Source organism: Enoplosus armatus, chromosome 6, assembly GCF_043641665.1.
Source record: "Enoplosus armatus isolate fEnoArm2 chromosome 6, fEnoArm2.hap1, whole genome shotgun sequence".
Classification (NCBI taxonomy): Eukaryota; Metazoa; Chordata; class Actinopteri; order Centrarchiformes; family Enoplosidae; genus Enoplosus; species Enoplosus armatus.
The window spans coordinates 13,837,687-13,893,182 of record NC_092185.1 but is presented as its reverse complement, the minus strand read 5'-3'; the positions used below and the strand labels follow the sequence as shown (position 1 = coordinate 13,893,182).

At 40.1% G+C, this 55,496-nt stretch overlaps 6 protein-coding genes across 7 annotated transcripts; 3 read left to right on the top strand and 3 right to left on the bottom strand.

Annotated features, from left to right (window-relative positions):
• Positions 1–693: 693 nt before the first annotated feature.
• Positions 694–2,722, bottom strand: LOC139286293 (5-hydroxytryptamine receptor 1D-like). Its single transcript, XM_070907035.1, has 3 exons — positions 2,047–2,722; positions 1,157–1,359; positions 694–852 (listed from the first exon to the last, which is right to left on the bottom strand). The coding sequence occupies exons 1-3, from the start codon at positions 2,720–2,722 to the stop codon at positions 694–696; spliced, it is 1,038 nt and encodes a 345-aa protein (XP_070763136.1).
• Positions 2,723–5,771: 3,049 nt separating this feature from the next.
• Positions 5,772–7,668, bottom strand: parietopsin. The gene is made up of 4 exons (XM_070908159.1): positions 7,317–7,668; positions 6,494–6,822; positions 6,067–6,312; positions 5,772–5,927 (listed from the first exon to the last, which is right to left on the bottom strand). The coding sequence occupies exons 1-4, from the start codon at positions 7,666–7,668 to the stop codon at positions 5,772–5,774; spliced, it is 1,083 nt and encodes a 360-aa protein (XP_070764260.1).
• Positions 7,669–8,162: 494 nt separating this feature from the next.
• On the bottom strand, positions 8,163–16,263 carry nt5dc3 (5'-nucleotidase domain containing 3). Its single transcript, XM_070906991.1, has 14 exons — positions 15,949–16,263; positions 14,708–14,892; positions 14,157–14,231; positions 13,995–14,050; positions 13,711–13,801; positions 13,479–13,616; positions 12,498–12,558; positions 12,198–12,300; positions 11,604–11,705; positions 11,382–11,463; positions 11,185–11,271; positions 9,745–9,885; positions 9,583–9,647; positions 8,163–9,483 (listed from the first exon to the last, which is right to left on the bottom strand). The coding sequence occupies exons 1-14, from the start codon at positions 16,223–16,225 to the stop codon at positions 9,222–9,224; spliced, it is 1,725 nt and encodes a 574-aa protein (XP_070763092.1). The 5' UTR covers positions 16,226–16,263; the 3' UTR covers positions 8,163–9,221.
• Positions 16,264–18,330: 2,067 nt separating this feature from the next.
• hsp90b1 (heat shock protein 90, beta (grp94), member 1) lies at positions 18,331–25,347 on the top strand. Its single transcript, XM_070906990.1, has 18 exons — positions 18,331–18,459; positions 18,962–19,064; positions 19,410–19,551; positions 20,340–20,456; positions 20,569–20,912; positions 21,162–21,273; positions 21,403–21,531; positions 21,834–21,950; positions 22,052–22,189; positions 22,287–22,364; positions 22,471–22,536; positions 22,890–23,159; positions 23,305–23,550; positions 23,673–23,809; positions 23,942–24,020; positions 24,375–24,530; positions 24,858–24,974; positions 25,088–25,347. Exons 1-18 carry the CDS (start codon positions 18,411–18,413, stop codon positions 25,112–25,114), a joined length of 2,427 nt encoding a protein of 808 aa, XP_070763091.1. The 5' UTR covers positions 18,331–18,410; the 3' UTR covers positions 25,115–25,347.
• A 5,484-nt stretch (positions 25,348–30,831) lies between these two features.
• LOC139286251 (cAMP-dependent protein kinase type II-beta regulatory subunit) lies at positions 30,832–36,598 on the top strand. Its single transcript, XM_070906992.1, has 11 exons — positions 30,832–31,099; positions 32,179–32,214; positions 33,105–33,157; positions 33,325–33,408; positions 33,646–33,752; positions 33,907–34,060; positions 35,692–35,793; positions 35,884–35,958; positions 36,057–36,125; positions 36,220–36,355; positions 36,465–36,598. The coding sequence occupies exons 1-11, from the start codon at positions 30,832–30,834 to the stop codon at positions 36,596–36,598; spliced, it is 1,218 nt and encodes a 405-aa protein (XP_070763093.1).
• Positions 36,599–38,418: 1,820 nt separating this feature from the next.
• On the top strand, positions 38,419–46,364 carry LOC139286593 (HMG box-containing protein 1-like). Of its 2 annotated transcripts, none has more exons than XM_070907459.1 (11): positions 38,419–38,432; positions 39,755–39,922; positions 40,020–40,200; positions 40,576–40,696; positions 40,806–40,920; positions 41,572–41,690; positions 42,092–42,248; positions 42,513–42,657; positions 44,174–44,461; positions 45,160–45,301; positions 45,439–46,364. In XM_070907459.1, the coding sequence occupies exons 2-11, from the start codon at positions 39,850–39,852 to the stop codon at positions 45,454–45,456; spliced, it is 1,359 nt and encodes a 452-aa protein (XP_070763560.1). In that variant the 5' UTR covers positions 38,419–38,432; positions 39,755–39,849; the 3' UTR covers positions 45,457–46,364. The 2 variants fall into 2 exon arrangements, with proteins under 2 accessions (XP_070763560.1, XP_070763561.1); XM_070907460.1 differs by lacking the exon at positions 38,419–38,432 and adding an exon at positions 38,871–38,928.
• Positions 46,365–55,496: the final 9,132 nt, after the last annotated feature.

The following is a 55,496-nucleotide window of genomic DNA, read 5'->3' as shown; positions in this document are numbered from 1 at the left end:
TAAATTCTGCAACACTTTGCTTTTATTGAAATACAAATCCTGTCATGGAGTACATATATAAGGGGTAAGGAAAAGGGACAAATAATCACACATTGTGCATTTGGTGCAGTGGATAGAATAAATACTGTAGCTCTACTGGAACATCCATTAAAGGACCCATGTCTTTTTTTTTCTTTTCTTTTTTTTTTTTTTACTACAACACAATTGTATAATGTTTGGCCTGATTCCTCAAAGAGCATCACTAATATCAGGAGGGATAATAACTAGGTGCTGCTGGAGGACATGTGAGGACCTGACTGGCCCAGTGGTGGGTCCTGACGGCAGGGTCTCTGGAGACAGACAGGCAGGCCTCAGTGATTGTTTGACAGAGAACTCAGCAGCGTCCTCCTGCTGGGCTGATTGCATCGGTCCAGGCTGCTTCTCACAGCATGTAGCACCTCTGCTCTGCAGCGTTTAGCAACTGCTGAGAAGTCAGCCAGCATAATTTCTAAGATAACGCAGCGGCATATAAAATAATAGGCCTCCTATACCCAAACAAAAATGAACACTTCTGAACACATCTGGGGTTTAATTTAGTTAATATTTGAACAATGAAAAGACAAATGTTAACCATTTAAATATTCAGTTACATAGTGAATATTGAGTATGGTCCTATGGTCTAATGTGACTCAAAGGTAGACAGAAGTGGAAATATTATAATTTCTCATTGAATACAGATTTAACTCTGTTTTTAAGCCTGTAAAACTCTGTCCGAAACTGAGGGTTCACTGCAGCATATATTATTGGGTCACTCAGAGATGTGATGCAGGCAACAGAGACTGACAGAATCTCCACGTCCCGCATGGTTGTTATCTGAAAACATAATAGAAAATTAAAACATTAGCTAGGCTTTGTGTGTGTGTGTGTGTGTGTGTGTGTGTGTGTGTGTATAGTTGAAAAGCATGGCATAATCAAAGTTATCTTGATCATCTTGACATCTTCACTATTTTATAACCGCTGGCGTCATGACCTTTTTGGGACCTAAAAGTGAGTTCATGGACCAGAAACAGCTGAGAGGACCTGCTATAGGCTACATAATAAAAGTTAATCACCTACCACAAACAAAAACATACAAAATGCCAGTAAAAGCTGCATCCTTACCTCGACAACTGCTTACCTGTGTGTTCTTGTTTTTGTGAACAACAAAATTCACCAGGATAGTTGTGATCAGTGGCAGCCAGAATAAGAGGAAGGTTATAATTATGTAGCCAGCACGCTTGGCCATTTTACTTTCCTTCTTTTTGTTCGCTCTCTCTTTACTTGCTTTTGAAGGCATCATGCAAACAGCACCTTCCACCTCTGCGTTTTGTTTTGTAGCTTCTGTTTCAGGGACATTATTTGAGACTGGAGGTAATGAGGACACTTGATCTACTACAGCAACAGCCAGCGTTTCTCCTCCATTGCTGTCCTTAGCTTGTCTTTGTTCAATCAGTAAAACAGAAGTGGATTCAGGATTTTCTAACTGTGCAGACGATGGAACATGGGGGCTGGTTTCTTTCATTTCAGAGGGTGCTTTGTCAATTTTCACCGCTTCTTTGGACTGCTTTTCTGTGTCGAAATTGCTCGACACCTTCTGCAGCTTTGTGGTTGAGCTGTTAACACCAGTAACAGCATCTCCATTTGATGGTTTTGCTTCAACCTTTGTGGCACAGGGATCGGACTGCTCTGTTTCAAAGGCTTTCTCCTCAGTCTGCACTGCAACCTGCATTGCAGGAGGGCTAGGTTGTACTGTTTCCAAGTCAGTTATCTCCAATGTATTTTTAAATTCTGTTTTATTCTCTGAACCGATGGTGACACATTGTGGAGCTTTTGTTGAGGTCAGTAGAGCAGCCGAGGAATCTTTCTTGGATGAATTTGATTCAGCTTGTGTCAATAGTTCCACCTGAGCAACACTTTTGTTCAGGGTCTGATTTTGCTCCAATTTTACGTGTCCATCTTCCACAGCTGTGGTTTTGTCTTTCTTCGGCTGATCTTCTATTTTGTCCTTTTTTGAAAGACGAATGGTGCCTTTGTCAAATATTTTGCGATTGTGCGATCTCACAAGGGCAAATATGCGAGCGTAGAATCCAATGATAACACCAAAGCAAGCTGCCCAAAGTGGGAACAACATGTAAAGTCCAAAGGTGTCATATGAGGATGATGTTTCTCTCCATAATCCTTTGCATCTCACATGCACGGGTGAGTCCTTCAGATATATCAGACAAAAAACAGCCACTGCAATAGCCAAGATCCATGTGACAGGAATCAGAACCATAATCCGCCTTCGCCTTTGACTAGTTTTGAAGGGTTGTGCTATGGCCTGGTATCTCTCTGCACTTATACAGGCCAGCGTCAACATTTGGATGCAGCAGCTGAAAGAGAAAGAGGCCACTTGTGTATTACAGATCAACTCGTCCACATGTTCTCTTTGATATACAGTGACGACGATGGTTAACAGAATGGGGCAGTCAATCACACATCTCAGGATGTCTATAACTGCAAGATTCACCACCAGTGCATTATTCGAAGTTTGCAGTGACTTTTGGTGATAAACTGCCAGTATGACAAAAGCATTTGCCGCAATCCCCACAACGGATGTGATCAACAGAATCAAGCTGTTTGCCACTACAAAGGCGATGTCAGTGTATTCCTCCCAAATGGTGTTGTTCCCAGAGTCCCATGCAGGTGAAGGCTCGCCTCTCATCTCCAGGTTCAAAGAGTCAACATGTTTAGTTCTGTATCTTTGGTGTCTCAACGTTGACCGAACATACAGTGAGCCTGCTTCGCTTGTCGGCAAGTGATTCTCCACTGGATGAATAGTATTAATGGCTGAACCTGCAGCTGGGACAAGTTACGCCAAGTATCCGCCCTTTTCATTATCACTCCACAGCAGCAGCAGGTCACCTGGGAGTCCTCGCTGTTCACATTCATTAAAAACTGTGCTGAGTATTCACAGCACAGACAACTGGAAAAAAAGGATGGTTGTTAAGTGAAAAGCGGTTACGTCACTATTGTCCAAATCCTGGTATACAACTTTAAACAGCCAACCAGGGGCTCAAAGCTGAAATGCAATAATGATGATGATATGGCACTGTGACACATAGGATATGCATATGTGTGTGTGAAGTGAAGCTGTCCAATTCATTTAATACAGCACCTCACAGAGGTTAAAAGCTTTGCATTAAGCGTGCCAGATGGATGACTTGGGAGTTCTTGAATTGGCTCAGGAAATAAAGGGAGCCATGCTGCTGGATTATAGCATGACATTGTGTAATCCTGTTTGGAGATAAACTGTGAAATGCTCTTTGCTTCAAATGTGCAAGCTTATGTACTATGCCAAATCTGGGATTAGATCAACACAATACATTTTCCTCTTGACCATCCGACATATTAGACTGATCAAATGTCTCTCAAAATCATATTGGAAAAAAAAAAAGTTCTGTAAAAGAAACTGTGGCAAAACACAAAGCCATTCATCAAACGTCTTGGTGCTAACAAGTAACTGTAAATATTTTGATAAGCAACTAAACAACTTGCTAAAATAGAAATGACAAGACAAAAGAGTAGTTGCCATTGAAAAACACTTCATTTAGAATCAGATTCCCATTTACAATATTTACATCAAGTCTGAGGGAACAAAATAAGCAATAAAACTACAATTCACTGACTATTTTTTACCAATCAAAGAAGGCCATACAAATTTACAAAAGGACTTTTCAAAAAAAATTACAATGGGGATACTCACCACTAACCTGGTGTATGTACAGTAATATAAATCACTCATGTGTTCACAATGTAAAGAGCAGACTGATAACAACACAATTATTATAGAGAGTAAGGGGAAGAGGAAGTACTGGAACAAAGTCAAAGGCAGAATGAACTTTCTCTTGAGGCTTTTAGTCCTTATATTGGGTGTTCATGCCGCAGATTGGATTTGGTGATATTTTTGTCCATTTTGCAAAGGTTTATTCTGTTATTGTGAAAAGTTACTGAATTGATGGTTTGATAAATACAATCAAATCATTGCTCCCAAAGACAAACACACAAACCAATAAAAAAAAACATAGCAATGAAATAAAGTAAAGTAAACCAATAAATATCCCTATAATATATCCAATAAAGTGTAATCCTAGTTGCTAGCACCAACTCAACAGCTAAAACTCTCTTTAATTGTGTCCTTTTCCTTCATCTTTATTCAGTGATGCATATTAATCTTAATTTCTGCTGACTCAGCGTGGACTCAGGCGTGTGTCATGTAAGACACGATGTCCTGGGTTTGAATCAGGCTCACAGACTTTGTCATTATGTCATCCTTCTCCGAACTGTCTAATCCCCCTCTGAACTGTCTTTAAAGACAAAAAAAATACAAATACAAATAAGAATTTGACAGACCACGGAGCAGGCCAGCCAAGATAAATGATGAAAGTCTTTTACTGCCTGGCTGACTTCCCATTGTTAAATGCACAAGGTGAGGCGTGCAGAAGGCTTGCTTAACAAGAGCACCCAGATTTCCAGTGTTTTTGTTTTTGTGGTTATTGCAGGACTTATTTTTAAACACATTATGTCCTTCTTATGTATTAGGCCAGCCCCACAATCTGAGGGAGAGCACATTATCTGTGCCTTTGCAGTTTCCCTGCAAATGATAAATAATTGTACTCAGTAAATCCTGTATTCACACAGGTGCTTATGAGAAAAATTATTCCTGGATATGCTGCAATCTAATATTACGTGTTGCATAAAACACGTAGACTTCCGGGAAGTGTGAGTGTGTGAGTGGTGGCAAAAGGAAGTTAGTTATAGGCAATTATTTGGCCTAGCTGACATGATGGAGCTCGCTATTGTTGACATTCATTCAATTTATTTACATAATAATATCACATAGGAAGAGGTGATGTGCAGTATGTGTATAACTTACTCAAATTCTGAGAATTTGTTTCCAGAAAAAGGCCCTGTAATATAAAAAGGGTTGCACAGTCTGCAATGTATGAGTCAATATTTCATGACAAGCAGAATGCATCACCCAACAGCCTGAAAATGTTAGTTAGAAAGTAGGAAGTATCTTCTTAAACTACATGAAAACAGGTCCAGCACATTTTATTTATGAACATAAATTCAGGAATCAAAGGTTTCCCTCCCTCACAGTCTTTCTCTGCAGTCCGGCTAAATTTGACTTGCCTGGTCTTCTGAGAAACACACACAAATGGAAAATTACAAAAACATTCATTTCAGTCAGTGTTTTCTGTCCTTTCAAGTTCTCCTTTCTTTTTGGCTAGTTACCCACATGCATACAATACACACCTGCAAACACCAATATGAAAAAGGTTTATTGATCTAAACAAATCACATAATTCAAAACGTCTTACTGAATACTCTTATTGTTCTAGAAAAAATGGGATGGACAATAACTACAGAAACACCTTGCAATATAATGAAATTCAATAAGATGTCAAAACAAACTGAACTCATCAACTCAATCAACTCATCTCTTACACAAAAAGTGATCAAAATAAGCACGTTCTTTTGGTGGTATTGTATTGTATTGTATTGCATTACTGTGTGTGATAAGGTTTGCCACTTATTTTGTCCACTTTCTGAATATCAGCTGTCAGTCTGTGAGCCGATTCTGCTCTCACTGGGCTACAGTGAAGACCTCTCTGAGAGACATGGGCTTGTAGATGTGCAGGTGTGTGTCCTTGATGAAGCATCAGTAAACACTGGCAACCGCGGCAGCTTCTTGTTATCGCTGGAGAAAGTCACAGGGGCAACACCTTGCTGTGCGTGTTGACGCTCCTGCTTAAGGAAGTCAGCCGGCTCCTCTTGTTCAAGGAGCGCATGTTGATGCTGACACTGGTGGGCATGTGGGGAATGTAGCGGCTGCAGGAGAGCACCTCCAGAGAGGCGTCACGGAACTGTTGGACATAAAAACACATTCACACCGTCAGGAAATATATTAGCTTCAATTTGACAAGCAATTCAAATGTGTTTTTCTTGTGCACACTCAGCCTTTGCATCTCAATTTAACAGCAGACATACACTTCAGCTGCTTACCTGCTTGTTGGAAAGGAAGTAGATGATGGGGTTATAGACAGGGCTGGTCTTGGCAAAGTACATAGGCATGGTGGCGACCAGTGGAGGGATGTAGAGCTCTGGATCCACGACTACCACCACTGACAACGCCGTGTAGGGCAGCCAGCAAACAAAAAAAGCTATAATCATGGCCAGGACCATACTAATGGCATGATCATTCTCCTTCTGGCTGGAACGCCCACCCTGGAGCTCCACACTCCTGTTCAGCTACGAACAGAAAGCAAATTTGACACCCATTAAAAGCTAATGACTTGTTTTAGTCAGTAGGTGGTAAATTGCAAACAAATGAGGATGGAGGTATGAATTTTAATGATCCTTTAGTCTATCCTTTAATTTGCTCTAATGGTGTAAAAGTGTAATAAATATGCAGAAGCCATCATGAGCCCACCTTATTCATGGATTTGAGCACTTTGGAGTAGCAGTAGATGATGACTGCAACAGGGAAAATGAAGCAGAGGAGTGTGTAGAGGATGAGATAGCTGTAGTTGCTCCATGATCTCTCCTCCCAGGCCAGAGAGCAGGAGGTCTGGACTCCCTCAGGCCCGTAGGAGCTCCAGCCGAGTAACGGAGTCACAGCCCAGAACAAGCAGAAGATCCAGACAAACAGCAGGCCGATGATGCTTCTCCGCATGCTCAACTTTAGACCAGCTCTTAACTTACACACCACGTTGTACCGCTCGTAGGCAAGCAGGGTCAGAGTGCAGAGAGACACCAGGCCTAGGAAAGAGAAACTAATTAACAAAAACAATCTTAGCTCAAGGCCCACTTACTAGCTTTTTTCTGGAGATTTTAACTGCGTCCCATGCTCTTCCTCTGGGAATGGAGTCTGCTCAGTTGTCATAGAGAACATCTCCAATGTCTCCACAACAACTGAGCAAACTCCATCCGCTGAGAGGCCCAGTAGATGTTGTTGAAAGCTCTGGAAAAAACTGCTAAGTGCACCTTGAATTACAGTTTCAGTCAAGAATGAACTTCAAGTCAGAAAAACAAATTTTTCAAGGAACATGACATTTGCAAGATCTGGGAATGATAGAAAGCATCAAACAAAGGCCGACAACATAAACATTTTTGTAAAACAACAATAACAGGGATGGATATTTCTGATTTTTTTTTATTGTGTTTTACAACAATAGACCTCCAGGCACAGAAAAAAACAAAATTGATCTCAAAAGTCTATATAACACAAACTGCTCTCGCACAACTCCACTTACCAAAATAATTGACTGCAAATCCTTGAAAAATACAGGCTGCGTGGCCGATAAAGAAAGAGCCTTGGTAGTTGGTGATGGTGACGACCAGGGAGCCGCACAGGCCTATCATGAGGTCAGACACAGCGAGGCTGAGGATAAAAACGTTCATAGGCTGCAGAAGAGACGGATTCCTCAGCACCACGGTTATGACGAGGCCATTGTTAAAAACTGACAACACTGTGTTGATGAACATGAGGAAAGAAAGTATACTGTAGCCCACCCGAGGGAAGATGGTGGGTGCCACAGTCTCCACCTCGCTGTGGATGGATGGAGGATGAGGGTCGGAGCTCCACGGCGTGCTGTTGCTGTCCATGGTGCCTAAATGAAGTCCAGCTTGGGTGGAACAACTGTGAGAAAGGAGACTGAGCCCGCAGACTCTCTGCTCAGGACACAGTGTCATTGATCTTATCATTTCTAATCCCTGTTAAACCACTCGGCTTCTCTTATTTTCCAAGATCTCAGATTGTGCACCTGTCTGATAGACAAAGCCCCAAATGCAATATGGGAAATTGGTCTGTAACACGATTTGGAGGGATTAATCCCAATAAACCTACTGCTATAATGGTAATTGGAAAGTTGAGGGATATGAAGGAGGAATGAATTAGTCCTCAAAATTAATATTCAAATTATGAAAACATTTCTTCTTTTTGTTGTTTACACAGCTAATAGAAACGCAACAGAAGAGTAAAGTACACAAATGAACTACACATTCAATAAACACACACATGCTCATTAAGTCTAATTACAGAACAATTATCCAACCATATCAAGATGCATTAAATCCATGACATAAGCACTGGGCAAGGATCATTAAGCCATTTCTGTTTTAATAAATAGTGAAATAAAAATACACTTCATCAACACATATTTTAAACTACAGAAACACAAATAAACCATGAGGTCTTGGTTGTGGCCACTGGTATATAAGAATTCCCTTTTTTCCAAATAATTAAAAACTCTAATATTCCAGCTTACATATCAAATATATTCTCCTCAAGCCCTCATTCCAGCACGTGTGAAAACACATCACACGTTTTCTGCAAAAGCGTGAACCCATGAAACCCAATGCTGCTTTCACGGATCAAATAGCAACACTCATGCTAAATATAGCAATGAATGCTCTATATTTTCCTGACATATTAACATTTCTCACCTTCTAAAATGACATACAGGCTGTGTTGTGTGAAACTGGTTAAAACGATTAGACACAAAGATCTCAGAACAGCAATGTGCAATGTGTACCATAATGTGCAGTTTAAAATGAAATTAAGATGCCGGCTGGCTTGAAGAGCTTGATTACCATAAACTATATCAGGCTATTACAAAAATATATACATTGCAGTAATGTGAACAAGAGATTAAGGCAACAAAGTTTGTAAAGTAAATGTGACATCTGAGTATTCTCATGTCACTGACTCTGTGACAGTCTCTTACAGTTTTACAGATGCAAAAGATAAAAAAAAGATAATCTTTAGACAGAGTGTACAATTCATGATAGACGTGATGTGTTACTGCCCCCTATTGTTTAGACTGTGTAAATGCATGATCTTTGTATGATTCCTCACTACCCCTCTCTCTTATACACACAGAGACAAAGACGCATGCAAACAAAACAATCAGTGCATTAAATGTTTGAAATTCTGTGTGATAAAAATGTGTCAATGAAAATGTCACCTTGTCATTTGGCTTAAAAAGCACTAAATCTACTGCTCTTCTAAAAGACTGAATTCTTTTAGAGGAAGCAGATAACTAACTAGTTTAAAGCTTAATTAACATCACCAGTTTATATGATTGTTACCAATTATACATATCTTAAATGGAGATCATTCAAGTCAAGTCTTTATGTGTGAACTTCGTCCTCTCTCTCTAATCGGACTCTTGTTGTCTGTGGAGCTGTGAGGAGACACTAATACCAGTAGGGCTGTGTTCAGGCCAGAAGGGGGACTCGTGCTGCAGGGGAGTGCGGCGAGGGAAAAAGGTATGCTGGAAGTCGTAGTTGAGCAGGCAGCTGATGGAGGCCATGTAGATGTCAGCAAAGCGCGAGAGTCGGCGCGAGAAGTAGGTGGGGTTGTGGTACGTCCGGAAGAGACTCCCGAACTGACCGTTGAAGATGTCCTTCGTCTGTGCCCTGCCATGAAAACACATTCATACCATCACGCTGAGGTTAGATCAGATCTCAATAAATAATCAAAACTGCTCTTGACTGCCAAAGTAATTTCTCCATTACCTCATGGCTTCTCTTTCTCTGATCCACTCCTCGACGACAGCTTGAGACGCTGGGTCCCTGTGCACCTGTTTGGGAGCAGAGCACAGAAGTCAAGCACACAAAATTGAGGATGGAGGTAAAAAGGAAAAGACAGACACAAGTGTTTTTGTAAAGTCTGCTGACCTGCATCTGTTCAATAAGTCCAGTCAGAGCCTGTAACCAGGCCATCATGTGCATGTACTGCTCTGTGTTCATGATCTTGATCTCCTTCCTCAGCTCAGGGATGATGGCGCCTGTCCTCCAGCCATGTTTCAGCGTCAGATCCTGCAAAACAAAAAGATCAGAAGACCAGTCTTAGTAGTACAACTACTGTGCATAGCACGATTTGTCAATAATAAATGATAAATTATAAATGGAAGGGAGCGCTATAAACAATACGCTGGAGTTAAAGGTACATACAGTGCAGCCTGAATTTGAGTGTATTGCTGCTGTTATGTCACAGTGCCATACCCATTTATGCTTAGCTGTTGAGACAAGTATGACATAAACACCATGTCTATATCAGCCATGTGGCAGTCATAGCATGCCAGCAGCACAACTGCAATGTCACGCTAGATCTGTCACAGGAGGCCCAGTGCTGCGTACTCTGATGCATTTGACAATGCACAGAGTCAAACACACGACCAATGTAGTTGTACAAATAAGATCTCAAGCCTTAACCCCTCTGGTTGCAGTTATGTGCCTAAAACTCAAGTAAACACTGACACATTAGGTGACCAGTGCAATCAATTCAATCAGAAGTGTATCTGTTCCATCATCTGTTTGGATTCTTTAATAAAACAGAAATAACGCAGCAATAAAATACTGCTCCATCCCTCCCTCTCCTGTGACACCTTAGCAACTCAGAGATGCTTCTGCTCTACGTCCAACTGCAGCAATGATCTCATCCTGCAGCCAGAGAGGCTGACTGTGAGCTGTGGTTGGTATAAACCACACATGTCATGTTCCATCTTTCTAAATAAGCAAGACGACATGTTTGACAGCCGGCTGCCTGCCACCAGCCAGGCATTATGCCAAAGATGTATGTCTTTCATTATGACCATTTAGAGCTGATCAGACACATTTATAGATCCAAGCCATTATAACTCATTGTGACGTAAAACAACTGATGCTAGTGAGTTTGTTTAGAATAGATGAGGGGCGGCTGTTGGCAAGTTGCTAGGTTACAGGTATAAAAAGGTAAATAAGGTGCAGTGATACTCACTACTGTAGATGTGGTAGGTGAGATTTATCAGGAGACACTGACACTCATTAAAATGCCTGTCAACCAAACCCAATGCAGAGCTACAGTAACTGTGGTTGAATACGTGAAGAATTACTTAATAATAATTCTCAACCCAGTTATTTTAGTATGTTTGTTCTATTTCAAGCATTCGCTCAGTATCTCACTACGAGCATCTTCTAACAGAGTGTTAAGATTTAGACTGTTGCATATTAAGAGTTCAGCAGAGACACACTTTTCTTAAATGGAGCACGGTCTAAGCAGGGTTCCCCTCTCATACTACAGTGTTTTGTGTAGTTATAATGAGTGCTTTGTTGTGAATAGGCCTGCATGCTGCTTACTGCCAAGTCACTGTAGATGTGATCACCAAAGTAGAGCACTTTGGATCCTCTCCAGCCGGTGAGTCTCAGGAACTCGTAAAGGTTTCCCTACAGTTAACAAACACAAACACCCACATAAACAAAAAAGCAACCATGTATTTTAGAGGGTGTATCCATATATTTAATTGGCATGTCATGGTAATTCCTTTGCACAACACCTGTTTGTAGATCTGCCCCTTTTCCAACCTGTGAATCCTGTCCCACAGCAATGCACCTTTGTCTGTCACTCGCCTGAAAGGTCTGGGGAAAAAATACACAGAGACAAATCTTACCCACTTTCTGTGTACACATATATTGCACACGGTCTACTGGTAACTGCTGGCAGTTAGAGGCACAGCATGGACATAGCACGAGCTGCACACACACACAAACACACTCACTTTCTCCTGTCGTTGAAGAAGCCAGGTTTGTCGGCCTGAACAATCACAATGTCAAACAGGTCCCTCCAGTCCTTCCCTACAATGTAGTTCATTCCTCGGTCCCTGAGAAGGACAAAGATACAAGACATTACCCAGTCAGCAACATCTTAAAGCTCATCATGAGGGTACCAAACACTTGAGCTGAGGGCACAGCGATACAGCAGCACTAACAGCTTCATCTTGTACAGTGTTAGTGTGACTTTAAATAAAATTAAATCAGTAAAAAGCAACTTTCAGGGACAGCCTTTCCTTTTCCTTTGCTCTGTGTTTGGCGTCGTGACAAACTATTCAATCAAGCACATAGGTTTAATGTTTTTGGGCTCTGGGAAGCCTTTTGAGGATACACATAGCTGGTCATTTTGTGCATCAAGCCTGACTTCAAAAGAGTCTCACAGTCAATCAGTTACAATGAATTTATAAATACTTGCAGACGGAAAGCCCTTTGATATGTGGTTGCCCGTCTATAAAAGTTTAATTAAATATCAGTACACAATACATGACATTTTTAATTAATTATGCTCAACAACTACTTGCACTCTGTTTGCTCACGCTTACACAAAGTCAAATGGGCTGTTGGTAATGAGGAACATCTTTTTCCCGTGCTCTGACAGCTTCTTCAGCACAGCGTGGCTTTGCTCACCATAGCAAATGTATTTCTCTAGAAAATGAGAAAACAGAGGCAGAGAGAAAGGGTGGGTGATACGGATATCATTTGCACAAACAAAACTCTGTTTTTATTTGTATATCACAGTCTCATTATTCCTGGATTCATTTTTTATGTCAACAGCTCAGATGTGGCCGTATCATTTCTTTTATATTGGCTCAAATAAAGTAATATAAATCAAAGAACATTACCAATGTCTGCCTCCACAGCTCGGTACATAATGCCCTTGACGTGAACGTCTCTAATGGCTTCCTGTGAAGAGGAAAAAGTAAACAGCCCTCAGCCAGGAAGTCATGACTTGAGTGACACATTGTTAGCATTCAGCTCCAGTAGCAACACTTTGCTCTGTATGTAAACGGTTGACTTGGAAGCACAAAGAAAGTACATCTCTGAATACAAATTAAATATGAAGAAAGCAGGCCCTGGAGTTTAGTTACTTTGGTGACACAGTGAGAAAGTTTCGACCACATTTTCAACAGTGTGACTTGTTGCTTTTGAATCAGTGAATGAGCAAATAGACTCTCCCTTGTAAAGTTGCACATTTAAGGGCAAATTTAAAAGGGGTTTCTCATATACAAAGATTATTTGATGTACACAAAAGTCAAAGGAAAAGTAAGCCAAAAGAACTGACAGGGTTAATGCTGAATAATAAGTCAGGCTTGGCATGAATAAAAAAGATGGAGCAGGGTGTCCTTGAAAAGATATGAGAGGCACTCGTGGAACAGAGAGCGTGTGTGAGGACAGCTATCTGTCACAAACGCCACAGTGTCACACAGAATAGACAGGACCTGCATGACAGCTGCCCTCAAAGGGAGAACACAGCCCCAATTTCCACCTCCTCTCCCTCTGAAGTAGCAGAGCCACCAGAGAACAGACGCAGATGGCCGGAGGCGGGCTTGCTCGACTAAAATTAGACACCGGTTTTCAGAGCTAAAATTAAGACGGCATTGAATGGCTGGAGTATCACAGCAGTGCAAAACATGTAAACACATTAACATTTATGTGCATGTGGCTGGAGTTCAGGTCTTTACACACACTGACCCCCTCGGAGATACAATAACTGGGAAAAGGAGAAAGCCACTGAATCACCTTGTCAGATTATTTAAAATATTGTATGCTGAGTTTCCCAAAACACTGATCCAAGAAGGTAGAATAATAACAAGATAGTTCACCTTTACGTCTTTGTAGAGATGGACGGGCTCATAGTCGATATTGTGCCTCATGAAGAAGTCATTGACGCAGGACAGGAGGGTCATCTCAGGGAGGGAGAATATGTCCATGAACTGTTTCATGGTGTGGCCGTGGGAACTCTGCAGGACGGTGTTAAACATCATTATATTCTGTTGGTTTTATTGCTGTAGTGTCTATCCTGTCATAGATAATACGGGAGAAAATGATCATCACCTTGCCATAGAAGTCGCTCATGATCTCTAGAGGTACGTGACAACCTTCATACATGGCTATTACTTCCTCATCAGGAACTGGATGAAGACCCCTGTAGATATGTACAGATGCACACTATGTTATTTTTAGCATGCGCAACCTCCTAAAAGTGATGATAAAGCAAAGAATGTTGTTATGTCTGTCTAAATCTGTTGCCTGATGAGAAAGAGCATGTTATACTCACACAGTGTGAATTTCACATTTCTCATCATTATTCATTACCCACTATCCTGGTAACACAATACCTGTAGACAGTTCCCAACTGGATGTAGTGAAAAGCATCTATCTTCATCAGCAGTGCCTGTCGCAAATCATTCAATATTTCCACAAACATTGAGCCTTCGGTACAATTGATGCAAAATATAAAACTGTCAGTTTTTGAGTCGGATAAGCAAAGACCTTCTCACCTTCTGAACGTCATAGTGAAGTCCTCTTACAGCAAAATTAGGAATATACTCATACTTCCGCAGACCCTCTGGATACTAATATGAAAGACAACCGTGACAACAAAACAGGGCATTAGATCTACTGTACCTTAAAACAACTGAGCAACATCAACGGAGTAAATCACAAGGCTATTCCATTATCCACCTTTGCAGGTAATAACAATGGTTGATAGTGCAACATATTAAATGTGGGCTGATTATGGCCCCTATTATCACCAAAGCTCTCCAACACATTCAGTGATGAACACAAGTTTCTACTACCAATCTCTTAGCATCTCTTACTGGAAATGTGGGGAGTTAAATGTCTCGCTCGACGGCACAGTGACAGTGTTTTTCTAGTAGCATCCTGATCTGATTTTCATATTTTTAACATGAAAGGAAACACGATTGTACATTGACCTGCTCTGTTCAATTAGTCAATGAATCAGAACAAGAATGATTCTGTCTGTATCTGGAACAAAAATATATGTTTGAGTTGCCAAGTTTTAAAGAGTCACACACTGAGCACACACCCTGAGGCTAGTGATGAGGATGTCCCGTGCTATGTTGAAGATGAGGGTGTGAAGGTGTCTGGAGTAGAACGCCAGGGTGTAGTCGTAGTCGAAGCCGTAGATCTCTATGTCTCGCAGGCTCATCTCATTGTTAGCAAAGATGGTGTCAGGGTTGACTGAGTTGGTGGACATGACTGGGATCAAATCTAAGAGGAGAGAAATGCCTGAGTTTATTTTGCAGTTTCCTTCCATGCGGAAATATTAAATGTTGCTATGGCAGAAAGGTCTTAGAACAGAAGTACATCTGATAACCAAGTTTCTTGAAGGTGGTGGACAAGTTGCTTTTGATTTGGTGTCCATAGCAGAGTCTGAATAGAGCCAGTTCACGCAGATATGGAGTACCTGCACGTTAGATTTTCTGTCCAACTACTGTTACTTATTTCTCAGTGCCACCGATTGTTAATGAATATAAGTATTCATGATGTAGTTATTGTTAGCATTCGGCAAAAATAGACCTGTTTCCTGGTCAAACAAGCCTCGAGAGGAGGCCAAATTGTGGAGTTGTGCGAGATAAAACATGTGGTCTATTTGCTAGCACCTCCAAAATCCTCCAGGAGTGGACAAAATAACAGGAACACCTCAGTATACAATTAAATGCATTACAAAACCACTACAAAGTTGATTCAACCCCTCTCTGACACATTGTCAACAAATACTGGACAGTGTAAGCTTCACTAAGTATTATTCCATATTAATACTATTAATATAGTATTATAGGCTATTTCACTCAATTGCATGATATTTTACAGACCTTTATAATGTGTAATGTGTGGCTGAGGGCTCTACACATATTGTAAACATTTGGGTGCAACCAAGATCCTTGAGGATTGTGATTATATTGGGCAAAATAACATAAACACCTTAGAATATAATACAATGCACCCACAGCAACGCCACAACCTACAAAAACATCCAATCAACTAAAAAGCTACAAAATCTGCATGTTGTAAGCTTCACAAAGGTAGCCTAAATTGCATGGCTATTACTTTGGATTGCATTATATTTTGCAGATGTTCATGCTGGCATCATAGCATACAGTATGTGCAGGAGTTTGTTGTTTGAAAGGCTGCTATCTTAATGTGAGGCTGTACGCACAAACATTAGTCATAACAGGGTTATAAGGCAACAACAGTTTAGTATTAACCGTGGTGTTATATCTCAATGAATGGAGTGTCACTCTGCTGTTTTATCCGTTTCCATACCTTCAGTCTGCCTTTTGGTCTCATTGTAAACAGACCACAGCCTCTCTGTCATGTCCTGACCGTCTGAAGAGCTGCTACAAACAGATGCTGCGTAGTTTTGGGCTCTGGGTCGGTGTGACAGCAGTTGACCGACTCCATGTGCTACTGCACCGAAATTCCGTCTCCATATGCGAGATCTGAGCGGCCGCTGGTGTAAACCCTGAAATACACTACAGAAAACATTCGCCTTCTGCAGACAGTCCTTGAGAGACAACAGGGGCAAAGACAAGGGCGCCATGACTCTGTTCTTTGGGTGGCAGCCCGTGTGTAGGTCGCGGTGGGCTCCCAGGCGATTGCATGCAGCAGTCGACGGGCTCTTCTGTAAATACCGAAAGTGTCCCTGTATGGTCGCTTTGTACGTCACTTCCGCGTTTGGAAAGGTCCCAGCCAACCAGCGAATCAGGGGCTGATGCGTCTGGAGTTCAGTCGCTTCCTATTATCCACTAAACATCTGCGATGGGTTACCAGATACCAGATACATGTATAAAATATGCATAATGCAGTAAAAGGAGCCATTATTGTATAGAGCTTCTGTACAGGCCAGCAGGGGCACCTCTCTCTCTCTCGCATTAAAATACTGTAGATTAAAAAAGAAAACGATTATTTCAGATATACTGGCACTTATGGAAGCCAAAAGTAGATAAAATGTTTGGAATGAGAAAAATAAAAATAATCATGGTATGTAGAAAGTGTTACTTTTTAGGACTAGGTGGAATGACTAGTTCTAATTGACTTAATGTCCAAAGTTTGATCTCATTATTGTGACTTAGTTCCTCACTTTTGTCTTGACTATCTTATAAGTTTGACTTAGAAAGTCTACATTATGACACTTCCATTACAAGAAAGAATCTTGCATTACTTAAGTACTTACGTAAAAGTACTCATTATGCAAAGTGGCACATTTCAGAATAATATATATTATATCATTGGATTATAATTAGTGATTCATTAATGTGTAAGCATCACTAATGTTGCAGCTGGTAAAGGTGGAGCAAATTTCAACTACCTTTTATACTGCTGGGTGGCTTAATCCATAATAATACATAATAAAATATTAGTTGATTTTGAATTAATAATCTGAATCTGCAAAGAAACTAGTAACTAATGTTGTCAAATAAATGTATTGGAGTGAAAAGTACAATAGTGGCTTCCAAAATATAATGGACTTATAAAGTAGCATAAAATGGAAATACCCAAGTAAAGTACAAGTACCTCAAGATTGCACTTATGTACAGTACCTGGGTAAATGTTACATTCTACCACTGTTTTTAAGGGATTTACTTTTGGGGAAGTATTCTACTTTGTTAATTGATGGTTTAAAACCATTTTAGAGCAGCTGACATTGTCTTCAATCAAACTTCATACAGCCATGGTTACAAGTACTGGTTTCAGAAGAGTTGTCAAGGGACCAACAAATGGTCGGTGTCATTTTATAATTTATAATCTCTCTCTCACTCTCTCTCTCTCTCTCTCTCTCTCTTTCACTCACTCTCTCTCACTCACACACACACACACTTAATGCTCCACAAACCCCACCCCCACTATAACTTATAACTATAGCTGCTATTTGACACCTGTAGCCTTATCCTAAACCCACAGACCGGGTACACACCCATCAGGCTAAGCAAGCAGCACAATGATGTGCACAGCTATATGATAATGTTTCGTACTATTTATCCATTCATTAGTGATTCCAGTATGACACAATCTCAGTTTTTCGCAAACTGATCAGTGTGTTTGATAAAAAACAAACAAACAAACGTATTTTTTGGCCCAGGTCTCCATTTTCAACTCACTAACTGAACAGGGCCATCTAGTGGACAAAGGTCAGTGGTGTAGATCATATGCACTCATCATTCATTGTATGCTTCCACAGCAGGATATCTACAATTAATCCACACCTGTATAAGACAGGAGTCTAAATACTATACGATATATACATACGTAGATAGACATTATATCTCAACAGATCTAATGCTACAGTCAGTTACAATAGAGCCATAAACATTTTCAATGTCATCAAGCTTCAGTGTGTCACTTAGCTGTGATGTTGCATAAGAAAATCAAAGTTTAACTAATGTTGACAGACTGAGATTTTTCTCCACATTGAGAAGTAAATTTTAGGAAGTGATGTGCTGATTATTCATTCTTGGCCAATGGTGGCCAGCCACGATTTTAAGGTATTGACTTATGTTGACGAATCTGATTGGACAACATGTACTACAGACTCTGCTGTGATTGGTTGAAGGTTGTGCGTGGTGCGCAGCCATTGGTCGGTTGTCACGGGTTTAATAGAGTGGGCTCTTTCGGTGGGAGAGGTAGCTTGTCAGTCTCTCTTGCAAAGGCAGTGCTGTGTGCGCTGATCTCCCGGCTTTTGTCTCAGGAGCTGAAGATACACATCGTCATTCAAGCAGTATCTCAAAATGAAACCAGTTTGGGTGATAGGTCTTCTTTTCGCACTATTGGCCTTTGGTGAGTAGCGGAAATATTTGCTATCTCGTCTCACTTTTTATTACCCAACATTTCAGCTAACATTAGCCAGTAAGCTAGCGTTAACTTGGTTTTTGTGCTTCTACTCTGCTCATTCATGAATACAGCCTTCATACATTTGCAGTTTTCAAGCTTCATTTAGTCTATTTCTTAATGATAGACAGCGTGCTTGATTTAGCTTGTATTCGTTTCTCAGAGCAACGCTAGTATCCGTTATTCCTAACTGTCTTTCCAGAAGTTTCTAGTAGAAACACCATGCATGTTAAAGCCGTCTGATGCTAGCTAACATTCAAATTCACATTCTGGCTAAGAAAAAGCCAGCCTGCCTAATGTTACACTTTACTTCTCTGGTGGTTTTGGTCACTTCTTTGCAGAGCTTCATTCTAAATGAAATAATCTGAAATGCTGAATATTTCTCCAGATACACCTGCAGGAAGTAGTAAGTAAGATTTGTTTAATCTAACAACTTTTTGTCTCTTGACAGCTGCTGTAAAGGCAGAGGATGAACTTGACGTCGATGGGACAGTAGATGAGGACTTTGGTAAAAGCCGTGATGGCTCCAGAACAGATGATGAGGTGGTTCAGAGGTAGGTGTGACTTTGAATATCTTTTCACGTTGTGCCTGATGAGTGAACTGTGGTTATCCCTGTCAGGAAAGGTCGACTAAACCTTAAGTTAACAGCTCAAGGTCAACATGACCAAGCTTGTGCACACAAACGCTCCTCTACAACCCTTTAGTTATAGCGGTGGCAAAGCTTTAAGGTTTATTGCGTGTGCCTCATTACGACGAGGGAATCTTGTGTGTCCTGGCCTCAACATGAACACTGATCCCCAGAGGGGAGAACAGATTTGCATGTTTTTTTGTTGACTGATATGATTTGTTGTTGTGCACGTCCCTGATTTCACCTGTGTGTGCATCCATCTGTCCCCAGAGAGGAGGAGGCTATCCAGCTGGATGGATTGAATGCTGCTCAGATCAAGGAACTCAGAGAAAAGTCAGAAAAACATGCCTTTCAGGCTGAAGTCAACCGCATGATGAAGCTGATTATCAACTCCCTCTACAAGAACAAGGAGGTGAGCAAGAATAAATAGCATCTTGATGTACGATCATCAGTTTTGCAAGATGATTTCTATGGATATACTTGTAGGGTACACGGGCGGTTCGAGGATCAGTGGAGATTCAGGGCTTGGCCCTGGCATCTTTGAATGAGTCTGGGGTCATGCATCAATCGATTAATATTGTAATATAGAGAAGTGCCATATACCTTACATACACTCCCAGGCCACTTTTTTGGTTCAACTAGATACAATTGAATGCAATCCAATACAACAGATCTTCCACAAATTAGGAAGATTGTAATGTTCAGTTTTTGTTAGTTAGCGGTGGTATTGTTCTGGACTGCATTATATTGAAATGTGTTACTGATATTCTTCCCCCCTCATTTGTAAATTACGTGGGTAAGATATTAGAAACACCTCAATATAATCAATACCACTGCAAACTACAACCTCCAATAATAAAACACATAGTTGAATAAAAGCTGAATAGGGCTGCTCCTGGCCAAAGATTTTCCTAGTCCTTCTCATGTCTCTGTCAACATTACCCTGGCTAGCACCAAAGATAGGCTAGTAAGATAAATTAAACCTTCACTGATACTTACCTAGGTCTAACAGATGATAAACATTTACAATCTTCAACAAATTAACAATGACAAATTACACATGTGATGAACCATAAAGATTCAGGGCTTTGCTGAGTTTGCGGGGCTCAAGCCCTGGTGTAGCTTATGATGGTATGGCTAACAGACGTGTTCAGGAAAGGCTGAACTAATGATCAAATGATTTTTGTTTATCTGTTTCAGATCTTCCTTAGGGAGCTCATTTCCAATGCCTCTGATGCTCTGGATAAGATCCGCTTGTTGTCTCTGACCAATGAGGATGCAATGGCCTCCAATGAAGAGCTGACCATCAAAATTAAAGTATGCACAAGAAAGGGGGGAGGGGGACATTTACTGTACATTGCAGTCTTCATTGGTAATGTTAATAGTTCTTGTTCTGTTGGTAACTTAACTGTACTGTTCCTATCCCTAGTCTGATAAGGAGAAGAACATGCTCCACATCACTGACACTGGTGTTGGAATGACCAAAGAGGAGCTGGTGAAGAATTTGGGCACCATTGCCAAGTCCGGCACCAGCGAGTTTCTCAACAAGATGACAGAGATGCAGTCTGACGGACAGTCTGACGGACAGTCAACCTCAGAGCTGATTGGCCAGTTTGGTGTGGGTTTCTACTCTGCTTTCCTCGTTGCCGACAAAGTCATTGTGACGTCCAAACACAACAATGGCACCCAACACATCTGGGAGTCTGACTCCAATCAGTTCTCTGTCATTGAGGACCCCCGTGGGGACACACTGGGCAGAGGAACCACCATCACGTGGGTTTACATTTTGTTTTCATTCACCTTAAAATCACCTATAGCAATATTAGCTACTTTTTACTTTTTACTTTTTGCTCTTCACACCTCATTGTGTTCCCAGAATGAACAGAATGAGAGAAGAATACGCCTACTCAATTTGATCTTGACTGGTGTTTTACTGTAACTACTCTGTTCTCAAATGTTAAAATTGTGTTGACTTTGAAATTAAACCCCCCCCCCCTTTTTTTTTCTCCCCTCTAACCTCAGACTGGTCCTGAAAGAGGAGGCCTCGGACTATCTGGAGCTGGAGAGCATCAAGAACCTCATCAAGAAATACTCTCAGTTCATCAACTTCCCTATCTACGTTTGGGCCAGCAAGGTGATTACTTAATACACTTCCTCCCACACTTTGACTCAGACTTGATCTCAGTACAGTTATATTATGAAGCTGACAAATGTGGAAATTAACAGATGGCTGTTACATAATTTCTTCCCCTCAACATGCCAGACTGAAACTGTTGAAGAGCCCATCGAGGAAGATGCTGAGGCAGCAGAGGAACCAGAGAAAGAGGCTGCTGAAGACGACGTCGAGGTTGAGGAAGAGGAGGAAGACAAAGACAAGCCTAAGACAAAGAAGGTAGGAAGTTCACCATGGAATTTTTTTTTTTTTTTTTATTTCAAAATTGCACAGTAAAACATTTAACACTTGATTTAATTGAGGGGAATAGTTTAACAGTTTTTTATCCCTAAAATGAAATTAAAAAAATCAAAAATTACTTATTTTCAGTAGTTAAAGATCTCAAACTGTGAAAGATTTTGTCAAAATGAATTTATTTCATTTGGTCATTTTAATACTATAATCATTTGTTCTGATTGTTTGAAAAGTAATATTTTTGGGCCATTTTTGAAATGTCTTTGAAAACGTCGTGTTTGTTGAAGGTTGAGAAGACTGTGTGGGACTGGGAACTGATGAACGACATCAAGCCCATCTGGCAGAGACCAGCTAAGGAGGTTGAGGAGGATGAGTACAAGGCCTTCTACAAGACGTTCTCTAAGGTAGGCGCTTTGTAAAACTGCCATGTAGATTGTGTGCCTTCCTTGTAGGAACAACAAGTTTTAATTTTATCAAGTCAAACTATGTTTTGCTCTCTAAACAGGACAGCGACGACCCTCTGGCCCACATCCACTTCATGGCAGAGGGTGAGGTTACCTTCAAGTCCATCCTGTTTGTGCCCACTTCAGCTCCCCGCGGCCTGTTTGACGAGTACGGCTCCAAGAAGAACGACTACATCAAGGTTCGTCCCCCAAACAGTATTCACTATTTTGCTTATAGAATGATATTCAGGAATTCCCTCAACTCTGTTTCTAAATGAACGTCTCTTTCTGCCACAGCTGTTTGTGAGGAGAGTTTTCATCACAGACGACTTCAACGACATGATGCCCAAGTACCTGAACTTCGTCAAGGGAGTGGTGAGTGAGTCTAACTCTAGTGGAGACAGTCATGTGCTAATAAAAACGGTTTGCTCTTTGCACAGATAGCACCTGCACTGTGATTAATGGAAATTAATTTTGCTAGGTTGACTCAGATGACCTTCCTCTGAATGTGTCCAGAGAGACTCTGCAGCAGCACAAACTGCTCAAGGTGAGCTTCACATCTACATGAATACAACACCATTGAAATACCAGTTATTTTTCATTTTATCTGTCACAATTTAGCTTTTGTAGTTTAATATTTTATTCATCATTTAGTCTGTAATGTATCTGGTCTTTACTGACTGGTGTAAGACATGAAGACTTTTCAATGAGTTGCAAAAAGATTATTGATAAGCAAGTCGGAAAACAACATTATATAGCACATTTCAAAACAAAAGTCAGAAAGTGCTTTACAGGAAGAAGAGGAGGAAAGAGAGAACAATGGGTTAGGAATAAGGAATAATTCAACTTAATGTAAAGGGAAAGTGACAAAAGGCATAATGCTCATCTTCTCCCTTTCAGGTTATCCGCAAGAAGCTGGTGCGTAAGACTCTGGACATGATCAAGAAGATTGCAGAGGAACAGTACAACGAAAAGTTCTGGAAGGAGTTTGGAACCAACATCAAGCTGGGTGTCATTGAGGATCACTCCAACAGGACCCGTCTGGCCAAGCTGCTGCGCTTCCAGACCTCCAACAGCGAAACAACCCTGGCCAGCCTGGAGGAGTATGTGGAGCGCATGAAGGAGAAGCAGGACAAGATCTACTTCATGGCTGGTACCAGCAGGAAGGAGGTGAGTGGATATATTGTTTGGTCAGGTAAAATGCTCAATTTTGTTAAAAGCAGTGTAACTTGTCACATACAAGGTATGCTGAAATTACACTTGCATCAGATATACCAGCCAGGCATTGATCATCGGTCCTGTTTGCCGTCTGCAGGCTGAGTCTTCCCCCTTTGTGGAAAAACTGCTGAAGAAGGGCTACGAGGTGATCTATCTGACGGAGCCTGTGGATGAGTATTGCATCCAGGCACTGCCCGAGTTTGATGGAAAACGTTTCCAGAACGTGGCAAAGGAGGGTGTCAAATTTGACGAGAGTGACAAAGCCAAGGAGAAGAGGGAGGCCCTGGAGAAGGAGTATGAACCTCTCACCACTTGGCTGAAGGACAAAGCCCTGACAGAAAAGGTAGAGAGCCAATTACTGTGTAATATTCATGACATGGGAAATAAACACCAGCTACAGAGGCGATAAAATTTGGCTGCAGCTGCTAAGTTTCATTATTTAATACGATGCTGTCTATCCCACAGATTGAGAAGGCCGTCCTCTCTCAGAGGCTAACCAACTCACCCTGCGCTTTGGTTGCCAGTCAGTACGGCTGGTCAGGAAACATGGAGAGGATCATGAAGGCACAGGCTTATCAGACAGGAAAAGACATTTCCACAAAGTGAGTAATGACCCTGTGCTTTTCAGCAATGTTGAGGCTCATTATGACAGTTGTAAAATGCAAATGTAGAACATGTTGTGGCCTGTCTGACTAAGTTTATATGGCAATTTTCCTCTTCTCTCTCTCCTTCAGTTACTATGCCAGCCAGAAGAAAACATTAGAAATCAACCCCAAACATCCTCTCATCAAGCAGATGCTTAACAGAGTCAATGTAAGTCTGACCACTGTCATTTCACTACATTTGTACTTTTTAATGTTTCCATATCATTTATAAAATAACTTGCAGCTTTTATAAAATGATGCTAGACTTGCTATTTTGCAAAAGCTTTTTTTCTTTTACCAGAAAATAATAAATATTAAGTCACATCAAGCAATAGAGTTTCTCAACTATTTTTCAACATGTTTGCACATCTAACATGGTAACACAGTTGTTCTGTTGATGATATTTTTTAAAAATATGTCTAACCTATTAACTTGCATTAATTGGTTTCAGTGCAGCATTTTTTAACATGAAGTCGACCAATCAGCAGATAGCTCAACAGTTTGTTTTCCTCATGTCCTTCAGGATAACGCAGAGGATCAGACTGCGTCAGATCTGGCCATGGTTCTGTTTGAGACGGCCACACTGCGCTCAGGCTACCAGCTGGCTGACACGAAGGCTTATGGAGACAGGATAGAGCGCATGCTTCGACTCAGCATGAATGTAGGCCTGGATGAACAGGCAAGTCAATGTCAGCTGCCACATACTGTTTTACTTTGGAAACATTTGCATAGAAAATGTTGTCAGTTTCAATCTACATGTGTCAAGTCACATCTCCTCTTCCACAGCCCGTGAACACTTTCTTATCTTTGACTTGATTATACTGTTATTTTTGCATTGGAAATAGTTTCACTTTCCTTTTTGTAGTATTTTCCGTCTGTTAACAACATTTTAAGCATCCCTACCCGCTTCAGGTGGCCCAGTTTGGTCAGTTTAAGTGTGTCAGCTCAGTGATGGTTGAAGATAGTGGGTGTGTTTATGTTAAAAATGTATGTGACTGTTCTACAGATTGAAGAAGAGCCAGAGGAGGAGCCAGAAGAGCCAGAGGAGGAGCCAGAAGAGCCAGCAGAGGATGACTCTGAAGACAGAGAGGAAATTGTAGATGAGGAAGACGATGAAGAAACGGTGAGAACACTGGCCTCTTTAAGGATATAAAGAATTTAGATGCTGCGTAGTATCTTCACTTCTGGCTATTTCTTAATAACTGAAATTTTAAATGTTGTTCCTTTTTTTTACAGACGAAAACGGACAAAGATGAACTGTGAAGCACTGAAGGGAGAAGCATGTAACAATGGAGCTGGAAATGGATTTGAGTATTGTTCCAGCGCCTCCATGGTCGACGTTATCCTGGGTGGGGGTTTTTTAAGGCGAGCATTGTTTGTTTGTTTTTTTTTTTTATTACATTCCTCATGACTGTAAATTTGTTAATATTTAACTGACCTGTTTATGGAAAGATGCGATCCTGTCTCTTGATCGAATAAATGTTTCCTGGAAAAAGGACATAGTGTCTGTATGGTGTTGTGAAAAACATGATGCAGAAAGTGCTCAAGTAACTGAAAGGAAGTTGCTTTGACTATGAGATGTAAATTAGATGTTTTGCAGATTTTAAGTTGACAACAGACTGGTGGTGTTTGAATAACAACTGACAAAGGATAGACACGTAATTGAAAAGGCTTTTAGCCAGCTGAAATTTGCACTTTGCAAATGCATGTCAGGTTCTTTGCCAGCCATTTGGCAGGTACAAAGAACTATCTGTCCGTCAGCACTTTGAGTTTGTAAACGCAACATTAGGCAATCAAAAATCCTCTTAATAGGTCAAATCATAATGTTAAGAATCAAAATGAATTAGTATGCCAAGGGAATCAGAAAGCGAAAGAGAAATACAAAAGCTTCAACAGAAACAGTCTGAGAGCATACTTATGAAAAAATGTATTTCGAGAAATTCAATTTCCTGCACAACCTAAACCTCTTTTTCACATGGATCATCCAGGGTAAAAGCCTTGAGTCAGCACAGAATTTCATCAAAACATCAGAAATATTCTTAGATGCTTCCTCAAACTACAATAAATACATGATCAGGGACCTCTGTCACGCCAGTCCATTATGCCATCCACTGTATATGATGGAAAACACATTCAGCCTTGCTGTCTCCTACTCTGTCTGTACTGTAGCTTTATGTGGTTCATTATTACCCATGGTCCCATGCAGGCCTACCTGCTGGACCACTGCTGTGCATACCTTTCTGCACCTGATGCTAACCTAGAAGACAACAAGAAAACACAGAGCTGTAAGTACACTATATTGCCAAAAGTATTCACTCACCCATCCAAATAATTGAAATCAGGTGTTCCAATCACTTCCATGGCCACAGGTGTATAAAATCATGCACCAAGGCATGCAGACTGTTTCTACAAACGTGTGAGAATCCCCAACACTCAGCTGGACAAGGCTGATGAGCTGTGGTGTCTTAGCAGCACCTCCAAAGGGAGAGATCCTACCTGTAAGGCTTGAGATACAGTAGAGGATGTCTGCTGTATGTCTTCACTTCACTGATACTCTTTCTTTCTTTTGTGAACAAAATCAATACTGTCTTCAATGCAGTTTATCCAGGTGAGAGTCACTTAACTATTGACAGAGAGTTGGGTGCTATGGTTATACTGTTATTATGGTTGGTAGTCAGTCACAAAACACCATGTGGAGGTAAAGGATGAGGCCTCAGAAAATCAAAGAAATCTGCTTTTATAGTAGAAACACAAATCCCATTAATGTGTCAACCGTGCTGCATCAACAGAAAGTGATTGTTTGCTCACAAATATTTCTTCAATCAATACAGCATCAGAATCAGGCATAAAATTAAATAATTTAATTTCATCTCAACTCATGAAGTCAAAGCATATTTGTTGTTACCAAGTTATTGTCATGACCTCAGTGGAAACTGCATTGTTGACATTTCTTATCAGCAGCGTCTGTGTGGTTTGGTAACAACTCTGAAATCTGATAAGAGCAGACTGTATGGGCCTATCTCAATAAATATCTGTTGTGGAGACTTGAAAGGCATAAGGAACCTCAGCAGGGTCCAGGTTTATCATGGGTCACGAAGCATCTTTGCTACAAAGCACAACAAGAGACCAGAAATTACTTACTTTCACACATTTTACTTGTGACATATTACCTACAGGCGTCTTCAAATATACTCTTAATTATTCTTGTAATTCCAGTCCTTTTGATCTTCTATGCTAACATACTAGCTACTAAAAAGAAAAATAACCTACATAAATGGTAGTACAACCAAAAAAGGGACATTTCTGCGAATACATTTATGTATATCACAGTACTGGTTTTATGTAATACCACGTACACCATAAGTGAAAAATGTTGACCCTCCTTGGCATCTGCTGAGGAGTAACAAAATTGACCACTCCTCCCCTGCATTTAACTAATGAATTGCTTGTTTCATGCCATGAACCAATCTCCGCTCCCTCATGTGCCCACAGCGTCTCTTATGGAACATCTAGTGTTCCTTGCAGCGCTCTGAGAGTAGGCTGCAGGAAACGGATCAGGAAGGTGTTGCCACTGTTTAATGAAGGATCTGCCATAAACACCAGAATGATTCATCGGAATTATATGCAAAGAGGAAATATAAGAATGTAATATATTTTAACAATGCATTACAATGCCATGTCCAGCAGGTGGCACAGTCGCCCACATCTTGAACATATGAAAGGCACTATGTGGTGTGTTCATAAGAAGTTCAGTATGCTGTTGATTAAACTGTATGGTCAGTTTTGGGTCTGTGCTTTGTTTGTGGTGCTGTTGAATTGTATTATATTTTACTGACAGACATTTCTAATATTTTGTCCACCCCTTTTAATATCAATGAGGGTAGGCTAAATAACAAACACACCTCTGTATATAATGCAAGACAGTACAGCTTCACATTGTCCCAAATAACAGCAGCATTATGACTGTAGAAGTGAGAACACCTCTTTGTTTTGAGGCGGTACTGTAGTAAGAACCACATTACATTACCTAACACTGTTTGGTCTTGACGAAGAAGTGGCAATCTGTTCAGGGCAACACTTATCATTTATTCATATTATCACAGTTTAAGTTCACTTCAGTGCCTTTCAGGTCATCATATTTTCTTATCAGTCACAATGTATATAGTGAGTGAGCAGGTTTGACCCGCAATTTCTTATTTGTCTTATTTGGGCAGAAAATGTGTGAATGTTTCAGTAGGACTGAAAATGTATCACACACAAAAAATTGATTATAAGCAGTTCAGTCTGATGTCTGAATATAATGTATATTTGTACCATAAACAAGTTTTAAAAAATTCACTTTAAAGGCCCCAGCATGCTTTGCCATCATAAGTATCAGAAGCTGCATTTTCTGGGTTTTATAGCAGCTGAGAAAGTAAGGACACACTCAGGATGAGGTCTAGATGAGAGTAAGATACCCAGTCAGCACATTTTCTTTGGATGTGTAAAATATGGGTCCAGCTGTGACCCACATTTTGAGATGAATGAATTCCCACACCTGGTGTGACTTTATTTTACCCACAGCTGAACCATAGAAGTCATCAGAGTCATACTGCTACTAAAAGTGGTGGCAGTATGTGAGATCCGCTACTGTTGTGGTTTAATTTACATTGTAGCTTGACTCCACACTGCTTATCTTTAACTACAGATGGCAGCACAGTACTGTAAATTCGTGATTTTGATCATAATGTTCCGTTTTAGTTGAAAGTGTTTTAGGGAGGTGTTGAACTTTATTGTCATTTTGGAAGCTGTAGTATGTGGCACTGTTGGATTGTATCGTGTTATACTCATAATACACCTCATAGATATCAAGGAGGGCGGGCTAAATATGAATAAACACAAACTGAGCATTATAACCTTCACGAAGGCAGAGGTTGTATTAGACTGCATTAGTTTTGGCTCCCTAATAAACTGTGTGTATATTCTTATCTGTCATCCACGTGTCTGTCAGCTAATCTTCAAATACAGTAGATTAACTGCTTCCTGTTGTACTGTGGAAATACTGAGCCTTATTCCAAATGTCAACAAAGGCCAATTCCTGATACTGTATGTACAGTAAACCATCTTATTGCAACCTGAAGGAGAAAGTCTTTGCATTTTGAAGTGTAATAATTCCACAGCTGCGAGCTCTGTTGGTCTGTTGAGAAGCATTAACAGTCTTCAGGATCTACGGTTCAGAGAGCAGGGCTGATGCACAGAGCTTGTTCTCTATTAACAGCTGTCTTCTTACAGTAGATACCATCATGGGCTTGTACTGGACACATCCAAATAAAATCCTTTTTGGTGGACAGCTCACAGCCTGTATTCCTGAAGTTTCAGAGCTAGCAGCTAAGCAGCACCAGCAGTGTTGCGTTACAGATCACTCCATGGACGTGCTCCCATGTTCGCCTGGGTGAGAAAATGTTGTGCCTTCTTAACAAAGAGTGACAGATGTGGGCCACAGCAGGGGGAGGGGTCTCATAGCCGAGCCACAGAGGCACAGAAGGTGGACAACCAGTGCAGATAATAGCTGTACTCTTTTTATGTTTCTCCCACAAGTGATTCCCTGCTGCTAACCTGTAGAATGATTCCTTCGTGTGTCTTTGACCTTTGCTCTCTACCATCAGACTCCAACACAACATGATAATCCCTACAATGTGATTTTTTTTAGGCTCACCTGTTCTGCTCGAGTATTTCTTCTGAAGTTAAATGTTTGTCATGAACATGTTTTTTATTTGATCTTTCCTTGTCTTCTCCTTTATTTCGTTCCGTTTCTCCCTGATTAGCTGCTTTGTGTTTAAAGTTGAGTTGAGTAACTGGAGAACTGCGAGAGGACCGTGTTGCCAGTTTTACAGGTTTAAGGGCACAAGCGTATCCCATAACTTATATTCACTAACCAGTATTTTTCAACCCCAAATGACTGCATTGCTTGTCACAGCTTTTCCATGACCATAAAAGACTATATGAAGTGTGTTGATTATCACGTTTTAGTTTCAGGCCAAGAATATTTTTTGTCACCGCAGTTGTTTTTTATTTACAGATCCTGAATGTTTCATTCTGTAATGAAGCTTTCTGGCAGCATGCTGTATTAGCCAGGGAGTCACACTGTTCTGAAAGGTCACATGACATTAAAACACGCATCAGATGTATTAGTTTTTCTCCCTCTGGAAGAAGGAATAACGTCTAAAACTGCTGGTACTATTTCTCTTACAGCTATTCATTTGTTTAGAAATGTAATAAATAATTGGAATTAAGCAGGATTTACAGTATGAACACAAGATACAGATTCACTGTTCTTTCTGTATTTTTACCTGTTTGATCCCACTGTAAATTAATGATCATATAGTATTTATACCCCCCCCCCATTTCCGATTTATTATTGCACCTTTTTATCTTTAGCAGTGCTATTATTGCTTGCTGTATTTATTAGATTTGTTATCTTATATTCCCATTTTTATCATATTGAATTATTTTAAACAGTTTTATGACTTACTGATGCAAATAACCACAGATTTAAAAAGAAAACAAGAAAAGAATATAGCCTTACAACAAAACATTTTGTACTTACTACTGAACAACAGACATGTGGACATCTCATCTCATCTCTCAGTGAAAATCGACCAGAGGGTTTCTCTTTTCCATCATTTGTATTTTGCGACTGACTGCAGTTTCTGCGCCGCTGCTGCTCATACGCAATCCCTGGATAGGTGGTTGCCATGGATTCCTGGGTCACATGCGTGGGTTTCCTGTAGCCAGAAGCAGCAGAAGATGCTTGGACCAAAAATCCAGAGCCATTTTCATTCAAGAAAAAGAGAGGATCCGCTGTGGATAGCTTGCTGCCTGGGTGGCCTGACTACACCCGTCTCCTAATTTTGGCTTTTTTAAATTTCAACTGTGTGCTTTCGATTATTTCAAATTCGCAGCAAACCGGTTTTGTCCACATTCATAGACTGATATCAGGAATGAGTATAGAAATTCCTGAAGGACTGACGGAGCTGTTACAGAGCTTTACCGTGGAAGTGTTGAGGAATCAGCCCAGGGATTTGCTCGAGTTTGCATTACAGTACTTCACCCAGCTGAAGGAAAGTGAGACCAAAGAGGCCTCATTTGGCAATGACCAAAATTCGGCCCCAAGACTTGGAAAAGCGGTCAATTTCATTGACGAAGCCATGCAGATCGATTCGGAAAACGGAGAGGAGGAGGAGGACGACGATGACGAGGAATTCATAGGTAGGCTAATAGATTTACTATATGTTAGGGACATATGTGAAAGTGGATGACCATTATTTATTTTGCATTATGAGCATGTATCGCCGTGTGCGCGGCTTCTGCTCGGTGGGAGAGAATAAGACACATTGAGCGCAGTGATGCTCCGGCGCTCGCCACCTTGCATCCACCACGGCTCTGCCGTTTGCCATATATGGTCACGGAGGCTGAATGGTGGTTAATGAGCGTGTCTTGCTCTTCATCTATGCAGACACGTTTTTGCGATTAGGACAGCGTTAAGTCACAGCAGCTGCAGGGAAAAAAGTGTGTTCTTTCAGAGGGACCCTGCACCTCTAGGTCATTTGGATATTTTCAGTTTCAGGTGCAGGCCCGATGGGCCTACCCTGGTTATGTATCACAAATATGGTAAAGCAGCTAAATGTAGAAAACTGAGGCACTGCTATGATGCAGGCGATGTAAAATATGACTTTAACCGCCCTTGATTAATTTGTGCCTCCTAAACTGTGGTGATATTTTACACAATGGCCGGTGCAGTTTTGCCATAAGGTGCAGCAAGTAGCATAGCAACCCAGAGCTCTGACACAGCATCCCAATGAGTGGTGGGGTCTGCAAGGCTGGCTGCAATGGTTACATAAGGACGAGTACATTATATTCAGTCATTAAATTAACTGTTGTAGTATTTGTGGGTCATAGATGTGCATCATCACACCTCCAGTGCCTTGTCTTAATGATATTCCAATGAGCCTCCTCAGACAACACTGGCTGGCAGGCTATTAATGGATGAGACCTCCTATCTAATGTATATTTCATACGGAGCTATTGTGCTGGAGCTTGGCACTTTTTGCTGTGTTTTACATTTGAATTTTTTTGTCATTTAAATTTGATTCAAAGAGGCAGACGCACTTCAAAGCAGCTGTTTTTATTCAGGTTTTTACCCAAATGAATATGGATCCTTAATGAGCACAGAAGCACAGTGCATTAACCTAACCCTTCTCCAGTTGTAATTCAGTCACTGTAAGTGAGATGTACTTCATGATGAAATCTAACATGTTAATGTATATATTTGTTTTATGCTTTTGCAGCCCCGGTGATAAACAGATTCATCAGAAGAGCATCAGGTGAGTTGTCATTTGTTGGCTGTTTAAACTGGCTGCTAAAAGCTTGTTCTGTCAAGAGGGAAGCTCTGGACAGTGTCAGTGCTGGAGACATATAAAACTACTTTGACACATTAATACATGAGGCTACGTCAGATTTGCGATACTGAAGCATTTTTCCATCTGCCTTTTCTCCCTGTCTTCAGCTGATTATAATTGTGTTGATTTACAGTTCGTGAAACCACTTTATCTTGAGCCTGGTTAATAATGCCAGTGAGTGACGCGAGTGGGGAGATCAGGACAAGTACTACTAATGATAATATTCTCCTGCTCATGATAATAGCAAGGCTGTAGCTTCACAAGAATAACTTGGGACTGATATCTGCATGTTTGGCAGTCTGAATGGAAAGTATGAGCAAGTGAAAGTATTCAGTAACACCTGAAGCATATTTCTTATTTCTTTTATCACTTCAGATGGGGAATGACCACCCTCTACATAGGACACTACAATGTAGAGCAATAGAAGCAAAGAATGTGTAGTTTGCATATAAAATAAACATTGACTCAACTAAGTATTGGTTCAGGAGTATATATATATATTATATATATGTTAACAACTGGGTTTCAGGGGTTTAAGCATTATGTCCTTACAGAAGTAAAGTAAGAAAGTACATTTTCCTACATTTTGTGAATTGAAATACATAATATAATATATTTTTTTGTCTGTGTCCTATCAAGTTGTGCTGTCAGTCATTTGAATATGGAGCTTAAGCTTAAGTGTTTGAGTTCAAATGTTGTTGTTTCCAAAGGTTCTGTCTTTTACAAATGGTTGGGTAGAAATATGAATTTCGGGATGAATTTGCTGTCCTGTAGTGAGTGTCCACTTCATTCACTTGTTGATCTCCGTCATGCAGTGTGTGCTGAAGCGTTCAATCCTGATGAAGATGAGGAGGATAAAGAGCCATGGGTAAACTGTGTTTCATACCGCAAAGATCCTGTCTTAATATTGAGGTTGATGTTTCCTAACAGTGTGAATTGTAGCTCTGAATCAAAAAGTCAATATTACAGAGTCTTCTGTACTTTAATGTGTGGCCATCATAGGGTCATGTCACAAGACTGTGCTTCAACTTGCAGGTCACCCACCCAAAAACCGACGAGCAGAGACAGAGACTACAGGAAGCATGCAGGGACATTCTTCTGTTCAAGAATTTGGATCCAGTGAGTGGATTATTCCATAAGCACTCTGTACTCCTCTGGTTTGTGCACTGCCATCTGTTAAATGACACAAAGGAGAACATGGCCTGAGGCGTGCTCTTTGCCACAGCTCAGTGCACTATGCATGATTTTTAAAAATGCTTATTCTTAAGTAGCTGAAACAGCACGCTGAGTGTATTCTGCATGATTATTTCAACATGTGAAATTCAAATATTTGCCTCATATTTTACACCATCACAGGAAGAGATGTCTCAGGTGCTGGATGCCATGTTTGAGAAGTTCTGCACCGAAGGGGAACACATCATTGATCAAGATGATGATGGGGATAACTTCTATGTTATTGAAAGGTGATCTTTCATGTCACATTCACAACATTAGTTACTCATTATATTTAAACTGATCATTGATTGTTATGACCAAAGATTTCAGGAGACACCAATATGGCTGCCATGTGTTTATATTTTCTCTGATTGTCTATTTTTCCTTTGTATTTTCATTCAGTGGGATGTTTAACATTTTCGTGAAGGTCGATGGCGCAGAGAAGCTGGTAGGCTGCTGTGACAACCGAGGCAGCTTTGGTGAACTGGCGTTGATGTACAACACCCCCAGGGCCGCCACAATAATCGCCACCTCGCCTGGAGCCGTTTGGTGCCTAGTGAGTAAGCCATTAAATCCTCATGCAAAAGCACAGTTGGCTCTGTGCTCAGGTTTTTATAACACGCTGTGCTGTCACTTGATTTACAGTAAATATCCAGGTTGTCTCTGACAGTGTTGGTACCTGGTACCATAGGTGAGATCATGTTTTCTGACTGAGATGACATACTGTATAAAACCCACACAAAAAGTGAGAGCGCAATAGTCATTCTCCTGGATATGAATTTACAGCTAATGAATGTGTAAACAGAATATGAAATTTTACATTCATGAATGTTAATACAAGCCTATTAAAAACATTTTGTGACCCATTCAGAGAGCTCGGCTATCAGATCAGCTCACATAAACAAGGCTAAACTTGTCTGTTTCAGCAAGTATGCACCTCAGATGAACTTAGGTAGTTGAGTACCAAAGATGTTATGAATTATCAAAATGTGAAAACTGGGGCTGCCAACACCATCATGGAGAAGATTTATTTATTTGCTACTCTTTCTGTGAAGCAGCTTGTTTATTAATGACTCAGTGAGGGTCGTGTCCTCAAACTGTGGGTAACAGCTTTGTTATGTCATCTGTGTGCAGACGGGGCAGGTTGCAGCTGTATCCCCTGCTGACCTGGGTACTTGTACTGTGTGTTTGAGTCTGTGAACAAGCAGCTAGTCCTGTTCAACTGTCAATCCCCCGAGGTCAAGGAGGTACAGCGCTGCTGAAGGGCCTCTGAGCAAACAGTAGCCTATAGTAGGAGCTTTCATTTAATTTAATTGAGTCCGATTTAGGTCTGGGATTAAAGTTGTATTCGATTAACTTCGTGGCAGCCTGATAGGATATTAAATTCAATTCAATTCAATTTTATTTATATAGCGCCAAATCACAACAAAAGTCATCTCATGACAAATAGAGCAGGTCTAGACTGACTCTTTATAATCTTATTACAGAGACCCAACAGTTCCCAAAGGTTAGTAAAAAATAAAGGTTAGAGCTGTGTTTGCCTGTTATGTTGGGAAATTTTTCCCCAGCTAGAGGGCACCGTAGGCTTCTGCCCATGTTTCCTACAGCACACAATGTAACCGTCTACCACTGCATGATGTCATAACATGTTGCTGGTCCTTATTTAAGTCTGAACTGTATATCATCCTCCTGAAATAACATCCAGCTGTGAGATGTCTGAAGGTTTATCATTGAAAGCAGCAGGATGACATGAGCATGTGGGTGCTGCTGCATGAAATATCCTGAGTGGTTTTATGGTTTGCACAAGCTGCTCTGCTTACTTAAAATCTGGTTTACAGCGCCCCCTACTGCAAAATGTGGAATCACAAGAGTTACTGTTTGGTGAAAGGGTCCCAGAATAGTCTGGAGCTGTAGGGAAAATGTAAATGACTATCAGCCATCCTGACTTTTACAGAGTGCAGGAAAACAAGCACAACATTACAAATGATGGTGATACCAGACTTTCTGGGCATCCTGGATTCTTTCCCCATTATGTGTATTATTATTATTATTACTCCGAGTTCAAGATGAGTCATCGAAAATATGGTAACATGCATACATTTTACATACACCACAGGGAGACCGGAGTACACTGTGTCTTTAAACCTGAACCTGAATGGTTTTCTTGTCTTTAATTCTGTGTTTCAGGATCGTCTGACATTCAGGAGGATCATAGTGAAGAACAATGCCAAGAAGAGGAGGCTGTATGAGGCATTCATTGAAACGCTACCACTGCTTACGTCATTAGAGGTTAAGATTAGCTTTGTCCTTCAGCGCTGAGAAAGTGCAGTGTGCATTTACAGTAAAGCCATTGTCAACCAAATATCCTTTCATTCACAGCTGTCAGAGAGAATGAAGGTAGTGGACGTACTATCCACCAAGGCGTACAATGATTCACAGCAGATTATTGCTCAGGTGATGAATCTCTTTGTATTATTTGTTCTTGGACTGGTCTTTTCATTTTCTGCTGCTTGTTTTTTTTATGCTCATTACATTAATGCTTTGTATTACAGGGTGATTTAGCAGATTGCTTCTACATTGTTGAGTCTGGCCAAGTTAGAATCACCATGACAAGAAGCAGGGTATGTTTGCCCAGCCAACCATTCACTTTTAAGTGAAAAAAAACAACAACCTTTGTTTTCTGGTATCTTATAGTGTGCATTTCTTTCTTGCCAGACGAAAAAAGACCAGGAGGAAGAGGAGGTGGATATCGCCACATGCTCCAGGGGCCAGTATTTTGGGGAGTTGGCACTTGTCACAAACAAGCCCAGAGCTGCATCAGCCTATGCTGTGGGGAGTGTCAAATGCTTGGGTACATTTTGTGCAATTTTATGATTTCTCAGTATACCACTTATTATTTGACATAACTCTCCATAACCCTCCTTAAACTATGTCTGACTCTTCTTTTTTTTTGTTGTCAGTCATGGACATTCAAGCCTTCGAGAGATTGCTGGGCCCGTGCATGGACATCATGAAGAGAAACATTGCTAACTATGAGGAGCAGCTCGTGACCCTGTTTGGAAGTAGCACTGAGATTGAGCAACAAAGTGCATGAGAAGGCTCCAATGGACCATGAATTGATGGATGAAAAAAAAGGCTTGTATGGATGTTTTTTCCTCATAATCACTTAAAACAGCTTTTCTTACAAGAAATGTGAATATCCACTACAACATTTGTGTGTCAGACAAAGCAAACGGACAGATTCCCATATAAGACCTGCTTAATTTTAGCAGAGTTTGCCACCGCGTGTTATGATGAAAGTATGGTAAGCCAAAGCAGAGTTGCTTAAAGCTGGTTTAAATTCAATTTCTCATGACTCTAACCTTAAAAATGTAAGCGTACATTTTTACTCGCCAGTGTCAGACGCATTATTTGTTTGTATATTGAACACTTTTGTTAACTCTCACCTTTTCCCCACAGTGTTATAGTTACACCTACAGTATGATATCATTTGTAAATTTCTAAACATTGTTTGTTAAAATCAGATGCCAAAGCTAATTTCTTAATGGATAATTGTTAGCAAATATGTCACATTCTCTTGTCATATTTGGCAAGAGTACTAACACTCGCAGCATGAGGTGCACTGGTAAGAGTGCCCCAACATGAGAAAGGAAAACAATTTGTAAAGGAAGTTGACTTGATTCTGTGTCTGAATAACATCTTTCACATTTTGATCACAACAGAATGTAGACTTGGCAGTACTTACATTTTTACAAAATACATTTCTGTTTATCATAAGATTCAATCCCTTGATTACATGTTCATAAACTGTGTATCATTGTTGGTAATTGTTTGTGGCTGTTAGCCTAATACTATGCTTTTGCAAAAAAAAACAAAAAAACATCAGAGAGATAGCTGATAGTTTTGTAAGAATATACAACACATTGCTGTACAATTTGAAACTGAATATTTACTGTTATTATAAATGCCCACCTTTTGATTTAAGAAGTTGCCCCACTAGACTGTAGTCATTATAGGCAATGTCTTGAGACAATTGATTTTCCTGTGTTTTAATGTAAAATTTAAGTCATACTGTTTTTGTGTCGGTGAAACATATATTATGATTATGACATCCATTATTGCTGTCTACCTCTGCCAACAACTTATACTGTTTGGAAACACACGATGTTCCCTCTCAACGGAAATCTAAAGTGGGTCTTCTCTCTCTCTTCTTCTCTCTCTTTTTAAAATTAACAATTGAAGTCTTCTGTATTTTGTCTGTGGTTTACTGCAGCTTAAACTGTTTAAAGCTGGTTTAACATTTAAACATTATGAATTGATTTCCCCCCTTTGTGCAGGTAGTACTGGTAATTTTTGAAGGCGAACCCATAATACTGGCTGAGAGTACTGTATGTTTCACTTTTCATGTCAATAAAGAACATTTTTATATTTGCGTGTCACATAATTATTTCTTACAATAAAGAATAGCTCACTTTCAAATTTTTTCATTCACCATCCAGTCAGTCAGTCACTCATTCATTCATTCCTTATTCATAGTCATTCATTCATTTGTTCATTCATATAATTTTGTAGTAACAATTTAAAACAATGATTTAATTACAAGGGAAAATGAAACTAGACTAGAAAGCAATGTGAATATGTAACTCTTGCTGTAGTTGCAACATTGCAGATAAAAAATAACCATGTATTGTTCCTGTTATTGCCAATCAGCTGTTACTGGGTAGTAACAGACATGCACATCCACCCAATGATACGATGATCAACAAACTGGGCCCCGCCTTCTATATTTTTCTCAACAGTATCGACCAATAGAATACCCGGATTCTTGTTTTTGACATTCTTATCTACCAATAGGAGGCTTTCTTTGAAAACGTTCATTCCCACCCCTCGAGTGAATGCCAGAGAGTTTCTTGATGGCGACAGGTTAGGTAAGTGGGAAGTTCTACTACTTCTTTCGAAGAAATAAAAGGTTCAAACTCATTTTTAACTTGAGCTTTGTGTGATCCGCGTCTTTGCAATTCTAACATGGTGTTTTAGTGGGGTTGTCACGCGTTTTTTTGGTGTCGAATTATAGGTTGTGGTCGACAATGTTTTTTTCGCTGTGTGACGCTTGTTGTTTTGGTGATAAGAAGCCCACCCGACAGCAGTTTTGTGTATCAAAACAAGTTCTTCATTTGGTCAAATCGGTTTTGATTATTGTGAAAATGTGGTTAAAAGGCTTCGAGAGGTTTTCGTGTCATTCATTTTGAACGGGGCTGAGAGGTTGCGTCATGCCTCAACTTGTTGACATTCTTTTGTTTACAGTGTTAGACCCGACAGCCTCTGGGTTTGAGCTGAGGACACTGCTGCTGCTTTTGGGGAGTGGGAAAGCAGTAGGCCTCCAAACGGTCTTTATGGACATGAGAATACTTTATTCTTTTAATGGTATGTTGTTAGTAGCCTATATCCGCGTTTAGGAAGTCGAAGCCACGGTTTGTCAGAGCTTGCAGCGACCGTTGGTCGGTTGTCAGAACGCAAATGACCGTTAGTCCTTCCTTGTAAACTGATTCATTTGATGTTCAGAGCTTCTTGAGCTTCATTTTCAACGATCTTTTCTACATTGCATGTCGCCAAAGACGTCATAATTTTCAACTATGCATAAAATATTTGACTCGGTCATTGACATACTTTCACCTTTTTTTCAATTTCGTGTTTTCGATTCTCTATACACCACTTTTGAAAACGAATTTCTGCTATTTACCACTTTTGCTACGCAGTTGTGAATGAATGAGCTCTGTTACGCATGCGCTAAATCCTTTCTTAAGTTTATAAACAAGGCCTCCACGCAGCGGGTCACATGACTAGTCAGAGGTATACTGTCGATTCAGAGACAAAGGAATCCCTAAAGGCTGCGTACATTTTCCATTAAATTGATGCAATACATGTCTTGCAATGATAACATTCTGTTTGGGGTATTTTTTTTAAATTTACTGTGGTCAGAAATCGTTGACGGATTATGTGTTTTATGTTAATGTTTCTTTTTTTATCCCATCGATCCATTCATTATGTCTTAATGAAAGCATATTAACTATCAAAAATCCACATGCCACCTTTCAGGCTTATATATGCAATTAAAAAGAGTCAATTTTATTTATTAATTATGAGTTATTGTATAAGTGTGATTAAAACACCATTGTAAAGAAAGTGAAACTGTGTGGCAGTTTCACTTTGTTTGTGAAAGCTCTAATTATGGCTCTTTTTTTGCCTAAAGCCAGCTGATGTGGAAGAATATGTTGATGGGAGCTGAGTAAACTGACCTGCAGCCTGTTAAAAAAAAGAAAGCGGAAACAGCAGAACATTGTGAGAATGGACGAATCCTTTGATCCACTCAAGTGTAACGAGGACTTGCCTTCCTCACCTGGGTGCCACATGGATTATGGTAATATCCTAAACCAGCAAGAACTCACATTTGACATTTAAGCAAAGTGAGCTTTTTCACATATTAATTATGAATATTATTGTTGGCCTCTCCCCAGATGACATGCCAGAGCTGCAGGAGGTGGAGGAGGACCAGAGGTCTCCAGGGTTATATCAGGTTGGAGCAGGAGTGTCTCACCAGGAGCTCAGCTGCTCCCCCAGCACCAACTGGCTCGCTGAGCTGGCCAACATTGCCACCAGTCCTCAGAGCCCCTTGCTGAAGAATGCCCCACATAAGAGGTTTGTACCAGTATGAAATAGCTTGAAAATCAGCCAAGTCTGATGAGTGCATACATGTGACATAAACTCAATGAAAGGTTGACAACACAGGTAATAACATATGCACTGGTACCCCTGGGGGTATTCCACAAAGCAGGATTGGCAAGCTAGCCAGTTAGAAAAAGTGTGAAATATCTTCTGAAATGTTGTTGATTTTTAGCAATCATTGAAGTGAACAGCTCATTGTGTTTACATCACCAGGATATGAAAAAATCATTTTCTCAGTAGACCTGGCTAACTAATCTTGTGTTGTTGAATACCCCTGCTGATGCGGAACAACTGAATTACATTCAGCTGTCTGTAGATTATAAATATCATTTATTGTCATTTTTTCAGATCATCTCCAGTCCACATCTTTGGCAACAGTAATAGTTTACATTCCTACGCTCGTCCCCCATTAGCCAGTAGCGCACCCACCCCGTCCAGAGGCCACCTCAGGGAGCGCAGGCGTGTCAGAGTAAGAATCCATCCATCCATTCTTGTAAACCCAGTGATTAATTCCTTGTAAATTCTGTTTTATTTTACTGATGGCATTGTAAGATTTTTTTTAAAATTACTTTCAACAGGCCAGCAGTGAATCGGAGTCTGGCGTTTTCTCAATGTCCTCATCGTTTTCTGATGATGAAGACATGGCCTGGTCTCACTCCTGGCCCTCCACAGCCTGGCATTGCTTTCTTAAAGGTGCATACATACACACTCGTGTACATACTGTATGCATCCACCAGTCTACATGCAGACACTTACACCTCAATTCACTCACAGACACGTTGAAGTTAACCGTGAGGCTTTTCTAAGAATTTCTTGGTCTTGGTCTTGAGAATTATGCCTTATAGCTTTAAGGCGAAATCCACAGTCTAGTGTAAACATGTACTCCCCATTGGAAAACAATAAAGTCTTTCATGAATATTTTCCTAAATCTGTGAATGTTTACAAGTAAGTAAATAATAGTAATAATAAAAGTAAATAATTACAAATGCAAAACACACCATTTTGTTTTCAAATATCAGTTGAGATACATACAATTTCATTTTTATCTTTCAAGTCAAACTCTTCCAATATGTTTGTCAATAAGCCTGTCATTTATATGGCCAAAACAGTACTGATGGGCAGCTTAAATGCTCTGCTCTTCAAGTGTGCTGATGACAATCAGACATGCAATGAAGACTGTTTTGGACAGAAGCTGTAGAGGCACCGACACTGACAAACATTTGTAAAGAAATTCTGACCTCTTGTGTCCAAACAGCAGTATTGGATCCATTTTCCAGCATTCTCCTATCAGTATCAACACACATCTGCTTATTCATCATGTCACATTGTTGTGTTGATATTCAGGAACTCGCCTGCGCTTCCATCGAGGTCCTAATGTGGAGTGGCAGGAAGCTGATGAACTCAGGGATTCTGATGATGACTCTGATGATGAAACCATGATGCCATCTTCCTCCTCTCTTAAGGTAGGCAGCAAATAGTGATTTTAGTATGTCTGATATATTTCATATTATATTTCATAGTAAGTATGCTATATGCACATCTTATGTTTAGTGTTGCTGCATTGCTGACTAGATGAGTGCATGATTCTAGATCAGTGTTATGTCAGTAAACATTTCAGTGGCTTGTAATGGCCACAAGGTGGCAGCCAGGCTAACAGTGGGAGTACAGAAATTGAGTAAGTTAGTGCATAAATGAGTCCTGAAACACGTTACATCCTTGATGATTTGCAGTTGTCTCATTTAGTATCATAGAAAACAAGCTTTCAGAGGCACCAAGTTGTTTTTACTTTTTGGTGATGAGTTCAACTAGCTCATCTTGCTGGTGAGTAAAGACTTGTCTCATTGGTCTTTTGCTTCATTTACAGAGATACGGTTCAGAGGGGCTGAAGTTGGTGAGCCATGAAGAGACCATATCTTTTGGCCAGGCAGTTCTTAAAGTGACCTTTGACCCTGGTTCACCTGATGATGGCCTTTTAACAGCTGAATGCAGATTGGACCACCCGTTTTTTGTAAAACATAAAGGTAAAATAAGATTTTTAAAACAATTCATGGATTATTTCTGTTTAAAATAATATAGAAAAGTATTGTCTGCCAGTTATGGTCTCTCTTTAAAAACAAAAACAAGATAAACGTCAGCTTTGTTGGCAAGAAATCAATGAAATCAACACATTTTATAGAAATATGTTTTTAGTCTTTGCCAACAGCAAACAAATTCGTTTTTTTTTTTTTTTAAATAAACAGTTTTAAGATGACAGTAATCTGTAATTTACCATCTGTGTTCTTCAGGGTGGTCTTCCTTTTATCCGAGTCTTACTGTGGTGCACCATGGGATCCCTTGCTATGAGATGCAGCTGGGCGACGTGTGCCTGCCACCAAACCACCCAGATGCCATTAACTGCGATGACTCGGTCGTCTTTGACACTTTCAGAAGGTACACCCTCTTATAGCTACTGTGATCTTGCTTTGTGTAATGAAGAGACTTCAAGTAGCTATAATCAATATTGTGTCCTTGTATGTTTACACATACTTGGCCAATAAAGATGATTAGGATTTATAATAATGTATCAAATGATAATGTGAAAACAATGTGAAAGAGGTCACTCATAGTGATGAACCTACAGAGAACTATCACCTGAATCTAATGCTCCTCTCGGCTTTGTAGAGCTTAATGTTCCTTTTTTAGCGGTTAACGCTCAGCACTCTCATAGCGTCATTTTCAGCTGTTTTCAGAGAAAACGCTCTAAAAAGCCACTGCACACTACCTGCTCAGCACCAAACAGCAGACAGACACAGTTAGCGACTAGCTGGTGAACATGGTGGAGCATTTAGCAGCTATATAGCCAGATATTTAATGTTAGAAACTAAAAACAGAGCAAAGAGAAAAGTGAATATTGAGTTTATATTCACCAAGTGCCCACGACTCCAAATGAATGATAATGTTGTTCTGTAACTGCTGGATGGGTAAACAGCCAATTCAACTTCAAAGGTGATGATGCCTCAATGTTGTGTTCACAACTTGTTTGCCCTCAAGTGGCCAAAAAATCAGTTATTGCAGGTTTAAACCTGCCTGCCAAGGCCAAAAAATACGCTATGAGAGCAACGAGAGAGCTGATCTCAGTAAAGCTGTGACAGTGACCTAAAACTCACTATAAAGCTCTGCAAAGTTGAGGGGAGCTGCAGATTCTGGTGATAATTCTCTGTAGGTTCATCACTACAAGCGACCTCTTTGTCTCATTGTCTTCACGTTGTCATTTGATTGTCGTTGTTGTTGTTACCGCCACTTTAAGTATGAGTTAGAGTACAAGTCATCCATCAGAGAAGCAAAGGCAGCATGTGAATTGAGCATGTACACACACACTCCAAAGATGCAGCCCCACCTCTTTTGCATTTTGTCATAATATATAATATCCTCTTTAGTTTCAGGACGATCTTAGTGTTCGTTATTTCCACCGTTTAATTCTTCTGTTATCTAGATGAGTCCATCCTTAGCTTGCAGCCTTCTTGTACACTTCACTAAACATCCTAACCATCATCTTTTACAAGAAAACACACAGTTTGTGGAGACTTGTCCTTTAATGTGACTCATAGTTTGCAGAACAAAATTATACTGCACACAAAAAAGTGAAATCTTTCCTTTCTCTATTTATCACTTCAAATGTTTTGTATCCTAAAAACAAAACAAGTGGTTTCTAAATGTTACTGCAGTTATTCATTATATAGCATGTCTTCAATCATTTACATGTACAGTTATTTGAGATTTTTTACAGCAAGAGAAATTAAAATGAACATTGTGTGTTGCAGTGCAGCAGAATTTTAAAGTGACAAGGGGACATTTTTAGAGCAAACAGCACATGTACACACACTAGAAAAAATTGCAGATAGAATGTAACAGATTTGAAAAACACAATAATAACTTCTGTCTCTCTTTTGCTTTCTTTCTCCTGCAGTTATGACTTCACCCCACTAGACTCCTCAGCCGTGTATGTCCTCAGCAGCATGGCTCGTCAGCGCAGGACCTCCCTGTCTAGTGGAGGTGCCGTCAGTCCAGACTGTGACAAACTGGAGCGCTCCAGCTCCCCACAATCCTCCACTAGCAAATCAAACAGGAGCCACACCTCAGGGACAGCCAGTGGTGCCACGCCTACAAAATGCAAGCGGCCAATGAATGCCTTCATGCTCTTCGCCAAGAAGTACAGAGTGGAGTACACGCAGATGTATCCTGGGAAGGACAACAGGTGTGCAAATGTCAATGAGATCCAGTGCTCTTATTCAAACTGTCATGTATTAAGCTGCCTTGTAGAGCGGCGTGATCTAATTTAGGTTAATGAATTTCACTGTGTCACATCTTAAGGTACGGTCACATTAGCCTTCCGTTCAATGAAACGGATGCGATGTCATGGTTTCAATGTGGGGGATAAATAAATATTGAGCAGAGCGATCACAAACAGTTAACAGACTCTGAGAGTGATGTTACAGTTTGTAGTCAAAGAGGACTTTGGCCCTGCGAGTTCACAACGAAACAGGAAACACGTGCTTCACTTCATATGGGCCTTGATTGAAGTGAATGAGAGGGCGGACGTGTAACATGACCTGCACAGCACAGTGACCTGTCATATTGTCATATTGTGACATCATGTTAGCTTGTGAAGACTCTGAGGTACTGTAGGAGAATGAGCGTAAAGGTGGTGCAGTGTGTACAGTCAGTTTAAAAACAGAGAGACACTGTGGTTAAAGTAAAAGACATATGTGAATATGTTTTGTAGTTGAACACAAACAGAATGCCTCATAAACCTCTGAGACCCCAAGTGTGAGGATAAAGTAGCAGAGAAACGCTTGCAGATTAAAGTAAAACAAAAACAAAGGCCGATCCCTTAAAGACAATAATCTGAAAGAGGTGAGTCCTTGATCTTCTGTTTCTATCCTTTCACTCCAGAGCCATAAGTGTCATCCTGGGTGACAAGTGGAAGAAGATGAAGAGTGAGGAGAGGAGGATGTACACCATGGAGGCCAAGGCTCTGGCTGAGGAGCAGAAAAGACTCAATCCAGACTGCTGGAAACGTAAAAGAACCAACTCAGTAAGGACCAAAGTCACTGAACTATAACATCTAGTAGCTTTTTGTGAACAGATATTAAATTGTAAAAAAAACAGTCTTTGGTGTCAGTCATGTGTTTGACCTACTGAATGCCAACAGCTCATGTCGTCTTTCAACAGGGTTCCCAGCAGACCTAGATAATCCCCCAGAATCCCCAGCTGCTGGTGTTTTGGCACGGAGAGGTGCTCGACAGAGTCTGATGGACCGCTTGATGCCTCGTTGCTCTCCTGACTCAACTGTGATGCCGTATTCACTTGCTTTTTGTAACCTCGAAACATTATTAGAGACAAACCAGAATTATGAACTATAAACAAAAACATGTAATCTAGTCACTAACAGTGCATATATTTTCTTATATCTTTAATGTTAAAGATGTCTTATTCCCCTGAAATAAGAATGAACCTTCTCATATATTTCAGGTTATTTCATATTCAAGGTTGAAAATTGAGAGCCTGTGGTGCTATGCTTCAATATAGAGGGAGCAGTAAACAACAAGTGTATTTATAATTGTAAAAAGGGGAATTTTAGATAACTTTTTCACAACTGTCCGTACTGATTATATTTGTAACATTCAATATATCGCACAGATTGGAAACCCTTTCATACATTTTGTAATACAGTTTATATTCTGCAGCTGAACTATGGCCAACAGTTAATGATACTGCCCTGCCAAGTCTTAGATTGTTTCTGCCCAGCCACCTGGCCATATGATCAGAAGGCTTTCAGCATGTGGTGGTGGGTTTACACTCAGTCACAAAGCACCTCAGGCCTTCGCTGTAAGTGCTTGTTTCTTTTGCACTTTATATAAATATGTAATCTAATCCTATACAGCCATTGTATACTGGTGAAAACCATTTGTATAATACAGCTAGTATATTGATAGTTAGCCGTTTGACACAATCACGGCCCAGCCATGTTCTGCTTTCAGGTTGCCACTGAATTTGAAGTGCTTTGTTCATAATGTACAGGTTTCACAGCCCCAACAACCTCTTGCACAAAATATCCTTGTATCATATTATAAATAATTTTTTAAACTTGCATCTTATCCAAGTGTTTGGCTCTTTTTCATAAACGTAACCACAACCTGTGGGGATGCTTGGCTTAGTGTTTGTTTTGCATTGAATAGTGATCAGCTTCTTCCCGTGAACAAGTGCATGTACTCATATGACACGCTGAGCCAGGCAAATTTTATCTCAAGCTTTAAGAGCTCTCAGTATCCACTGATCTAAACGTCCAACCAGAGAAGCCTCATGTTTCCAGGTAACAACGCAGTTAAAGTGTGTTCTCTGCTGGTCTGCCACATCAAAACCATCATGCACAGAAGCTAACAAAAGCCTCCCAATGAGCAATTGTGCTGAAGCAGGATTATTCACTCTTGTGCTGAATAAGGACAACGTTAAAGGTTTTAATTGAATCTTATACTCACTGAAACCTTGGCCTCTTCCCCCGGAGATGAAAAAGGATCTGAAAGGAAATGAAATGAAAGAACACATTATCATAAGCTTTTAACGGAAGACAATGTTTCCAAGGACAACTTGCAAAAACATTCACTGATAGTTACATGTACAAGATTTGCATAATTTACCTTGCTGCCTGGTGCTTGCACAGGCATAACGTTTAAAATTATGAAAACAATTGGTAATGATATACAATATTAATACCAATTTTAAGATATCGTTTTCATTGTTAGAGCCAGAGGGCGCCATCACTCCACTTTTGTTCAGTGGAAGACCTGACGCTTTTTCCCATGATATAAACATCTCCCATCTCAATCCTTTCTTTGTGAAAAACAACATGATTATGAGGTCAACATATAGCAAGCACTAATGATCTGTATCTGTTTAGGAAACTGTAACACGCTGCAGCTGCATAAAAAATAGCAGTAAATGATTAGCCTTTTACCTTAGTATAAGAAAAAAAAATTAATCCCTATTTATGGACATTGGGAAGTTCGTATTTTCATGTTTATGATTATCTTGAGGGCTCTGCGTGTCTGCAAGTAGAACATGGTTAGTCTGAAAGGACGAGATTCATAGCACTGCATGCCTCATGAAATAACAATGATCAACACCCTGCAAGCCTCTCAAGCATAGGAATCTAATTATAGCATATCCGAACAGGCCACTCCAAAACGATCAGACTTGAATACTTTATGGAGTATTTGAGAAAATGGAAAGTTGTGCTGGATGTGCTTCTGGCTCAACACTATTGTAAGCTTAAATGGAGAACTAAAGAATGTAGTAGTTACTGCGGTCAGGAATTAAAAGCATTTTTCAAATCTTGTCGCAGTCTTGTAAATTAAAACAATGCGTCACTGTCATGAAGCAGATTACACAGTATGGAAGCAGAGTTGTCCATTTATGAACTTTACTGTGTGGACAGTGAAGGAACACGGCATGCCACTGTGAAAATACATCAGTTGGTTCTGCTCACATGTGATTTTTAACGGCTGCTGTGCTGGGGTTTAATTGAGGATTTAAAAAAAAAAGTCCGAAGATGCCACCACAGCCAACATCGCTAGAGAACATATAAAAGGAATTTGTTAGATGAAGTTAGATTTGAGAGGTATTTTTTCTTGGAGAATCATATATTGAGGATTTAAGTACAAGTAGTGCAAAAATAATAATCTAATTCACTTAAGGTGACTGGGTAGCAAACGGCAGAGAAAGGTGTAATTTTGCACAAATGGCATGCATTTATGCATAAGGTCTTTTGACGGGAACAATTAAAGAGGAAATGAATACTAAAATGAACAATTAGAATGGAGAGAAACTGAGACAGTGATCATCACTGCTGGCTTCCTCTTAAATCAAAAGCTGCACCTTAATCAAGGATTCCTAATTAGGGGCAATTAGCTTTAGTAATTCACTGAGAGACAGCAGACTCTCTGTGTCTTTGTTAGAGTTAAGTGTTTGTGTCTGGCAGTCATCTCTAAATGGAATTTTGTTATGGATACATTACTGTTTTTCTACACTGGTTACTATAATTGTTCCAGATTTTATGTAAAAAAACAAAAAAAAATGAGCTGGAGTGTGATTCATACAGAACGTGTCTTCAGTTTGATATTAGTACATTATCGATCACTAGTGTAAATGTAGCTTTACGTACTTACAGACTCTCTTTGCGTGTTAAAGCTCATTTGTCACTGTGCAAGATACTGTCTCAATTTAGGTAAAAAGGAGCTGACAAGAAGACTGCAGGTAAAAAAAGATAAGTGCATTTCTTTTCCTTCCTTCTCAACAGTTCCTGGCAGCAGCTCACTGGCGCTGTGACATTTGGAGAGCTGAAGATTTCTGCAGGTTCACTGGATTTTCAATAGCAACAGAGTGGGAAGTATGTGGCAAAGGAGTGAGCGACAATAGGGTTCTTTTTAGACAATCACATGCCACTTACATCCCGACAGCCTTTAACAGTCCACATACTCAACTCTGATTCACGTCTTTTGTGGCTCTCTTTTCTTCATCCCAGCTGCATTGAAATATATACGTTTGTGTGTGCACCGACAATTGGTTTAAAATGCAGAGCTACAGTGGTTATGGTGACAAGTCTGTGTCCGTGCTTTGTTGTTTTTTTAACTTCACATTGAATACATTCATAATCCTGCTGCCGAACACTGAGATTTTGGCTAGCTCTGTAGCAAGTGTGGCGGACAGCTCAGCACTTACTCTGAAAAGCTTATGTCAATATTTCACTTTTGTTCAGCCCCTAAGAGGCCAGAATAGCACAGTGGATGTTATCTTGTCACTTTCTATCAGTCAGGTAGAAACTCAAGTCACCAGGTGACTGAAACCCACTGCAGCAATGCAAGGTGCAGTGGTTCTGACCATCACAGCTGCAAGGGGGCGATACTGAGCACAAAATCTGAAAGAAATCTCTGCTCACTGAATTCAACCATCGTTCAGGAGTGGGCTGTTAATGCAGGACAGTAAGAGGATGTTGATGAAGTCTGTGTGATGGTGTGATGGTGAAGTGAAGATCACAAGGATGAAGGTGAAGCCAGTGAGGAAAACACGTTTCTACATGCTCAACCCTACAAGTCACCTACTTTACATTACCGCTGAATATTTCTCCAACACACACGACACTATATTGATTGTTTCTGAATGTGTGTTTTTTCCCTTCCTTCCAAACAGCTATTTTGAGTCATGAGCTACAGGTAACATGTATATTAAAGTACATATACCTTATCGTCTCCATGCAGTTGAAAGAACAGACTAATTTACGGCAGATTTGTGGTGTGCTCAAGTGCTGGCAAGAAGATCTAAGAGTTTGATGCTGACAGTTGGTTAATGTGAAGTCCATACATTAAAAAAGGTGCTGTTCAGCAACCAACTGTGGTTGTTCTTCACAAAGGCATGTAGAATATGTACAGATTATAGCCGGAAAAACATTGGACTTTTGAAGAGGATTCCAATAGATGTTTGAGTTTAAAAACAAATCTGATGTATTTGTCGACAGTTTTTTAAATTTCATTTTACATAACCACAAACATTTTTGATACAGAACTTTTACATTTGTGAAATATGCTCTCTGGTAGACAAACTATGTAATAAAGACACTGACCGTAAACACATTTTTGGCCTTTTTTATAGTGGAATTTCTTGTTATTTATTGGTCGACATATACACTGATACAATATATCAGCAAAAAGCTAATACTGGCTGATATATTGGTCTAGCTCTAGTACATCGCAGTAATTTCTGTATAATATAGAAAACACACATTTAAGTGGAAACAGCATTAAAAGTGAAGGGAGTAAAAAAAAGCAATGCATGAATTCAGTTTAACAGAGCACATAGTATATACAAGGAGTATTATGGTATTCAAAGGCACCATATTTCCCTCCTCTTTTGTCTCTTTGCTTCTCCAACTATATACTATAACCTGTCACACCGCCGTTCTTCTTTTGTCCTTTTTGCAGCCCACATCTCTGCCTGTCTATTGCTCTCTCCCATGTGTTGCGGAGCCCTAATTGGATGGTGTGTGAACACAGTGAAAGGGGGAAAATCATTCCATTTTCTTGGTCCACAGGTTTCAGGCATCGCAGAAATGAATTGAATAAACCCCTGCTGACAGAATTTGCACTTTGGTCTGACGGCTGAACAACAGAACAGCCAAGAGGACAGAAATCACAGTAGAGTCAAACAAAGCTCTAGAGAAGCCGGGGACACAACCGCTGCATGGCATACTAATCCACGCTTATGCTCATACTGTAGCTGCTGCCCCGGATTACATTGTCGTTAATGCAGACGCACACAAGCCCAGCTAAGTCTGGGTCAAGTCACTTTCCAGGTGACTGCTTTTGTAGACCGACAGAGTGGGCTGTGTCACAACTGTGTGACATAACTTTTTAATACCATATGAAGTAGTGCTGAAAATATGAGTCAAGTAATTAGTCATTTGACCGACAGAAAATTAATCAGCAACAATTTTAATAATCAATATATTGTCAAAGTTATTTATTAAGCTATGACACGACAACACACTGATGTTAAGCAGGTATAATGTTTAGCATAGACCAAAGTATTGGGGAAAAAAATAATTTTGACCTAATGATGGCGCCAGATGAAAAGTCAGGGGATTACCAAAGTCAGTTTATCCAGAGGGGAACATGAATCTGTGAAGCGAATTACAGCGACGACAATCCATCCAACAAGTCAATAGGGTATAATGTCTAGTAACCATTTTGTGTCAATCCATCCAGTAGATGTGTAGATATTTCATCCTTTTCATACTCAAAAACGATCAATGTCTGAAATTAATCTCACAGCAATCCAGCTAAAAGTTGTCAAAATATTTCACCAAAAGCCAAAGAAATGTCTACTTGCTGGTGGCGTTGGAGCAAAAGTTGTAGTTGTAAATTTAAAAGACGACCATGCTGCAAGCAAGGCTAAAAAACACAACACACAATTTCTGGTTCCAGCTTCTCAAAGGTGATTGTTTGCTGCTTCTCTCTATTTTATATATTTGTAAATGTAAAAAACAGTCTGAAGACACAACCTTTGGGAAACTGTGACACATTGACCTTATTAAGTGGATCTGGTATCAGCCAGAAGTCATTGATCCTGATCAAAAACTTTTTTTTCCATATATTATAAAATCATTTGGTCAAGTTGAACGGGATGTCTGCCCTCAGGTCACGATATTGTTAAAAATCTGAGGTTGATGCATTATAACAATGCAAAAACTGCCTGTATTGTAAAAATAATGATGGTGTATGAGAGGCCCCATTCATAATTAAGAAGAGATGTGAAATTACAGTGTTATTGTACATAGCAGTGATTCCAATCAGTTCCACGCTTTGAAGTTCACAGAGTTTAATTCTAGGACTGCTATCAGATGGGTACATAATATCAGCAAATATCCAGAGTCTGGGTATTGTCCTTAGAAACTGTGATGGGCATCGCCTGAAAGATAAATCAAAAAAAGAATCGTCACATTAGTCGATAAAGATGAAAACTGTTCATTGCAGTGCTAATATAATGGAGATAAAAGAGAGCAAGTTAGAAAGCATAAGCTATCCCTTCTGTGATAACGCTCATAAAATGAGATGCAATGAGCTTTTATCACTGCCTGTACATTAATCGATTCATATTTTCCAAGAAATTACACTCAGGGTTCAGATAGAGGCTCAAGCCTCTACATGACTGAAAACAGTAAACATAATCAGCCTCAGACCCTCATTTCCTGTTTACTATATCGAAAGATACAACTCAAGCTTTGATAACATAATTAACGTCTTGTGGAGATCAATAACCCTAGAGCACACCGCTAATGAGACATCAAGACATGACAGGGAGGGACAGGGAGAGACAGACGGAGACAGGCACCTGACTCTACTCACATTATGCTCCAGTGATCTGCTCAGAGTGAATGGGAGCTTAATAAATAGATTTCCTTCTATAAGATATCATAAAATGCTGATTACGGAGATCTCAACAGGAAATTATTCATGAATTATTGACATATTTTCGGGTGAATTAAAAGATAATTAGATTGTTGTCATTAACTCACCATTGCAATGCTTATCTAATGTTATTGCCTTCTTATTTGCTCAGGCGCCTTTGCGAGCAGTCTGAGCTGTTTGCCTGAAGTAGAGCTGCAGCAGTATCAGGAGACCAATAAAGACGTTTGAAATTATGCAGTCGACTAATTCATCAAAACAGAGAAGCCACCACTTCTAACATGACATGCAATGCAGCAGAACGGCTGGTGGCGGTACGACACGCTGTTAGGATCATTACGTGGCGTGGGCGTACTTGTGTTTGAGAGTTAGGCACAACTACAGAGATGATAATGGGTCATGGACTAGCTAACAAGCTACTGACCGACGGAACTGCAGAACTCCACAGAGAAGCTGCGAAAGAGTTTGTAATTAGGCTGCGACCGTGCAGTGGGAAATAACTTTAGTTTCAAAGAAGCTTATGTGTATAACAATGTTAACTGACTAAAACACAAGACCAGGAAGACTCAAAGGAGGTTAACAACGTAGGTTAACGATACTGTTGCTTGGACAGACCCACACATTATAAAAACTCCGTCAGGCGCCTAACAACCTACTACCATTTCTGAACATTTGCCGTTTAATTTCATTGTCTTAACACTGACTTAATCACACTTAAGCAATTTACACATGAATTAAAAGGAGAATGTCAGTGGTTAGGACTGAGCGTACTGTAGTGGCTGCTGGCATATGTTTGAATGCTTTTGTAGACATGTGATGACTGTGTGCTTTTAAAAACTGCATGGACAAACTCCTCTATCACAGTATATGTCATATTAAGTGTCTGTGTTTGGGTGATCCAGTAAATTGAATATGAATCAAAGGTACATCATCACATTGATGCAAAAATCATAAAACAAGACTGAGAGTTCTATGAGGATGGACTTAGGCAGAGTGGTGTTTTGATGCTCACAATGAAAATACTAACATGCTGATGTTTCACAGGTCAACAACAGATGTTTCATGGTCAAGTTCTCCGTCTTAGTTAACATTTGCTAATTAGCAATAAACACACTGCAGCTGAGGCTGATGGGAATGTCATTAGTTTAGTGTATTAGGTATTTGGTCAGGAACCAAATGATTGGACAAATGACTTGATGTCATTAGAGGAAAAGTCAGGAGATCACCAAAGTTATTACAATTCATCGTAAGGAGGACATGAATGTCTTTACCAAATAGATAAGTTAAGGGATCACCACAGCTGAAAGAATTCCTCCTCTGGGCACCGTGGATATCTGAACCAAATTCCATGGCAATCCATCAAATAGTTGTTGGGACATTTAGTCTGAATCAAAGTTGCCGTCCATAAGAGCCACGGCGCTAGTTAGGCTAAAAGTCCAATACAGTCATAAAGCAGATCTTCTCATTGATTTGTAACACTGCCCCCAATAATCTAATAACCCAAATAAATGAAAAAGGGATAGATGCCACGGTATAAACAATAAGGCAAAGGCCTCACAGCATATATAGTCCTATATGCCACCATGAGTGAGAATTAGCCTGTGCCAAGGACACAGAAGAAGGTAAGCGAGCACTGCTTTGGATCCGGGCCCTTTATCTTTTATTGAATCTTCAGAGACATCAATGAAAACCTAATAGGCTGCTGCTCTAAGCCTGCCTGTGGTATGGGCAAATCCCCGATATCTGGTCTGCCCATCACATGTGTATATTACATCCAACATTGGTTCTCCAAAACACTGTCTATTAATTAAGTGTTTTTTTCATTTGCAATTTCAGGTTGTAGAACAAAAATAAACTGGTTTTGCAGGAGGCTAGTTGTGATTTTGGGGGCTAATTCTCTTTGACATAGAAGTGTGTACTGTCAGTGTGTGTCAGTGTTTGTTTTATTCAAGTGTATATATTAATATATATCTATGGCAGGAAAGTGAATGATTCTATATTTCTTAGAGCTTAGAGTTTCTGTGATGCTTTCAAGCTGGAGGGATCATTCCTCATCAACTTATCAACAGACTTTTCTTTCACATGCTGTCTGCTGTGACCTCTGACTTGTGTATCTTTTGCTATTTGTCACTGTGCAAACTAGTTTCCCCTCTGAGGATTAATAAAGTTATCTAATTTAATAATTTTGTTGATTTAAACACTGTTTTTGTTTAGAAATTGCTGAGAAACTAGGGCAGCAACTAACAATTATTTTCATTAGCAATTTACCTTTTATTTTCTCAATTTATTGATTTATTGGTTTTTCTACGGAATGACAGAAAATAGTGGAAATGCCCAAAGTGACGTCTTAAAGTTGCTTGTTTTTTTCAGACCAACAGTCCAAAACCCAAAAACATTAAGTTTACTATCACATGAGACAATATTTTCATATTGTAAATATATAATGTAGTATTATCAATAGCAGTCAACAGACCAACTGTTTGAGCTCCACTGGAAACTACACATACGCCTTTTTTAAAAGTGCAGAATTGAGAGTCTGCATGATGTGAGGTTAGTGGCTTATTGTGCAGCTCTAGTGCTGTGTGGAAATTCAATAAAACATCCATGATGGCCGAGCTGATCACCTCAGAGACATTCATGCCCTCGCAGCCTGGTAATATTTTTGATTGGCTATAGAGCGATCCGTCTAACGGTCCTTTAGATTTATCACACCACAGGCTGATGTCCCGTGCAGCCACCATTTATATGCTGTTAGATTATTCTTCTGACATCTGAGCTGAACTCGTGTTTGACTCACATTTTAGCACAATATGACCGTAACATCCAATGCTGTCCAAGCAACTACTTGAAGGTTGAACATAGAAGAAACAACCAGATATTGTAAAGTGTTGGAAATCTTTATAGATAACGTGATTGAGCCTTTCAGGCAAATCATCAAACATGGGCCCCAAAAAAGGGAGAAGCACGACTGATTCACAGTAGCATGTTAATGTTGGTATGTCTGGTCTCCATCCCTTCTGTTCTCTATCTCCACTGCAATAACAGACAGAGAAGAGCTTTCGCAGACCTCGGATATAATCACTCAAATGTCATCTCCCTCTTAAACTAACGCTCACCTTTTGATGATATCGTACTTCTACTTTTAAACATTAATATTTGCTATTCTGGTTATTAAATATTTCACCACGGAAAGCCATTTCATTTTATTTCTCCATTTATCAGGGAATGGTGGCAGTGGACTGAGGAGGGGACTCATCATTTTAATGTGACACA

Excerpts from the sequence above, each read along its gene's own strand:
- hsp90b1 (XM_070906990.1), top strand. The coding sequence starts at position 18,411 with ATGAAACCAGTTTGGGTGATAGGTCTTCTTTTCGCACTATTGGCCTTT. Across the intron at positions 19,065-19,409 it reads GATGATGAGGTGGTTCAGAG|AGAGGAGGAGGCTATCCAGC; the intron begins GTAGGTGTGACT and ends ATCTGTCCCCAG. Across the intron at positions 23,551-23,672 it reads ACAAAGCCCTGACAGAAAAG|ATTGAGAAGGCCGTCCTCTC; the intron begins GTAGAGAGCCAA and ends TCTATCCCACAG.
- LOC139286593 (XM_070907459.1), top strand. The coding sequence starts at position 39,850 with ATGGACGAATCCTTTGATCCACTCAAGTGTAACGAGGACTTGCCTTCC. Across the intron at positions 39,923-40,019 it reads TGGGTGCCACATGGATTATG|ATGACATGCCAGAGCTGCAG; the intron begins GTAATATCCTAA and ends GCCTCTCCCCAG. Across the intron at positions 40,921-41,571 it reads CTGGCATTGCTTTCTTAAAG|GAACTCGCCTGCGCTTCCAT; the intron begins GTGCATACATAC and ends GTTGATATTCAG.
- parietopsin (XM_070908159.1), bottom strand. The coding sequence starts at position 7,668 with ATGGACAGCAACAGCACGCCGTGGAGCTCCGACCCTCATCCTCCATCC. Across the intron at positions 6,823-7,316 it reads ATTTGCAGTCAATTATTTTG|GCCTGGTGTCTCTCTGCACT; the intron begins GTAAGTGGAGTT and ends TCTCTTTCCTAG. Across the intron at positions 5,928-6,066 it reads ACTTCCTTTCCAACAAGCAG|TTCCGTGACGCCTCTCTGGA; the intron begins GTAAGCAGCTGA and ends TATGTCCAACAG.
- nt5dc3 (XM_070906991.1), bottom strand. The coding sequence starts at position 16,225 with ATGGCGCCCTTGTCTTTGCCCCTGTTGTCTCTCAAGGACTGTCTGCAG. Across the intron at positions 13,802-13,994 it reads CAGTTGGGAACTGTCTACAG|GGGTCTTCATCCAGTTCCTG; the intron begins GTATTGTGTTAC and ends ACATATCTACAG. Across the intron at positions 12,559-13,478 it reads ATCTCTACAAAGACGTAAAG|GAAGCCATTAGAGACGTTCA; the intron begins GTGAACTATCTT and ends TCCTCTTCACAG.
- LOC139286251 (XM_070906992.1), top strand. The coding sequence starts at position 30,832 with ATGAGTATAGAAATTCCTGAAGGACTGACGGAGCTGTTACAGAGCTTT. Across the intron at positions 33,158-33,324 it reads AGGAGGATAAAGAGCCATGG|GTCACCCACCCAAAAACCGA; the intron begins GTAAACTGTGTT and ends TTCAACTTGCAG. Across the intron at positions 33,753-33,906 it reads AACTTCTATGTTATTGAAAG|TGGGATGTTTAACATTTTCG; the intron begins GTGATCTTTCAT and ends ATTTTCATTCAG.
- LOC139286293 (XM_070907035.1), bottom strand. The coding sequence starts at position 2,722 with ATGAGAGGCGAGCCTTCACCTGCATGGGACTCTGGGAACAACACCATT. Across the intron at positions 1,360-2,046 it reads TCGCAAAATATTTGACAAAG|AAGCTACAAAACAAAACGCA; the intron begins GCACCATTCGTC and ends TCCCTGAAACAG. Across the intron at positions 853-1,156 it reads ACAAAAACAAGAACACACAG|ATAACAACCATGCGGGACGT; the intron begins GTAAGCAGTTGT and ends TTATGTTTTCAG.